Source organism: Gossypium arboreum, chromosome 1, assembly GCF_025698485.1.
Source record: "Gossypium arboreum isolate Shixiya-1 chromosome 1, ASM2569848v2, whole genome shotgun sequence".
Classification (NCBI taxonomy): Eukaryota; Viridiplantae; Streptophyta; class Magnoliopsida; order Malvales; family Malvaceae; genus Gossypium; species Gossypium arboreum.
Window position 1 is genome coordinate 44,406,103 of NC_069070.1, and position 72,089 is coordinate 44,478,191.

Below are 72,089 nucleotides of genomic sequence, written 5' to 3' on the forward strand. Positions count from 1 at the left end.
TGCTCGACTGAAATTTCTGCTTGACTATTTGACTGAAAAGCACTTATGCCTATGAGAATTTTGTAGACTCTGAACTGTAACTATCTGACTGTTTGAGAATTACTGAAACTGTGATTGGCTGGCACTTGCAACTATGAGATTGAGTGTGTTTGTATTATGTTTTGAATTTTTCCATCTGCCGGTACGTTTGTTTCAAGCGTACCAATTATTCTGTATAGTGTTGTATGTTCTGCTTCTGAACTGCTTTTGGCTTCTGCATCTGATTTCGCAGTTAGATGGTTTGGTCTCACACTGAGCTCAGTAGCTCACCCCTCTTCTATTTCTCCTTTCAGGTATAGTTTTGGATTCTGTTAATGGGCTCAGTACGCGGAGTTCTCGGACAATTTTGAAAGAAATGAACTGTGAGTTTTTTATTTTGATTTTTAATTGCTATTTTGTTTTAGTTGAATTGTAAAGTTTTATAAGACTGTAGTACAATTTCTGTTTAAAACCTTTATTCGTACGGTTATTCTGTTAAACTTACGGAGGGAATTTTTAACGTATATAAGTTTTTTGGATTCGTAATAAAATATATGTTTTGGGAAAATGGAATTAAGGTAAATTGGTTTTGTAAAATTTTCTCACGATCACTTCGGTGATCAATGTAGCATTCCGAATTTGGACTAAACTCCTAGGCCATGTCTGGGGTGTTACATACTTCCTATAGCTATACCATTTGAACTCTTTTGCTTAAAAAACCTTTACTTAGCCAATTTCAACTACCAACTCCAAATAGAATGATACTTTTCTATTTTACGATCGGGAAAAATTCGCAACTCGAATCCAACTACGAGTAAGAGGTCGCATCACTAGTTTCGGTAGAATCCTCAAGTTATCGGTAGTAGTTTGGTTGTATCGGTAGAACGGACCAAGGTATCAATAGAAGTCCCAGGCCAAAACTACCTTGCTTACTAGAGTGTGTTCTACCGATAGAAGTTCGGGCTGTATAGGTAGAACCTAGAGTTACATCGATAGAACTCCCAATTCTACTGATAGAATTCTATATCTTTTTCAAGGTCTTTTCATCTTGAGTTCTATCGATACTGTTCCACCTAAGTATCGGTAAAAGTTTTTCAGACTTTAAAAAGTTGTTAAAAAATAAATCAATTCAAGGCCTTTTAAAGATTTATTTTGTCCAACACTTTCAAAATAATTTTATAGACTTATAAACAATTTTTGTAGATTTAAGTAGGGAACTTTTGATATACTTTTTATATCAAAATACTTGAAAAACTAGAGCTAACAATCTCCGTTTTTTATATAACAAAAACATTTTGAAAAAATTTGCTTACTCCCTTATCTTAAACATTACTCTTAAAATAAGATCCTTTTTTGAAAAAAAAATATTTTAGACGTCATTTCATTTAAATTTCTAACTTAAAGAATTTGTCTTTAAGATTTAGTTAAAAATTATAATATGCAAATTTTACATTTTCTCCCTCTTTTTGTAATACAAAAATGAATGCATGCTCGGAAAACTAGGGGAATAAATGCACAATACTTAAACATTTGGAGACATAAGAATAAAAAATAGAAACAAAAGAAAAATGAAACAACCAAAGGCAAACAAAATAAAAAAAAATGAAAGTACATTTGAAACAAAAGCATCTAAAGGCAATGAAAATAAAGGTGTACTTGTAGAAGAAAACAATAATACGAACAGTTTATATCCCAATAGCAGCAGATGCAAATTTTTAAAAATGATGAATGTGATGAATTATGATTTTTTTAATGAAACCCTAAAAAATAACATATAATTTCTATAACCTATACCTAAAAACATTAAGCCCTAACTATGTTCTTCTAAAACTAGTATGAGTTTGAAATAAAAAAATTGAAAAATGAGATTTTAGGGTTTACATTAAAAATATAGGAAATGAGGAAAATGTGGAGACTTTTGGAAAAAAATCTTGTTGAAAATGAAGTGGGAGGCATGTGGGAGACAAGATTTCGTAAAAAAAAAAAAAGAGGAAAAATGATGGAATGTGGGGTGTTGGAGAGATAGGGACTGAAAATGGGGGGAGGGGGTGAGGTTTTAGGAAGAAGATGGTAGTGTAAAAAAAATTCGTAGCTGGGGTATATATATGCCCGCATCTACCAGTACTTGTCCACTTCTACCAATAGAAGTCGACAAGTTTCGGTAGAAGTCTACTTCTACCGATATCTCATTAACACAAGCTTAGAAATACCACTTAGGCACAATTCTACTGATACATCCCTACATACTACCGAAACAACTAATCAGAAAATGAAAAATTACAGGATAAAATGTACCAAAATATATAGATAATACAAGTAAAATAATATAATACCATGTTTAAACAAATATCTACAAGAAAATCAAGTAAAAACATGCTTGAAAATAATCAAAATATGGAAAATACATTTATGAACATACTCAAATTTTGATCTATGATTTAAAATACAATCCACCTTAATTTTATCACATATTAACAAGATTTCAAACATGTGAGAATAAAGAGTACTAATGAATTTACAAGTTTACAAGTATAATCAAGTAATATATACAAAGCATGTATAAAACAACACAAGTGTCCAAGAATGTCAAAAAGATTAGACAAGAAGCTTATGAATATTGGGAAATGTGCCCATATTGTAGTAAATATGTAACTATTTTCTATTTATTTGAATGATGAATAAATAAATAAAGTTAATTTTACATTTCACTATTATGTCTTTTGTATTTATGACTTTTATATTTTGCATGTATAGCGAAATTGTGACAAACAAATATTAGCTCATTGATTGTCTAAAGTTCAAACTGAAGATAAGTGGCATTGTAAAGAACATTTACATTGTGAGAAAGACAACTTAGTTTAGTAGATAATCTAAATGAGTATGTAATCTCATAAAAGAATCAAAGTTAGCATTTGATTCAAATATTGAGAAAGATTATTATGTTGTCTACAATTCCAATTAGGGAGATGACAAGTCTTGGTTATCAGAATAGTTGACTCCACGAGTAGAGACATAGATCATTGGTAGAATGATACATCAGACTAGACCCAAGATGAATTAATTTTAAATCCGTTTGTGAATTGATTCACTTATGGCGTTCATAGTATGATTTACCTAAATCCTGAGTTAGTCCTTAACCATGCGGATGCAACTCATGTGTTTTGATATAAGTGGATGCCTATGCTCTAAAGATGATCAAGCCCATAACCGGTATGTTGGGTACATGACTTGTGCATGGCATAACTTTACTAGCAACTGTGGAATTCATAGCTCAATTAAAGTGTTAATGATATCTTCTCATTAGCATTGTGTTGATTGATAAATATGGAACGTGGCCACGAGTTGCTTGTTCTCAAACAAGCAATTTATCACAGTCATTTGTTGACAGTGGTCATATTAATCATTAAGAAGACAAAATGGTGACAATGAGATAAAATATGATTGTATTGAGGGAATGAATTTAACTTAAAGGAATTAAATATATCATATGAGGGCAACACACACATGTCAAGGTCATTGGACAAAGCAGTTTGATGAATTGCTTTCGTAAAGAGTATACAATAAGGAGTTTTCAATCATGGTACTTGTGGATGGACTCCATGATTAAGTAATTGCAAGTTATCATAATGATGCTTCTGGACATAACTGCAATCACTAGAGCCTAATTGTTAATGTTCAATTGGTCTTTCCGCTAGCTCAACAAAAGCTTGATCGAACTGCATTTGAATTAGAAGAAAGTTCTACAACTTTTGGAATAATTTAATTGAGTCAATTTATTCTATGTGAAATTAAATTAGGTGGTCATCAGAGTTGTTCACCTAGAGAATTTGATTAAAGAAATTTCTTGAAAAATTAATTTGGAAAATCTAAGTGAATTTTGGAAAAATTAATTTTGATCAAGTAAAATTAAATTAATCAAATTAATTAATATTAATATGATATTTTTGGAAGTTAAATTTCAAGTCAGACAATTGGCCAAATGGGTAATTGAACTTGAAAGTTCGACTTGAGATCGTAAATTGGGCCTAGGACCCTAAAATCGAGACCAACACCCAAATATTGGTCGAATCAGGCCTAGCACCTGAGATCAGGCCGATGGTCCAATAGGTGGCTAGATCGGACAGGTTGGGTTGTCATTAACCTAGACCGAACCGGCTCGGGGTGTCGTAAAGGTGTCACACTTGCATCATCAAACACGACAGTGCCGGTGAGTGCAACAGTGGCGTCCCGGTGGCCAGCAGCAGTTGGTTATCGGTGGTTGAGCAGTGGAAGGGTTACAGTCCTATTAGGATTCTACTATAGAATTTGATTTTAGATTAAATATTCCAAAAATAATGTTATTTTAATAGTTTAATATTAAATTAAATTTAATGTTTATCTTGTAGACAAATATATGTTATTTTAATAAGATTTAATATTAAATTACTATAATATTTATCTTGATAAATATTATATTAATTAAATATTAAAGTGATTAAGTTTAATCATAGTTGAACTCTCCCTATATAAAGAGAGCCTTAGGTCATTATTTACTTACACTTGAATTCAAGAGAAAGTTGAAAAGAGAAAATTCTCTGAAGAGATTATTTCAAAAAAATTCTAGAGGTATTTGTTTGATTTACAACTTGACCCAAAAGTTTAGAGAAATTGCAATATTAAACCACTGGTAATTTTTGTGAAAAATTTTCTGATTCGAAACGAGCCCACACTCAGCAGACGTAAGCTTGAGGATAACAGAGAAGACTACTCAGTTGAAGCACTCATCCTAGACGAATAGAAAATATACAATTTTGGTTAATTGTTTATTACTTTAGATATCACAATCAAGATCTTGCTTTTGGAAAAAAAATTAAAACTCTGGTTTTTCACTAAATTTATTGTCCACTGTGTCTTCCGAACTTGTTTTTCCAACAATTGGTATCATGAGCCAGGTTGTGTTCTATCTATAAGTATAAATAGATAGTCAAAATAATTTTTTTTTCTTCTTGAATGATTTGATTACATAGAAAGTGACATTTTTTAGATCTTATGCATGTTTTGAGTTATATTTGAGAATGGATGAGATATTATATATTTGTTATATAATTATTTTTTATTGCCAAGGTTGTGGTTCCTAAGAAATAGACCGTGGACTATCATCTCTATGTAGGGCTATGTTTTTTTAAAATTCATAGAATTCTTGTGAGCCGGAAATGGACATAGGACTTAAATGTAGATTTTTCAAAAGGAGTCCGTGAAGGGGAAAAGATGTGATGGCGGTTGAAGACCCAAGGAATGCCTTGTGGTGAAAAATTATGTATTTTTATTTTCCATTTATTTTCTAGAAATAGAACCATGGAAACCTTGGCTAGCAATTTTATTTTAATTACCTATCTCATTATATATATATGTTTTATAATTGTTTATAATATTTATATTATGTAATGTTATAATTGTGATATATATATGAGATGATCCATAGTTGATCGATTAAAAATAAGAAGTGTGGTAATGAGAAATACATGTGTTGTATTGTTCTATTCACTTCTTTAGGTTATTCGATAACTGTGAAAAATGTGGTAACGAGAACGTGCATGTCTAGGATTGGCTCAGGCTAGGAAAGGCTTTGGCGGTCAAATTTGACTCACCTCCGTTTCCCAGGACCGTACCTGGTGCACAGTTCGCATTCACTTTTTCGATTTTTCCATTAAAATAAAAACTATGGAGAATCAAAATTGTTTGTTTTTATCATTAATTGATTCTTGCGAATGAATGTAAATATTATATTATTGTCATAACATGCCATGCATATATTGGAAGCATGTCATTTAGATTAGGTAAGAATGCCATTAGGACTATTGTATGATCATTCTTGAAATTTGATATAAAAAATCTTGCATGTTTTTAAAATATTGAATGGGAGAAGGTCTTTGAACAAGACCTATGACCTCCATTAATGGTCCTTAAGTGATAACATGATAAATTTTCGAGTTGGTTCCTACCCTAGTCGCACCCCAAGGTAAACTTTGTCATGTGGGGTCACTAGATGATATTTCCTTTTAAGAACAACTAGCCATGCATGACTTGTAGAGAGATTGTACCAAGATGACTCAGAAATGAAAGCATGTTCATGATGGGTGTTGAGTCAATGGTTACACACTCACGATTATCTCTTATTAAATAGTTTCCCAAGGAGCGATATTTAAGATAGAGATGGTGACGAAACATTAAACGGTCATTAGTTTGTGTGGAGTCCTGAGAATTAAGATTCACAAACTGATTGGATGTAATCCATGTTCTTACTAGCTAATCGTGAGACCCCAAGGTGATATGGTTGGTGGGTGTGAGAATGATCGTAGCAAGAAATTTTTTTTTCAAGGTTTTAATGAAAGACACATGCATCATACTGCATTCTTGATATGCTACTAAAATGAAAAATATTTGCTTAATACAAAAATATTAATTAGTGAAATGTTTATTTTTTCAGTTCAAATATGTCTCTTACTTCTCTTATTAGCATTTTTATTGAAAATAAATTAAATGGGGATAACTTTCGAGAATGTTAATGAAACTTGTTAATAGCTCTTAGCTATGAAAAACACAAATTTGTTCTTGACGAAATGTGCCCTCTTGAAGCTCACCCAAAGTGAGAAATCACTGGAGAGATTCTGACTTGATTGCTCGATGTTATATGTTAGTGAGCACGATTAGTGTGTTGCAAAAGCAACATGATAAATTTTGTACTGCCAAAGAGATCAAGAAAAAATTAGAGGATTTTCTTGGAAGCCAAGTCGTATTGGCTAGGCAATCCGCTATTACAAATTTGATGAACTCTCAACAAAAAACTGACACTCCGGTTAAATAACATATGCTTAAGCTTATGGGATTTTTTACTGAAGCAGAGGACAATGGGGCTGAACTAGACGTGAACACTTGAATTTAAATAGTGTTCAAATTCTTAACCAAGGAGATTGCTAGTATTAGGGCCGCTTACAACTTGAGGAACAATACGTTTACCTTAATTCAGCTCATGAAGGAATTACAATCCTATGAGTTGATGTTGAATGGTGGTTAGCTGGTTTGGGAGAAACCTGAGGCAAACTTAGCTGTGGGGCTCTCGTTCTCTAAGGGGAAATAAAAAGCTAAGGAAAAGAAGAAGCTGACTAAGCCTTCTGTTCCACCTCCTATGGATAGGAAGAAGGCTAAAAAGCAAAAGATTCTAAAAAGATCAAATGTTTCTTTTGCAACAGAAAAGGGCATTTCAAATCAAACTGCAAGGAGTATTTGGATTACCTAGTCGAACAAGGAAAAGGTATAAAACTCTTTGTGGTTGAAGCTTTCTTAGTGGAAGAATCAATTGGCAACTAGATTATTGATTCTGGAGCCACTAACCATGTCTTTATTTCTTTACAGGGGTTCATCCAAATGAGAAGTCTGCGTGACGGGAGCCTCTCGTTGAAGACTAGAGATTGGAGCTATGTTTCAGCTGAAGCAGTGGGAGAAGTTATTTTACACTTTGATAATTTTAGAAAGATTGTTTTAATAAACGTGTTTTATGCACCTCATTTTAAGAGGAATTTAATTTATGTAGCATGTTTATTTTATGACGATTATACCGTGACATTCAATAAAGGGATTGTTATTCACAGAAATCGTTATTTAATCTATAATGGATGGATGGAAAATAATCTCTACTTTATGAAACCAAGTAAATACTCGATGCTTCAAATTGAAAAAAAATGAATAAAAATCTTAAAACTTCTCACTCTAATGAGGGGTACTTATGGCATTTAAGACTTGGTCATATTAACCAAGAAATAATCACTAAACTCGTAAAAGATGGTCCCTTAAGTATTCTTAAGGAAGTTAGTCTTCCACAATGTGAATCTGGCTTGGAAGGCAAAATGATTAAGAAGCCTTTTAATGCGAAAGATACAAGGGCCAACCAACCTTTAGAACTTGTGCACACTGATGTATGTGGTCCCATGAGCATCTGTGCCCGAGAAAGTTGTGATTATTACATGACTTTTATTGACAAGTATTCTTGATATGGATATATGTATCTAATGCACCTTAAAAGCGAAACATTTGATAAATTTTGAGAGTTTTGTGTGGAAGTCAAAAAGTAATTAGGTTTATCCATAAAGAATCTTTGGTCTAACCGAGGTGGGGAATATTTGTCCAATGAGTTCTTAGGATACCTCATAGAGAATGGAAATTTATCCCAAGTAACTGTGCCAGACACTCCACAGTAGAATGGTGTAGCTGAAAGAAGGAATAAAACCTTGCTTGACATGGTTCGTTCAATTGTAAGTTATTCACAACTTCCTACTTCCTTCTGGTGATATGCAATACAAACGACTTACTATATTCTAAATGATATGCCAACTAAGTCTTCTGGTAAGACACCTTATGAACTGTGACATGGAAAGAAATCTACTCTAAATCATTTAGAATATGGGCTTGTCCAGTACACGTTCTAGATAAAGATGCAAAGAAGTTGGATGTAGGACAGAATTGTGAATGTTTGCAGGATATCCAAAAGGATCAAAGGGAGGATTATTCTACAATTCGAAAGATTATACGATTCAAGTTTCTACTCATGCTACTTTCCTCAAGGAAAGCTACATGGATAACTTTAAGCCTCAAAGTAAAAGGGTACTCGAGGAACTTTCGGGAGTGGTAGAACAATCACTAAGTTCAATTCTCTAGAAGGTTTTGGAAAAACTTGCAAACGATCAACAGCATAGGGGAATCTATCATAGCGGGAAAGTTTCTAAGAAACCAGGCTTCTTCATCTACAATGGTAGTACGTATAATACAGAAGTGAATCATAAGGATGATGATCCACTCACTTAGGAAGAGGCTATGCAAGACGTTGATTCCAAGCTCTGGAAATAGGCGATGGATGTTGAGATGGATTCTATGAAATCCAATACAGTGTGGGAACTTGTAGACTTTTCGATTGGGATTAAACCCATAGGTGTAAGTGGATCTACAAGGAGAAGAGAAATGCGAAAGGGAAAATGGAAACATACAAAGCTATACTTGTAAGGAAAGGCTACACACAGAAAGAAGGCATCGATTATGATGAGACTTTTTCTCTGATAGCCATGCTAAAGTCTATCCACATACTCTTATCTATTACCACTACTCTCGATTATGAGATCTAACAAATGAATGTAAAGACAACATACTTGAATGGCTATCTTGATGAGACCATTTACATGGCTCAACCCACTGCCTATGTTGTCAAAGGAAAGGAGCAAAAAGTTTGCAAATTGCTAAGATCCATTTATGGACATAAGCAGGTGTCCCGCTCATGGAATAAAAGATTTGATCAAATGATCAAGACTTTTGGATTTGAGTAAAGCATTGATGAACCTTGTGTTTATAAGCGTATAAAGGACAAAAATCTGGTATTCTTCATTTCGCATGTCGATGATATTCTACTTATTAGAAACGATGTAGAAGAATTGTCATCAGTTAAACTATGGTTAGCTCAACAATTTAGCATGAAGGACTTGGATGAAGCTAGTTATATTTTTGGAATTCTAATGCTTAAGGATTGAAAGAATAAAACGATAGCTCTATCTCAAGCTTCATACATCGATAAGGTACTGGAACATTTTGCAATGACCAATGCAAAGCCAGGCGTTCAACCGATTGTATCATGTTTTTATTTTTCTTTAGATGATTATCTTAAGACAGCAGAAGAAAGAGAGAGCATATGAGAAATTTTGTATATGCTTCGACAGTTGGAAGCATTATGTATGCGATGCTTTGTACACGTCTAGATATCTATTTCGTAGTAAGAATGGTTAATCTATATTAGGGAAATCCAAGTCTCAAACATTGGCAAGCTAAAAATCATATATTAAGGTATCTTAAAAGAAACAGGGATTATATGCTTGTGTATTCTGGGGCGGACCTTACTCATGTTGAATACATAGACTCAGAATTCCAAACCTGTAAAGATTCAAGGAAATTGATGTTGGGAAATGTATTCGTTCTTGGCCGTGTAGCCATAGTATGGAGAAGTGTAAAATAAACTTGCACTATTAACTCTACTATGGAGGCTGAGTATGTGGTTGCTTCTGAGGCAACGAAAGAAGCAATATGACTTCGAAAGTTCTTAACCAAACTTGAAGTTATTCTTGGTATGGAGAAAGCTATGACACTATATTGTGATTATAGTGCTTTATTAGCTAATACCAAGGAAATGAGAAGTCACAAGAGAATGAAACACATTGATCAGAAGTATCACTTAATACAAGAGGTAGTAGCCGAAGGAATTATAGATGTGATGAAAGTAGATAACCTTGCGGATCCGTTTACTAAAGACCTTGTAACTAGGATTTTTAATAAACATGTCGAGGATATGAGAATGAAAAACATGATACATTTACTTCACTATGGAAAGTGGGAGATTGTTGGGAAATGTGCCCATATTGTAGTAAACATGTAACTATTTTCTATTTATTTGAACAATGAATAAATAAATAAAGTTAATTTCACATTTCAATATTATATCTTTTGTATTTTCTGTCTTTTATATTTTTCATGCATAGCAAAATTGTGGCAAGCAAATATTAGCTCATTGATTATCTAAAGTTCAAACTAAAGATAAGTGGCATTGTAAAGAACATTTACATTGCGAGAAAGATAACTTACTTCAGTAGATAATCTAAATGAATCCATAATCCTGTAAAAGAATTAAAGTAAGCATTTGATTAAAATACTGAGAAGGATTATTATGTCACCTACAATTCCAATTGGGGAGATGGCTAGTCTTGGTTATTGGAGCAGTTGATGTAACACCCTATACCCAGCTTGGTCACCAAGCCCAAATACGGGATGCCACACCACCATCTCACGTCATATACAACAACTAAAGGTTCACTATAAACGAAGCATCTTCTATTTTAGTAATCGTATAGGTTTAAGTCAATTATACTTGTTAGCTATTAATGTCACGTTCAAATCATACAAAAAATAATCCTAAAAATGAATGTTAACATGCATTAAGTCTATTTACAAATATTCTAAAAATGTGCCTGTAGGTATTGATACTGACACTAGGGTATCGATATTTTCTCTGTGTAGTATTGATACCACTTGGAAAATCGATATCAAACTTGCATTCTGTTTCTCGACTAAATCCCAAAGTCTCAAAAATTATTGGTACCTGTCATGAAATATCGATACTTTGACCTTGAGTGTCGATACTCGAGCAAAGGTATCAATACCAAATCTCTATTTTGACTCCCTACATGTTTTAAAACATAGAGGTATCGATTTTAAATCCCAAATATGGATACCTTTGCCCCTGGACATAAACAATGCAATATACATATGCAATTAACTCATTCCAAAAAAAAATTTTAAGCATCACGCATCACTTACTTCAATAAATAATCATCCAACGGCTAAATTTAATAGTTCAAATTATCAAAACGTGTCTAAGCAAGATTCATCAAGCCATCATTAAAGCTCATGAGCATAAGCAAATATATAAACTCACAAACTTCCATAACTGAAATAAACAAAGTCGGTAAATAATCCAAACATATCATGGCACTAAACAAGTCTACCATATTGCCTTATTTCCCAATACGAAAATAACTGAAAGAACACTTACGAGAATAAACGAGTCTTCCTTGGATCACTCCCTAGGACAACCACACCACCCACACCGAACAGTTTCTAATCTACAAATGTTAAAAAGAGTGGGTGAGCTTAAACAAGCTCAATGAATGAGTGAAATAGCCACAACGCAAACATTCCATCATGCATCCACAAAAAACCACATACATATATGATACTAGAGTCTCATGTTTAGTAACACGTAACACTTTAACATGCATCGTCTAGCAATTCATTTGCATAATGTTTATAAGGATAGTTTGCATAGCAACCACATATTTATTAAGGCATTCATTACATAACACCCATACATAGATATAATACAAGATAAATTGGCACCTGAGTTATGAAACCTATAGTGAGCTCTATCATCACTCTTTGGATGCATGGATCTCCATTACACCAAACATAGACTCATAGAGTCAAACATGTCCCAGAAGTGAAGTGTATAGCTAATGCTCTCCTTATTTCCCGTCACAGGTCCCATTGAATGAAGCTCATCTCACATTCCCTTATCCCTCCAAACATTCCTAGGGCCTCAACGCCCAAAATCACTATACATATAGGTGAGCACTCACAATCCTAACTAGATCCAATGATTTCAAGAATCATAAGGCCAAAATATCCAATTTAACACATATATTACTTACCGATTATCCAAGCACTGTCACTGCATGTTAGCATCTTTTGGCAAAACACTATCACTTTCATTTAACATATACAGATCAAGTATACATTTGCACTTCTCACGAAAATTATCATATCCACATACAACATATTTGAGTTTTTCATCACTATGCACAAGTTTATAATTCAAGCACATAAGCCACACACAAATATAGATACAAGAAAAATTACACTTGTAATTTAGAGTGCAGGTTTAGGCTACAACTAAATCCCCAAATACGCATGACTCGGTATATGAGTAGTAGTTCCAAAAACTCACCACTCATGCTTTTGCCAAGAAGCCAAAAGCTCAATCTAGCTTTTTCTTTAACTGGTTGAAGGCCTTAATGAATCCAAGGCTTCACACAAAACAATAATACAATAAACATAGTCAAATAATGGCCAAGAATTCACTCAAACCAACCAAAATACAAGCCTAACTTGAGTTCCCAAGTAACTAAAAACCATTGACATAACAAACTTCAAAATGCTCATAACTCGGTCTACGCTTAACCTTTGCACCTAAAACAAATTTGTTCATCTTATGCCTAATTTCCAACCTTTAAACTACACTAAAATGCCCAATTCATGGTATCAACAATTTTTGACATCTTTTAGGCAATTTTCACAAAATTAATTAAAACATGAGACTTCATTAACAAAACTTCAATGTAGGTTTAAAAACCTCTTAATCACATTGAAACTAATAGAAAAACACTTTAAAACCATATTTTAACCAAAAATCTCGGAATCCACCATTAATGACTCCATTTTCGACTTTCAATGGCCAATATTTCAATTTTAAAGACTATAGATATCATGAAAAACTCATAAGAATTCAAAATATTACCTTTGATGGAAGATTAGATGAGTTTTGACAGAAATCTGGAAAACTGACGTTTAGAGAAGATGATGAAATCTTTGGAGTTTTTGAGAATTTTTCTAGGGATCAACGAAGGTAATTGGCTTCGGAATGTTAGGAAATCAAAGTGCTATGGTTTGGGAAGCAAAAACCAATGTAAGGGGCAAGGGAATAGCAAAGGACAAAAAATATTGTTTTGGGGGAAAAACCTACCATGAAATCACATTGGTGGGGGAAGAAATAGGCTGAATTTTAATATCTAGGCTAATTGCCTATTAAAAATTCACAATTTTGACTCTATTTCAATTCAGCCCTTTTCCTAAAATTAAAGATTTCTAGAGCACTTTTTCAAAAAATTGATTTAACATCTAAGATGCCATAATTTGATAAAATTTCAATGTACCATGCTACCAAAATTATGAGAACTCTAGAGCTAAAATTCCTAAAATACCTCTAAAACTCCTAGGCCCTATTTTGAGGTATTATAGTTGACTCCATAAGTAGAGACATTGATGTATTAATCCTGGACCTAAGATGAATTAATTCTGAGTTTGTTCGTGAATTAATTCACTTCTGATGTTCATGGTGTGATTTACCTAAATCCTGAGTTAGTTGCTGACCATGCATATGCAACTCATGTGTTTTGATATAAGTAGAGGCTTATGCTCTAAAGATGATCAAGCTCATAGTCAGTATGTTGGATACATGACTTGTGTATGGCATGGGTTTACTAGCAACAGTGGAATTCATAACTCAATTAAAGAGTTAATGATATCCTCCCATTGGCATTGTGTGGATTGATAAATATGGAACGTGGCCACGAGTTACTTGTTCTTGAACAAGCAATTTATCATAGTCATTTGTTGACAGTGGTCATATTAATCATGAAGAAGGCACAATGGTGACAATGAGATAAAATAGGATTGTCTTGAGTGAATGGATTTAACACAAAGGAATCAAAGATAGCATATGAGGGTAATACACACATGATGAGGTCATTCGACAAATCAGTTGGATGAATTGCTTTTTTAAAGAGTATACAATAAAGATTTTTCAACCATGGTACTTCTTATGAATTGACTCCATAATTAAGTAATTGTGAGTTATCGGAACGATGCTACTTTACATAATTGCAATCACTAAAGCGTAATTGTACATGTCCAATCGGTCTCTCTGCTAACAAAAGCTCAATCGGACTGCATTTAAATTAGAAGAAAATTCTACAACTTTAGAAATAATTTAATTGAGTTGATTTATTCGAGGTGAAATAAAATTAGTTGGTCGTAAGAATCATTCAACTAGAGAATTTGATTAAAGAATTTTCTTGAAAAATTAATTTGGAAGTTAAATTTTGGAAAAATTAATTTTGATCAAGTAAAATTAAATTATTAAAATTAATATGATACTTTTGGAAGTTAAATTTCAAGTTAGACAAGTGGCCTACTGGGTAATTGAACTTGAAAATTTGACCTAAGATCGTAAATTGGGCTCGGGAGCCCAAAAATGAGACCAAAACCCAAAAACTAATCGACCCAAGCCCGGTATGTGAAACTGGGCTGACGGTCCAACTGGTGGCTAGACCAGACTGGTCGGGTCGTCATTAACCCAGACCAAACCGGCAACAGCCAAACCAGCTCGGGATGTCGTAAGGGTGTCGCATCTATATCACCAGACACGACAATACTTGTGGCTGCGACGGTGGTGTCTTGGTGACCGGTAACGGTTGGTCATCGGTGGTTGAGCAATGAAAAAGTTACACTCCTACTGGGACTCTACTAGAGAGTTTTATTTCAGATTAATTATTACAAAAATAATATTATTTTAATAGTTTAATATTAAACTGATTATCTTAATATTAAATTAAATTTAATGTTTATCTTGTAGATAAACATTATATTATTTAATAAGATTTAATATTAAATTTAATCTAATATTTATTAAGATAAATATTAGATTAAATTTAAATATTAAATCTTATTAAAATAATATATTTTAATATTAAAGTGATTAAATTTAATCATAGTTGAACTATCTAAACTTTTCCTATATAAAGAGAGCATTGAGTCATTAATTACATACACTTGAATTCAAGAGAAAGTTGTAGAGAGCAAAATCTCTAAAGAGATTATTCCAGAAAATTTCTAGGTATATTTTTTTGATGACTTGACCCAACAGTTCATAGAAATTGCAAGATTACCCCACTGTTAGTTTTTGAGAATTTTTTTTATTCGAAGCGAGCCAACACTCGGTAGATGTGAGCTTGAGGATAGCGAAGAAGACTACTCGGTCGAAGCGCTCATCTTAAACGAATTGAAAAAGCACAATTTTGATTAAATGTTTATTGCTTTAGATATCACAACCAATATCTTGTTTTTGGAAAACAAAATTAAAACTCTAGTTTTTCACTAAATTTATTTTTCGCTACGCTTTCCAAACTCGTTTTTCCAACATGAGTTTCACACAAAAAGAAAACGCAGACAATATACATGGATACCACTGGTAAACAAAAATTAAAACTCATAAAGAGCATCACACTTTTCAGTAAAACCATGAGACACCAACACGATACACAAAATGGCGTACACAATACTTAGAAATTCCCATTTCACCAATATAGACACAACACATGGGTGGTCACTACGCGCCAACTTAACCATGACTTTCCACAATCATGTACATTTGCAAATAACCTATACTTGTGCTAGCCACGGACCCATAACTTCTCAATCATATCAATCAGCCATATTAATATACATATACCATCCTAACTCCTAATATTATTTTTGTTAAGCTGAATATGTGTTTTCGTGATCTGCCAGTCAGGTTTGCAATATAGCTGCCCTACTAAAGGCATCACAAATAAATCACCTTCTCATACATTACATATTACGTATCACATATAATCGGTACTAGGCTTATTCAATAAGAATGGTATTTACATCAGATACTGACCATACTCATGCAAAACAATGCTAGCTGATACACACGTATAACCAGACACCCAACCTTAACTTATTAGGAGCAAGAATACTTACCTTACAAAATTTATATTACTTGGGGGATTTATAATACAGAAGGAGTAAGAAGGGATTCACTATGATATGAGCTCGGATGTAGATGTCTTGAGTCGTATTGTTTGCCCAATCATTAAAATTGAGTAAGTCTAGTCAATTTGCAAAATAGGCTTGAAATTATGAAAGACAGGTTCAAATGGGATGGTTTCAAAGAAGATATGGAAACAATGGTATGGTTTCGGCTAAGGCTTAAGAATGAACCAACACAATATTCCGTGTTGACCTGAAACTTAAAGCAGACACTTAGGTTGAAAAGGGTGGAAATAGGAAGGATAGATTGATAAACAAGGAATAATAACCTTGACCAGCTATCTATGGAGATAGGAACCTTGGTATGGGTAAACGCCACACTTTAACAAAGTGATAAGTTCCAAAAGACGGGATTGACGCCACAAGGGTTGCTTGATAAGTCAATTCAGTCTAAGGAGAACAATGAGAGTTTTAACACTCACAAAGTAATATGATAACATAAAAATTCATCAAAAGTTATTTACAATCAGTTTTGAGAAAATATTTATAACTAAAGTAAGTGGCTAGCCGAATAGACTTTAAGTGAGCTAAATGGACAACACATTGAAGCTAGAAAGTGGTTGGAAACTTCCTTTAAGGTTCTTGAACGTCCCTAGAAGCTTTTTAGCATGGAAAACACAAATAGTCAGCTTCTAGATGGTGATTATGATTTGACATGGTAGAGGGCTGCTTCAGTTAGCTAAACAGTCAAGGAAATCATTGAATTCAACTTAGGAAACTCTAATGGACAACACTATTCAGCTAAATTTTTGGTAAAGAGTTGTGGCTGATGAGTTCCTCTAGGTATCACTTGGGGAAGCTTAATGGCTGCTGTAGCTGAATTAATTCATTCAAAGGCTGTTGAGCTGTACGAACAGCCACCTAAAAAGAGGTGATCTTCAGCTCCTTTGCTGGTCAATTCATGCATATGAGCTGCACATTAAATGAGCAAAAATTAAATAGCTTTAAGACATATTAAATTCGACAGCTCTAAGATAACTTTAATTCGGCTGGACACGTTGATTAACAGCAACTAATAAATTTTTCTTAATTTAAACATATTAAAATTAACTATTAATTATGTATGAACTTGAGATACATTTAACTTTAATTATGTCCAAAATTGAACTCATTTATTTGGACTTAATTAATTAAACTAACTTAATTAATTTATTTTAAATGAACTTAGGCACATAAAAATATTATTCCAGTTGAATGAGCTAAATGCCATTCAGTGTGAGCTCCATTGAGTTAGTCTAAGTTAAATTAACTTGCAAGACGTTGCACAATAAGCTTGGTGAGCTGGAATAGCAATGGTCAGTCACTTGTTCTCTCCAAGCTTGATCAAGATAGCTTGATATAGCTTCTTGAAACCTTTTAGCTCGGCCTCGAGTGATTGGTCCCATAGGTAGCTCCAATGGTTCGATAACTAGCTCCTTGGCTAAGCTCGCATCATCCCCCCTTCGAGGCAATTTGTCCCCAAGTCCTCACCTACATCAAAAGGGGAAAGATCGGAAACATTAATGCTAGCACTAACTCTATACTTACTGGGTAAGTCCAATTTGTAAACGTTGTCATTGATCTGCTCCAAAACTTAAAATGGACCATCACCCCTTGATAGGAGTTTTGACCTTCATTGTTCGGTAAATCTTTCCTTACGCATATGGATCCAAAAACAATCACCGGGTTCAAATACGACTCGTTTGCGCCCCTTGTTTGCTCTACGAATATATTGCTCGGTTCTCTTCTCGATATTTTTTTTGACTTTCTTATGAAGCTGATTGAAAAAATCAGCTTTCCTTTTGCCATTTACATGTACTAATTGATTAGAAGGAAAAGGAACTAAATCAAGAGGAGTTAAAGGGTTGAAGTTGTATACCACCTCAAAAAGAGAATGTTTAGTAGCCGAGTGAACCGATTGCTTATATGCGAATTCTATGTGTGGCACGCATTCCTCTCAGGACTTTAGATTTTTCCTAATTATGGCCTGCAACAATATTGATAAAACTTGGTTGACTACCTCCGTTTGGCCATCCATTTGGGGGTGGCACATTGTTGAGAACAATAACTTGGAGCCTAGCTTTCCCCACAAGGTCCTCCAAAAATGGCTAAGGAACTTGGTATCTGAATCGAAAACAATGGTACGGGGTAATCCATGCAGTTGAACAATTTCCTTGAAAAACAAATTAGTAATATTAGTAGCGTCATCAGTTTTCTGACAAGCAAGGAAATGGGCCATTTTAGAAAAATGGTCTAAAACAACAAAAATTGAATCTTTTCCGTACTTAGTTCTGGGAAGCCCTAGAACGAAGTCCATAGATATGTCTACCCATGATGCATCCGGTATTGGCAAGGGTGTATACAACCCGTGGGGCTTGATGCACGACTTTGCTTTCTTACAAGCAATACAACTGTCACATTTTTTCATCACGTCGCATTTCATTTTTGTCCAATAGAAATGTTCTTGTAGTAGGGCCAAGGTTTTGGCTGCTCCAAATGTCCCATAAGTCCTTTGTTGTGGGCTTTATTAACGAGTACTTATTGATCAGAACCTTGGGGTACGCACAATTTACCTTCACGGAATAGGTAACCATTATGCTGATAATACTTTTCATGGGCACCTCGCTCACAAAGCTTATACATCTCACCAAAATCAGCATCAATTTTATAAAGATCTTTCAAAAATTCAAAACCAAGCAGTTTGGAATCCAATTGATTGACAAGAACATACCTTCGTGATAACGCATCGGCAACGATGTTTTCTTTACCTTTCTTGTATTTAATCATGTAAGGAAACGATTCCAAAAACTCCACCCACTTGGCATGACGCTTGTTCAAGTTGGTTTGTCCCTTAAAGTGCTTCAAGGCCTCGTGATCCGTATGAATGACAAACTCTTTGGCCAAAGATAATGTTGCCAAGTCTCCAAGGCCCGAATCAAAGCATACATCTCCTTGTCATATGTAGGATAATTGAGAGTAGCTCCGTTGAGTTTCTCACTAAAGTAGGCGACAGGTCGTCCGTCTTGTGTCAAAACCATTCCAATTCCAATTCCTGAGACATCACATTCAACATCGAATGTTTTGTTAAAATCATGTAATGACAATAAGGGAGCGTTAGTTAAACAATCCTTAAGTTTATTAAATGACATTTCTTGCTCATCAGTCCAGTTGAAAGGAGAGTTTTTCTTTATGATACCTGTCAAGGGGGCGGATATGGTACTAAAATTAGACACAAACCTGCTATAAAAACTTGCTAACCCATGAAAACTTCCTACTTGGCTGATGTTCGTAGGACGTGGCCAGTCTCGAATTGCTTGGATTTTCTCCTGATTGACTTCTAGGCCATTGGTGCTCACGACAAATACTAGAAACACAACCTTGTTAGTACAAAAAGAACACTTCTTGAAATTAGCATAGAGTACCTCCTTTCGCAAAACTTCTAACACCGTACGCAAATGCTGAACGTGGTCTTCCAAGGACTTACTATATATCAAAATATCATCAAAGTAAACCACACAAAATTTTCCAATAAAAGCACACAATACATGATTCATCAATCTCATAAATGTACTTGGAGCATTAGGAAGGCCAAATGGCATTACTAACTATTTGTACAAACTGTATTTAGTCTTGAATGTGGTTTTCCATTCATCTCCCTCCCGCATACGAATCTGGTGGTAGCCTCTCTTTAAATCGATCTTTGAGAATAGTTGGACTCCGATTAGCTCATCGAGCATATCATTGAGACAGGGAATTGGGTGCCTATATTTGATAGTGATCTTATTGATGGCGTGGCAATCAATGCACATTCACCATGATTCGTCCTTTTTAGGCACCAGTAAAATGGGCATCGCACACAAACTCAAACTTTCTCATATGTATCCCTTCGCCATCAATTCAGTAAATTGTGTTTTTGCAAATATTTTGTTTCCTTGGGGTTACTCCGATAAGCTGGTCGGTTAGGTATCGTTGCTCCGAAGACAAAATCAATTTGATGCTCAATGCCTCGGATGGGTGACAAGTCGCTCGACACTTCATCTCGGAATACATCTTCAAATTCCTGGAGCAAAAAAACAACAGGAGATGGTAAGGTATTTTCAATTTCGTTAGTCTAAAAATGACATTCTTTGTACAAAGTACAAGAATGGGCTGTTTCAACAAGCGTAACTTCCGAACTTCTATTTTCCTCACGAAGACACTCATTTTTTTTCCTCACGAAGACACTCATTTTTTTACTCTCACTCTCGTTTTGTCTGTCTTTTTCCTCTTGAGATTTCAACTCATTTTTTCACTCTTTCCTCTATTTTTTCCCACTTTCTTTTCTTTTTCACTTTTTTTGTTTTGTTATTTTTCCTTTGATTTTTCTACAGATTGTTTCATTTTTACTTGATCTTCGTAAACTTGCTTCAGGGTAAGTGGTGCTAAAGTGACATTCTTTCCAAGATACTTGAACATGTATATGTTCGTATTCCCGTCATAGATCACATGCCGGTTGAATTGCCATGGATGCCTCAACAGAAGGTGTCCCGCGTGCATGGGCACTACATCACATACCACATCGTCTTGGTACATGCCGATTGAAAATGCCACTACAGCTTGCTTGGTCGCTTTGAGTTCACCACCGTCGTTCAGCCATTGTAATTTGTAAGGATTTGGATGTTTCGTCGTGGCTAAGCCAAGTTTTTCTACAAGCATGCTACTCATGACGTTGGTGCAACTCCCTCCATCAATTTTCATGTTGCACACTTTGCCTTGAACGTGGCAGCGAGTGTGAAAGATATTTTCCCGTTGTTGCTCATCTTCAACACTTTGAATGTTTAACCTTCTTTTGAAAATGAGAATTTTGCCTTCTACGAGATATTCAAGTTCTTCGTCTTCGTCGGTAGGAATTTCAGACTCTTCTTCTTTTTCTTCCTCGAACTCGATTTCGCTGTTTGGCCGAACTACCGTCACTCTACGGTTGGGACATTGGCTGGCAATGTGTCCCTTCCCTTGGAACTTGAAACATTTTATATCTTAAGAATGACTAGGGAGCAGGATCGTTCTTACTTTTATTTGTTTCACCACTAGGTTGATTGGCTTTGGTGGTCACAATTGGATATTTGGGATGCAGAGGTGCTTTGCTAGTTCCTTGACTCCACTTGTTGGCAGAAGAGGTAGGATAGGTTCGGTTGACTCTTTAGCATTTGAGTTTCTTTTCAACTTTTATCACCATGTGGACCATGTCCATCACTTCAACATAGTGTTGCAATTCCACTATGTTGGCGATGTCACGGTTCAACCCCGCTAGGAATCTAGCCATCGTCGCCTCGTGATCTTCCTTGACATCGGCCCGTATCATGGCAACCTCCATCTCTTTATAATAATCCTTGACACTTTGGTTGCCTTGAGTGAAGTTTTGTAGTCGCTGATACAAATCTCGGTGGTAGTACGATGGAACAAAGCGTTTACTCACGACTACCTTTATTTCAGCCTAAGTTGAAATAGGCCTTTCTCCGCTCCTCCTTCGACTCGTCATGAGTTGATCCCACCATACAATTGCATAATCAAAAAATTTTATGGTCGCGAGCTTTACCTTTTTGCTCTCCGAGTAGTTGTGGCACTCGAAGACAAGCTCGATTTTCTTCTCCCACTCCAAATATGCTTCGGGGTTGTTCTTGATACGAGCACGCCCCGCGAACCTTATCGAACAAGTCTATCAAGCCGAGCATTGACATGTTGGCAAGCTGATCCCAGCTCGTTTCCAGCTCCATGAGCTCTGTCCAGCTCAATTCAGCTCATTTTAGTTCATTTCAGCTCGTTTGAGCTCAACCGAGCTTACTTTCAGCTCGTTCTTTATTTCAATAAATTAAACTAACTTTTAGTCTTATACTAATTAGTTTGCTACAGCTCAATTACGAAAATCCTAGCTCAAATAAGTTCATTAAAATGTTTTTCATTTAGTTTGAGCTAGTTGAATTAATAAGCTATTTAATTTCAATTTAATTTGTCCTAATTAGTTAAATTGTTATTTAAGTTATGTTTTATATTACATGTTTTAATTATGTAATAACCGAATTAATGTGTGGAATGTTTGTTCACATTTGGCCGGATTTAAGTTGTTCATATGGGATTTAATGAATTGTTTTTCATTCATGTAGGTGCATGCACGGTTTTGTTCAATGTATGGGGAGATTCATGCACAACTGGATTCAAAGCAAGGGAGGATTCATGCATGACTTCCTACAATGCATGGTGTGCTGACCAATGGTCTTCCAAGCACCTATTCGGCCAAGGGGTAGCTAATGAATTAATTTCCAAGTCAAATACATGAAGGAAAGCTAATGGACGGTGCATGAACAGCTAGTTACAACGAACAGGAGAATACATGTATGACTAGTTACATGAATTGTGTTGATTGTTTTGGCTTCCCTAAGTGACTATTCGGCCAAAAAACACTTGTTAGAAGATTCATTCAAGCCATGGCCGAATCTAGACAAGGCCATTAAGCTTCTTGCATCCAAGTTCATTCATTGATTTTTCCTTTATCAAGAGGCTGTCCATTGAAGATCCAATCAGCCGAATTTAGACAAGCACATTTAGTGATTTTATTCTAGATCATTCTAGCCTATTCAAGACGATTGCTTAATCTTAAGTCTTGCTAATTTGTCCATTCGGCTAGCTTTATGTGATGCTATAAATACTTAGCATATTTCAAGTTGTAGGGACTTTTTGCCAAATTTTTTTATTGAATTTAATCTTGTGAGAATTTTCTTCTCTAAACTTTGTTTGAGACGTTGTTGACTTATCTACCTAGTAGTGGCGTCAACCCTGTTTCTTTCACCCTTATATCGAGGTTCCTACTTTGCTAAGTAGTGGGTCGAGGTTTATCACTTTCATCCTCCACCTTGAAAGCCTATAAGCATTTGGGTCGATATTTTCTAATATTGGTTCGTTCTTGCTTTTAAGAACCCTTTCCTTCCGTATCCATCATCTATTAACTTCTTTCACTTTCCCTTCCAATTTAATTGAACCTATACATATTATTCTTATCTATAAACCATCATGGAACCATTATACATAGCTTCCGTCCTATTTTCCCATCAACTTCATTTCAAAAGCGAATTGAACGATACTTTCTCGTAGACGATCGAGCAACTCAGCATACGACTCGACTCTCCCCGAGGCGGTTCGTATCAGTTCTTCCCTTGGAATGGGAGTATAGTCATTTTAATGTTCTTGATGTTGCCGTCAAGGCGGTCTCAATGTCTATATCCCCAATTTTTTTGGTCCCGATGCCATACACTTCGAACAGATGAGTGGTCACTTTCTGGCTCGCTTGATTCATAAAGGTCTTTTTGGGGCTGCTTAAGACGCACGCGCCCTCGTCTTGATATTTTGGGGGTTCTTTCGCGAGCACAACTCAAAATAGCCAATCTTCGATGGGCTCAAGCTTACGGTCGAACAATTGTTCCATTTCTCTCATGAGAGCTTGTATCGTCAAGCTAGGAACCCCTCCACCAGCAACATTGTGAATGGGTCGCAGTCTATCTACGACCATTTGATTCCTTTCCGGACTTTGTGACATGGAATTTTAATCACACAACAATGCTCACTATTCTCTCGCAAAGAAAATTTACACAATTCGATTTTTGTTCTCTCAGATAGTCTTACCGCACTCTTGCCTTTTTCTGCTCAAGTTTGCCTCTCGAAGTTCTCCAAGGACTACTTAGACGAATTAGCTCCCGTTGTGAGTCAGTTTGAAAAAGTGATGTTGGGTTGGGTGAGGGATTGATGTTGGAAAAATGGGTAGGCTAACAAACACAATGAAAGGGTTTAAGTGTGGTCGTTTGGAATGAGAAAAGATTGAAAAGATTTCAGGCAGAAAGAAATTGATGTAACCAAACTTCACTTTTTTTTATATATTTTCATAATTCTCTTTTTTTTTTTTACTTTTGCACTATGGAAATATATTCTCTTCTCTTTCTCTTTTTTTTAACGAATTTTTTTACGATTTTTTAGCCTATATTACATTTTAAAAATTCTGAAACGACGATTCTTACCTCAATTTAACCAGCTCTGATACCAAATGATACGAGCTCGGATATAGATGTCTTGCCCGATGGTTAAAATTGAGTAAGTTGATTGATTTGGAAAATAGCCTTGAAATTATGAAAGATAGGTTCAAATGGGATGGTTTCGAAGAAAATATGGAAACAATGGTATGGTTTTCGGCTAAGGCTTAAGAATGAACCAACACAATATGTCGTGTTGACCCAAAACTTAAAACAAGCACTTAGGTTGAAAAGGGTGGAAATAGGAAGGATAGATTGATAAACAAGGAATAATAACCTCGACCCACTATCTATGGAGATAGGAACCTTGGTATGGGTGAAAGCCACACTTTAACAAAGTGATAAGTTCAAAAAGACGGAATTGATGCCACAAGGGTTGCTTGATAAGTCAATTCATTTTAAGAAGAACAATGAGAGTTTTAACACTCACAAAGTAATATGATAACATAAAAATTCATCAAAAGTTATTTACAATAAGTTTTCAGCAAATATTTATAGCTAAGTGGTTAGTCGAATGGACTTTAGGTGAGCTGAATGGACATCAAATTGAAGCTAGAAAGGGGCTGGAAACTTCCTTGGAGGTTCTTGAACGTCCCTAGAAGCTTATTAGCATCGAAAACACAAATAGTCATCTTTTAGATGGTGGTTATCCAGCTGATCATTAATTTGACATGGTATAGGCCTGCTTCGGTTAGCTAAACAGTCAAGAAAATCATTGAATTCAACTTAGGAAACTCCAATGGGCAGGACCATTTAGCTGAATTTTTGGTGAAGAGTTGTGGCTAATGAGTTCCTCTAGGCCTCACTTGGGGAAGCTTAATTGCTGCTGCAGCTGAATTAATTCATTCAAAGGCTATTGAGCTGCATGAACAACCACCTAAAAAGAGGTGATCTTCAGCTCCTTTACTGGCCGATTCATGCATATGAGCTGCACATTAAATGAGCAAAAATTAAATAGCTTTAAGACATATTAAATTCGGCAGCTCTAAGGCAACTTTAATTTGGCTGGACATATTGATTAACAGCTGCTAATAAATCTGTTTTAATTTTAACATAGTAAATTTAACTATTAATTATGTATGAACTTGAGACACATTTAACTTTAATTATTATGTCCAGAATTGAATTCATTTATTTGGACTTAATTAATTAAACTAACTTAATTAATTTATTTTAAATGAACTTAGGTGCATAAAAATATTATTCCAGTTGAGTGAGCTAAATGCCATTAGGTGTGAGCTCCATTGAGCTAGGCAAAGCTAAATTAGCTTGTAAGACGTTGCACAATAAGCTTGGTGAGCTTGAACAGCAATGGTCGATCACTTGTTCTATCCAAGATCAATCAAGATAGCTCAATATAGCTTTTTGAAACCTCTTAGCTCGGGCTCAAGTGATTGGTCCCATTGGCAGCTCCAATGGTTCGGCAACTAGCTCCTTGGCTAAGCTCGCATCACACTAGAAACTCCAAAATAGGAATATACCCTGAAGGTCCTTTGCCTTTATTGTTCAAACTTTTGCTATCTTCTTAAGTTAGATGAGAAACAAATATAAATATCTAAACATTATACTACTAAAAGTTAACATGCATGTATGAATCGGTAGCATGCAACCCAGAATGAGGAAGCTCCACTCCGTACAACGAATTCTAAAAATCAATGCACACACAATTCCAAATACGCAAATTACTTCGATAATAACCTAAGGATTTACGAAAAATTACTAGTAAGTTGGTATTAACAATGGTGTCGACTAATTAGTGAGAACCTTCAATCGTTTGAAGTTTTCTACCTTAAGATTTTTTAGAAACTTAGAGTATAATTTAGGGAAGAAGATGTCAAAGTAATACAAGTGTCACGTGTGAAATCACATGCGATTTGTGCAAGCATACAAGTTGGTTCAAGTAATAAAGTGATGAGTGAATATCATTCCCATGAGGATCGGATTGAGGCACAAAGTTGATCAAGTTATTTTAATAAAGTCGAGTTAATGCTATGTCAAAATGATTGGATGATATGTTATGGTAAAACTAAGGTAAATATGCAATGATGCGTAATATATGAAATTAGTAAATAACTAGAAATGTTATCGCAAAGGTGATAGTAGGAATGTAATGGAAAATATGAGAATGATATGTAGATGTTTTATAAACAAATAACTACTAAATATGTTGTGGCAAAGAATTTAGATATAGTCTCTACAATATCTATGAGGTAAGTTGGGATTATTCAGAATCAACCTTTATTGTCAATAATGCCATGGCAAAATCTTGATTAACTTACAGTGCAAAAGAGTCTTAAAGTGGTCTGTCTCTTTCGGGGGTAAAACCTCAAGTTATTGTCCCTGCTCAAATAGGGTCTTACTATAGCTGCCTGTGTAATTCTTTCTATATAACGCAAGCACCATTCAAATGCTTGCTCATGCCATCTAATATTAGTTAAATTAATCTAACATTTTTTGTATTAAATTAACTTAACAAGAATAATATGCCATTGATTATTCCTAAGGATTGCACTTAAACAATTGAATGGGTAGCAAGATATTCAAATTTATACCATCAAAATTAAAAATAGTTAAATGTCATCAAAATAATCCTAACCCAATGATATTTAACTCATCGGTTATGAAATAAAATTCCAAAATATCACCATCATTTACAACCAAATCAATTCACAAGAGAACGCGATGGAAATATTGGAAGAACATCGGAAGAACAACTTCTGCTGGACCACACTTCAACAGCACAGTGCCCTGTGTTAGCCAAGAGGATGACTTCCTCTTTCAATCGAGCCCTCTTACTCTTGCCTTAGGATCTTCCTGTCTTTTTTTTCTTTGTCCTTTATTGGCCTTATATAAGCAAGTGTTCTAGGGTTTATCTAACAACCAAATATTATCTTCTCTCTTTTTAAATTCTTTTTGGTTTAAAATCCGTTCATTTTGGGTAGGTGGTTATTAGCTCATTATCTCATTATCTTTTTCTTCTTTTTAAATTATTCTTCTCTAAGATAAAACCAGCATCCAAAGATTTGTCTCCTCCTATTTTTAGGCAGATTTATCTAGTACAAGTAGAATTGGGCTGAAACTACTACGTGCAAAGTGTTGACTCGGTCATCTTCCCGACAATGCCATAGCATCCGTGTTGGAAAAAATGTCTATACTTTGCCCTGAAAAAACTTCACTCGTTTATTTTCTCATTCCAAAACATGTTTCTGCTACACCAACACACAAAAAACTCCACCGCAAGCAATTAAAAGTAACCTAATATTTAAACATAGTCCAAGCTCCTAATGAAATGATAAAAATACGAATAAAATGTCCTAAAATACAACTAAATGCACCTAAGGACAAGCAATTAGCTAGTTTTAAAGGAATGAAATATAACTCTTTTCAAGAGTTATCGCACCCCCAAACTTGAGTTATTGCTTGTCCTCAAGTAAGACATACATGAATGCATGAATGAAAGAATGAAAGAATTCTTGAATTGCCACAACAGCATAATCACCCTTGTATTGTCAGACTGTTAAGAGAGCATCCTTGTACTACAGTTCTCAGCAATCTTCTATGTTTAAAGATTTGATCAAGTTTTGTAAGCTCATTCAGTAAAGGCAATATAGAAAATATTTCCCTAAAAATAAGAAATCCTTAGTACTTATGCAACTTTCACTATAGCAACTATCTCCTTATTTACTCAGTTAATCTTTTAACTAAACTCAATGTTTTTTTAACTGGCCTTAAACATACTCTAATACATACATATCCATTAATTATGCTAATTAAAACTTTTTTACTAGGGGATTCAGCTTGTCACACGATTCTTTGACACGACAATCACAATGGAGTAGACACCGAGTTGTCAAATACTCAATCATGCCATGATCTGAATACTCACTCATGAAGCTAAGGCTTTTGACTAAAAAGATGGATGAAGCAAACAACTACCCCCTTAGCTACTCAGCCTATTACTATAGTGGAGTGCCCCTAAATTCTTTTTTTAACACTCTTACTTAAACTCACTTTTCCAATCAACAACACAATGGAGCTAACAAAATGTTCCTGACCTACTCAGCAATTCTAAGCATTGGAGTATTTTATGGCACTTGTTCTTTTTTTTTTTTCTAACAATTCCACTTTATTCATTATTGGATATTCCCATGTTACTGAATTTAGCTTAAAAAATCTCTAAGTTTATTAAAAGAAACTTACTATAGATCAACTGTAATTAAAATTAGGATAGCCTATATTCAGGGGTCAATTTACAAGCAAACTATCCTATACTAAAATCACCTAATCCACCATCACAATTTTCAAAATATATTGAACAACTAAGCTCCTCATAGAACATTACAAACAAAAATACACTCATCATAGTCTAAACAATTACTGACAGTTATGTATGCCATGGAAAAATGAATGAAAAATGAATAAAAATATTAAAACATCATGCTCAACAAAATATCTAATATAGTCTAGATAAACAACACACCCCCAAACCTAAGGGATGTATTGTTCTCAATGCATGAACATACATGTAATCGAGATGCATGAATATATTTAAAAATGTCATAGCAAAATATGAATGCATGGTGTAAATATGGGAAAGAGAATTCCCCTAACTTCGATCTTGGTTATTGTTGCTTCACTGCCTATGGGTGGACTTGCATACCGAATGCTTATAACGCATCTTCCTTTTCAGAAAATGGAGTGGCACGTCCTCCTCATCTTTGTTAGACTCGGTGATCTCATTAACGATGTGATTGATTTCATGGTCTTGTGCGGTTGTTGCTACTGTTGACATAGGTGGGGCAGCTTCAGTATTGTCCCTTACTGGTGTAGAGGTAGGATTTGCTTCTTCCGTTTCCTCGTGATCAATTTCTATGCTGATTGATTCAGTCTTTTATACTTCCTCCTTAGGTGTTCTAGGTCCTATTTTAGCAACTTTCAAGAAAACAAATATACCTGTATACAAATGAAGCAAAATTATTAAACAAATTAAATGAAAAACTAAGAAAAACTTTAAAATGGTAAAAATGAAATGAAAAGAAGCATTGAGATGCTAAAGTTGTAATGCCCCTTACCCATACTCGAGACCAGGACAAGGTACAAGGCATTACTGTGCACGAACATGACATTTCTGGGAAAATTTTGGGCTATAAAAATTCATTCCAAATTAAAACCAATCAATCATATTCATACTGTCCCTATTATGGACCTACGAGGCCCAAGACATACATTGAAATTGGTCCAGGACTAAACTGAGAACTTAGGAATGTTTTTGGAAAATTTCCTAGGTTAAGCTTCACACGCCCGTGTGCTTTGGGACACACCCGTGTCCTTTACTCGTGTGGAATTAATTGAATTTATTTCTCATTTTGAACCTACAAGGGTTCTCACATGGCCGAGCACACGCCTGTACCCCCAGCCCGTGTCCTTCACACGGCCTAGATACACGCCCATATGTCTATCCGTGTGAACCCTTTTAGAGGCTACAAATCTAAGCCAATAGTCACCCTCTATAACCACTCATATTCATGAACCTCAATGATGCTTAACATGGCCTAAATATGTCTGACTAATACCATAAATGGTCTATTGCATGTTAACCTCAACTCATTAGTTATGTACATGCTAATTTATCCTCTTTGTATTTAGGATTTCCATCTCATTCAAAAACACATTTAGACTTGGCTCATTGTTATAACTCATTGCCAATTATGACCTAACCATCCCAAGTGATTTGGCCACATTTCATATGTCTATTTATAATATACCATATTTAATCATCACAAGAACATTTAACCACAAACAAGCACCATTAGTAAATCATAGCCTACATCAAAGTGAGCCATGTCTTATGGCCATATACAAAAAGAATAAGTTTAATATTTAAGCCTTTACATAGGCCAACCAATGACACATATCACAAAATAACCAAAACCTATACATGCCATTGAAACAAAATAAAGTATCTATATACCAACGCAAGACAAGTTGATAGTGTTGACAATGCTTTAATCGTCTTCCAATCTTCACGAGTCCACGAGCTCTGTAAAATAGGGAAAAGAGAGAGGGTAAGCATTAACATGCTTAATAAGTCCGAATAACGGGAAAGTAAACTTACCAATTATTTATCATGCAACCATATAAGACATTCAGGCCAAACAATCATAGTAAAATTTCCTAACATTTCAAAATATTACAACTTAGTCCTTAGGCTCGTAAAATGAAATACATGCAATTCCTTAGTTACCCAAGCCTAGCCGAATGTATTATAAACTCATACTAGCCCAAATTTTCCTCTATTTCACATTTCTACCATATATTTTGTACCTTTTTCAAAAAGGTCCTTTTAGGGATTTTTCATGAAAATCACTTAGGTGGGGATGTTTAACACACATCTTGTGACAGCCCTAAATTGACCCTAGTCGGAAAGTGGTTTCGGGACCACTAAACCGAGTCATAAAAATAATTAGCCGTCATAGTTGATGCTCATTATATGTACATATGCATGTGTGAAAATTTCATGTTTGAATTTTGTTATTTGTAAGTGAATTTTATCAAATAGGACTTATGTGAGAAGATTTAGAAATGTGCTAGGCAAATGTAAAGTGGCCTATTAATGCATGTTGTGAAAATGATGGGCTTGCATGTCAAATTTCCCTAAATTAAAGCCTAGTGGCCGGCCATGACAAAGGGTGATGGGCAAAACATGTCATAAAACATGTTGTGTAAATGGTTTATGTTGGAATAAATAAAATAAGGAGTATGGGTAATAAAGAAATGGAAAAAGGAAAGAAGGTGTGTGATCCCCCCCCCATTTTGCCGGGAGTTGAAGAAAAAGAAAAAAAAAATTGTTCCTCCTTTTTCATTTCTTTGGGCCGAAAATTCTAAGGAAGAAGGAAGGAGTTCTTGCTTCATGTTTGGTTTGGAAGAGGATTAGGAGGAGGTTTGGCCATACTTGTATCTAGATTATGGTATGTTTGAGGTTGTGCCATGAGATTCATGCATGTTTTTAGTTGCTAGCTTGAGTTCTAATTAGCCCATGGTTCAAAACTTTGCTATGTCATGGGGATGATATTCGGCCAAGGTGGATTTTGTGTTAATGCCATTGCATGCTAAATATGAAGCTTGTTAATGATACATGTGATGGTGGATTGATGACTCTTGGATTTTCTTTTTAGCATTTTTGAGTTATAATATGTAATGCATTAGTTAGTGAAAGGTATGCCATTTGTGTGTGGTATTGAGTATATAATTGGCCTCAACATAGACATGCATAATCGGCCACATGAATGAGTACATAGGTTGATGTGTTGTTCGGCCATAGGTAAGCATATTGAAGGCTTTATCTTGACTTAGAAAATTCGGCTAAGGAGAGTATTAACTAATGTGTTGAGTTTGATTCATGATTCTGTACATATGTGACTTTAATGTCTAATGAATATATGTGGGCTAAGTACCTTGAGTTCCTCTTTTCGATGCTCAAATGATTAAATCAATTTATTTGTTAAATTAAGCTCAAGAGCAAAGGGGAACTAAATCCGATAAAGGGAAGGAAAAAGTGGTCGAATAGCCATCGGAATCGTTCGACAACATCCGAGGTAAGTTTTCGAGTAATGGAACTTAAATTATGATTCGGTTAGATTATGTTTTAAGTAAATCAAAATCATGCTCTTGTATGTGGCTATTGAGCCGAAATTGTAAATGCGATAAGTGTCTTGTGTTCGAGCTTTGGTAATGAAAATGAAATATGAATGTGCCATGATTTATTGATATATGAGCATGGTTACTCGAATGATATCCGGGCTAAGTCCCGAAGGCTTTTGTGCTAATCGACTACATCCGAACTAAGATCCGAAGGCATTTGTGCTAGTAACTATATCCGGGCTAAGTCCCGAAGGCATTTATGCTAGTGACTATATCCGGGTTAAGTCCCGAAGGCATTTGTGCGAGTTACTATAACCGGGCTATGTCCCAAGGCATTTGAACAGTAGCTATATCCGGTTAAACTCGAAGGTACGTGATTCGGGAATGAATGAACTTGCTGTAAAAATTTCAGTTAATACGCTTGTGAAATCCCAATAATGAGGTATGTTTCGTATGTGCTTTGAATTAGTTGACCCCTTACAAATAAGTATTTGCTCAGTTGATAAATGAGCTACCGGCCTTTGGCTAAGTTGATCTTGTGTATGAATATAATGGTTGGTAATGTGAAGTAAGTATGATATTGAGAATTTGTGCATATGAAATTATCTGTTTAGCTACATAAATGTTATACTTTGGTTGTGTCTAAATTCATGACTCAAACTTACTAAGCATTAAATGCTTACTCCGTTTCTTTGATTCTCTGTTTTATAGATTTTGGTTCTTCAGCTATCGGACTCGGGATTTTGAAGTCGAAGTCGCCCACACTATCAAAGCTCCTTTTGGTATACTTTTGGTTGAACTTTGAAATGGCATGTATAGGACTACCCTTTTTGTTGTTGGTCATGTACCCATGGATTTTGTGTAAATTTGGATAGCCATGCGAAAATGGCTTATATACGTTTTAGCATAGTACTATAATCGTTTTGTATGTTGATCATTAAGAGGTATGGAAATGTTTGGAAACGATTAGCCATTGGAATGGTTAATCATGATCATACTTTGTGCTATGTATGCAAAAAGGGCTAATTGAATCATGGAAATTATGAAATAGGTAAAGTCTACCTCAAAGGCAGATGCTGATAGCAGCAGTGATGTGGATGTGAAAAATCACTAAAAATAGTAGGAATGGAATTAAATAGTGAATGAATTATGTAAATGAACCTTGATGAATCTACTTTCATATGGAAGAAACGAAACGGTCATATGAGTTGTATGTTAAGAGATATATAGGTTTTCGTGAAACAGGGCCAGAACAGTTTCTGGATTCCCTGTTCCGACTTTGGAAATTCATTATAAATTAACCAGAGATAATTGGGAGTCATGCCATATATGTATAGATTCTTCGTTGAGTCTAGTTTCTATAGAAACAAATGGCATCAGTATTGAAGCCCTGTACAGGGATATATCCAAGTCGTAATGCATGAAGGTCAGTGTAGTCGAACCCTGAAAAAGGGGAGACTTTAACTAATAAACTGTACTAATTGGATTGACCAAAAATTCTAGAAAACAATCTGTAGATGGACATATGAGTCTAGTTTCAGGGAAAAATTACGAAACTGATTTTCGAGTTTTGAAACTCAAGATATGATTTTTAAGGCGACAGTGACGCAGTAACTAGCTTGTCTGGAAATTTTTAAATGGACTGTGAAAATAATTAAGTTAAGTCTGTATGCACCTTGTGTTCGACTCCGGTAACGGACTCGGGTACGGGGTGTTATAATTTTATTGGTATCATAGCTACGGTTTAGTCGATTCTAGGACTACCGTAATGCGTTGGGTCTAGCCATACATGCCATTTTATGTGATTATTTGATAGTGTGGTGAATTCTGACATTTGCAAATGTGTTTATTTATAGTAATGGATCCCGATCCCGACCGAAGAAAAGATGGTGATGACCTTGAGAGTGTAGCGCTGCTCCCGCACAAGGGCAGTCTTGGCGGACTCTCAACCTAATGCTAGTAATCCGAATGATGAAGCTAGACAAGCTTTTATAGCGTGATGAATGATTGGTTCAACCAATACATTCGAACTAATACTACTGTTCCACAACCTCCATTCCCGACAAATACCACCCCGCACCTACAATACCTCCGGTAACTGACCAAATAAGGTCAAATAAGCCCCCAGTTGACAGAATCCGAAAACACAGGGCTACTGAATTTAAGGCTACGGATAGCGATGATGCCGAGCAAGCTGAATTTTGGTTGGACAACACTATCCGGGTACTCGATGAGCTATCTTGCACACCCGATGAGTGCCTAAAGTGCACTATCTCCTTGCTACGAGATTCTGCCTACTATTGGTGGAATACGTTGACTTTTGTTGTGCCTAGAGAGCAAGTAACTTGGGAGTTCTTTCAAACCGAGTTTCGAAAGAAGTATATCAGTCAGAGATTCATTGACCAAAAACGGAAGGAATTTCTTGAACTCAAACAAGTTTCCATGTCGGTTACTGACTATGAATGAAAATTTGTGAGGCTTAGCCGGTATGCACGAGAATGCATTTCTTCAGAAGTTGTGATGTGTAAACGCTTCGAAGATGGACTGAATGATGATATAAAGCTGTATGTTGGCATCTTGGAAATCCGAGAGTTTGTGTTACTTGTCGAGCGAGCTTGCAAAGCCGAGGAGCTTAGTATGGAGAAAAGAAAAGCTGAGGAGGGAGCAAGGGAGTTTTGTAAGAGGTCTTCGGGGAAGCCCTTCCCACAGTCATCGAAGAAATTTAGAGATGGCGTAGGCTGGTCTAGGGACACTTCCGGCTTTTCTAGACGAGATCGCGATCGACCCCCTGTGAGCACACGAGTCACTTCGATCGCCAGTGTTGGAAATGATCGTCGAGACAGAGCGAGTGCCAATATTGTGGCAAATGGCATTCGGGAGTTGTAGATTCCATGACCGCTCTGTTACAAGTGCGGTCACCGACCACTTTATCAAAGATTGCCCGAGACTATTCGAGCAGGCGAAAATCGAGTGGGAAACCTGGTGTTACCACTGCTCGGGGTAGACCATCTAGGAATACGGGCAATGCTAGTGGTGGTCAGAGAGGATCTAGAGATGCTACGACCAGATTCGAGGCTCGCGTTCCTGCTAGGGCTTATGCTATACGCGCACGCGAGGATGCTTCCTCTCCAGATGTTTTTACCGGTACTTTCACTCTCTTTGATACTAATGTGATTGCTTTGATTGACCCTGGTTCTACTCATTCTTATATATGCGAAACCTTAGCATCCAGTAAGACTTTACCTATTGAGTCTCTCGAGTTCGTAATTCGGTGTCAAATCCTTGGGTCGTTACGTGCTTGTCGACAAAGTGTGTAAGAAATGTCCCCTAGTAATTCGAGGTTCCTATTTTCCGGCGGACTTGATGCTTTTGCCGTTTGATGAATTTGATGTTATTCTTGGTTTGGATTGGTTGACCGTACATGATGCGGTTGTGAATTACAAAAGCAAGACTATGGATTTGAGGTGCGCAAATAACGAGATGATCCGAGTTGAGTCTACGGACTTAAAGGGGTTGCCAGCTGTAATATCATCAATGTTGGCCCAGAAATATGTAAGAAAGGGGTGCGAAGCATACCTTGCATATGTACTTGATGATAAGGAGTTAGAAATAAAACCCGAATCTGTGCCGGTGGTTTGTGAATACCCGGATGTTTTTCCCAAAGAATTACCGGGTTTGCCACCTATTCGGGAGATAGAGTTTGGTATTGAGCTTGTACCGGACTATGCCGATTTCGATAGCTCCGTGATCGTATGGCACCAACCGAGTTAAAAGAGTTGAAAGCTCATTGCAAGAATTGACGGATAGAGGTTTCGCTCGACCAAGTTTCTCACCTTGGGTGCACCAGATTGTTTGTGAAAAAGAAGGACGGAACCATGAGGTTGTGCATTGACTATCGTCAGCTGAATAAAGTGACGATAAAGAATAAATATTCGTTACCTCGTATTGATGATTTGTTTGATCAACTAAAGAGAGCCTCAGTGTTTTCAAAGATAGATTTGAGATCGGGTTATTATCGATTCTTGGATTCGAGATTCGGATGTACCCAAGACCGCTTCGAGCGAGGTACGGTCACTACGAGTTCTTAGTGATGCCGTTCGGGCTCACTAATGCCCTCGCGGTATTTATGGATTTGATGAATCGGATCTTGAGACGATTTGGACCGATTCGTAGTTGTGTTCATTGATTACATCTTGGTCTATTCAAGAGATGAGACCGAACATCTTGAGCACCGAGATTAGTGTTGCAAATTTTATGGATAAGCAGTTATATGCTAAGTTCGGTAAGTGTGAGTTCTGGTTAAGAGAGGTTAGCTTCTTGGGTCATGTGGTATCCGTATCGGGTATTCGAGTTGACTTGAGAAAAATTTCAGCCATACTTAACTGGAAGCCTCCGAGAAATATTACTGAGGTTCGGAGCTTTTTGGGACTTACCGGTTATTACCGACGGTTTGTAAAAGGTTTCTCGATGATAGCCACACCAATAACGAAACTGCTTCAGAAAGATGTTAAGTTTGAATGGACAGAAAAGTGTCAGAAAAGTTTCGATCAATTGAAAACTCATTTGTGGAAGCTCCGGTATTAGTGCGGCCCGAATCCAAGCAAAGAGTTTGTCATTTATAGTGATGCCTCCCTACTTGGGTTGGGCTACGTATTGATGCAAGAAGGTCGAGTTGTGGCCTATGCATCGAGACAATTAAAGCCACATGAGAAAAATTATCCGACCCATGATCTCGAATTAGCTGCCATCGTATTCGCTTTGAAAATATGGCGACATTACTTATTTGGTGAGAAGTGCCATGTATTTTCGGATCACAAAAGTCTCAAATATTTGATGACTCAAAGAGACTTAAATCTGCGACAAAGACGTTGGCTCGAGTTGTTGAAAGATTATGAGCTTGTCATTGACTATCACCCGGGAAAGGCTAATGTGGTTGCGGATGCCTTAAGTCGTAAATCACTGTTTGCTTTACAAGCGATGAATGTACACTTGTCTGTTCTACCCGACAATGTGTTAGTAGTTGAATTAAAGGCCAAACAACCATTATTGATTCATCAAATTCGCGAAGCTCAGAAAGTCGACGATGAATTGGTTGCAAAACGGGCTGAATATGTTCCGAATATGGAATCCGAATTTCAAATTGATGATGACGATTGTTTGAGGTTCAGGAATCGTTTGTGTGTTCCAAGAAATTCAGAACTCATTTCGATGATTCTGAACGAAGCTCATTGTAGCCGAATGTCAATTCACCCGGGGAGTACGAAAATGTACAACGACCTGAGACGCCAGTTTTGGTGGCATGGTATGAAACGAGACATTTCTGACTTTGTTTCGAAGTGCTTAGTATGTCAGCAAGTGAAGGCGGAACATCAAGTGCCCACGGGTTTGCTTCAGCCGATCATGATACCTGAATGGAAATGGGAACGAGTCACGATGGATTTTGTATCTGGGTTGCCAGTGTCGGAAAGTAAGAAAGATGCAATTTGGGTCGTCGTTGATAGATTGACTAAGTCGGCTCACTTTATCCCCGTACGCACGGATTTCTCAATGGATAAACTAGCTGAATTGTATGTTTCTGAGATTGTGAGATTACACGGGGTACCTATTTCTATCGTGTCGGACAGAGATCCGAGATTCACCTCACGATTTTGGAAGAAATTGCAAGAAGCTTTGGGTACCAAGCTGCATTTTAGCACTGCTTTTCACCCCCAAACCGATGGTCAATCCGAGCGGATAATTCAGATACTTAAGGATATGTTGAGATGTTGCATCCTCGAGTTTAGTGGTTCATGGGAACGGTATTTACCTTTGATTGAATTCGCCTACAATAATAGTTTTCAATCAAGCATTAAGATGGCACCTTACGAGGCCTTGTACGGGCGTAAATGCCGTACACCATTGTTTTGGACCGAACACGGTGAAAGTAAAATTTTCGGAGTTGATTTGATTAAAGATGCTGAACAGAAAGTAAAAGTAATCCATCAAAGTCTAAAGGCAGCCGCAGATCGTCAGAAATCGTACGCGGATTTGAAACGAAAAGACATTGAATATCAGGTGGGAGATAAAGTGTTGCTTAAAGTTTCACCTTGGAGAAAGATACTCCGATTTGGCCGTAAGGGCAAACTGAGTCCGAGATTCATCGGGCCATATGAGATATCCGAACGAGTCGGTCCAGTTGCGTATCATTTGATTTTGCCCCCTGAACTTGAAAAGATTCACGACGTCTTTCATGTTTCGATGCTTCGACATTATAGATCTGATCCGTCGCACGTAATTAGTCCATCAGAGGTTGAAATTCAAGCCAATATGAGTTATGAAGAAGAACCGATTCGTATCCTAGCACGTGAAGTGAAAGTGTTGCGAAACAAAAGGGTTCCGCTAGTGAAAGTGTTGTAGCTCAAACACGGGATAGAAGAAGCTACTTGGGAACCCGAGAACTCTATGAAAGAGCGATACCCAGACCTATTTACCGGTAAGATTTTCGGGGACAAAAATTTCTTAAGTGGGGGAGAGTTGTGACAGCCCTAAATTGACCCTAGTCGGAAAGTGGTTTCGGGACCACTAAACCGAGTCATAAAAATAATTAGCCGCCATAGTTGATGCTCATTATATGTACATATGCATGTGTGAAAATTTCATGTTTGAATTTTGTTATTTGTAAGTGAATTTTATCAAATAGGACTTATGTGAGAAGATTTAGAAATGTGCTAGGCAAATGTAAAGTGGCCTATTAATGCATGTTGTCAAAATGATGGGCTTGCATGTCAAATTTCCCTAAATTAAAGCCTAGTGGCCGGCCATGACAAAGGGTGATGGGCAAAACATGTCATAAAACATGTTGTGTAAATGGTTTATGTTGGAATAAATAAAATAAGGAGTATGGGTAATAAAGAAATGGAAAAAGGAAAGAAGGTGTGTGATCCCCCCCCCCCATTTTGACGGGAGTTGAAGAAAAGGAAAAAAAAATTTGTTCATCCTTTTTCATTTCTTTGGGCCGAAAATTCTAAGGAAGAAGGAAGGAGTTCTTGCTTCATGTTTGGTTTGGAAGAGGATTAGGAGGAGGTTTGGCCATACTTGTATCTACATTAAGGTATGTTTGAGGTTGTGCCATGAGATTCATGCATGTTTTTAGTTGCTAGCTTGAGTTCTAATTAGCCAATGGGTCAAAACTTTGCTATGTCATGGGGATGATATTCGGCCAAGGTGGATTTTGTGTTAATGCCATTGCATGCTAAATATGAAGCTTGTTAATGATACATGTGATGGTGGATTGATGACTCTTGGATTTTCTTTTTAGCATTTTTGAGTGAGACATTAAGTTCTTTGTTTAACCATGACCAAAATTGAAACGGTATGGTGTTGTGATGTATTCGGCCATGGTATATCCATAAGTATGATTTATGCTTATTGCATGGTAGGTAAGATTTGTGTTTTGGATTTATGTTCATGTTTAGTTATAATCAACTTTGAGATTCGGCTCTTGCACATATATATATGTATATATATATGTTTGCACATAACGAATTGGTATGACATATACAATATCTCAAGGTATATATTTACATATGATGGCGTTTCGGTTATGGAGTACATGATGGATGCATATTGAGTTATAATATGTAATGCATTAGTTAGTGAAAGGTATGCCATTTGTGTGTGGTATTGAGTATATAATTGGCCTCAACATAGACATGCATAATCGGCCACATGAATGAGTACATAGGTTGATGTGTTGTTCGGCCATAGGTAAGCATATTGAAGGCTTTATCTTGACTTAGAAAATTCGGCTAAGGAGAGTATTAACTAATGTGTTGAGTTTGATTCATGATTCAGTACATATGTGGCTTTAATGTCTAATGAATATATGTGGGCTAAGTACCTTGAGTTCCTCTTTTCGATGCTCAAATGATTAAATCAATTTATTTGTTAAATTAAGCTCAAGAGCAAAGGGGAACTAAATCCGATAAAGGGAAGGAAAAAGTGGTCGAATAGCCATCAGAATCGTTCGACAACATCTGAGGTAAGTTTTCGAGTAATGGAACTTAAATTATGATTCGGTTAGATTATGTTTTAAGTAAATCAAAATCATGCTCTTGTATGTGGCTATTGAGCCGAAATTGTAAATGCGATAAGTGTCTTGTGTTCGAGCTTTGGTAATGAAAATGAAATATGAATGTGCCATGACTTATTGATATATGAGCATGGTTACTCGAATGATATCCGGGCTAAGTCCCGAAGGCTTTTGTGCTAAGCGACTACATCCGGACTAAGATCCGAAGGCATTTGTGCTAGTAACTATATCCGGGCTAAGTCCCGAAGGCATTTATGCTAGTGACTATATCCGGGTTAAGTCCCGAAGGCATTTGTGCGAGTTACTATAATCGGGCTATGTCCCGAAGGCATTTGAACGAGTAGCTATATCCGGTTAAACTCCGAAGGTACGTGATTCGGGAATGAATGAACTTGCTGTAAAAATTTCAGTTAATACGCTTGTGAAATCCCAATAATGAGGTATGTTTCGTATGTGCTTTGAATTAGTTGAGCCCTTACAAATAAGTATTCGCTCAGTTGATAAATGAGCTACCGGCCTTTGGCTAAGTTGATCTTGTGTATGAATATAAGGGTTGGTAATGTGAAGTAAGTATGATATTGAGAATTTGTGCATATGAAATTATCTGTTTAGCTACATAAATGTTATACTTTGGTTGTGTCTAAATTCATGACTCAAACTTACTAAGCATTAAATGCTTACTCCGTTTCTTTGATTCTCTGTTTTATAAATTTTGGTTCTTCAGCTATCGGACTCGGGATTTTGAAGTCGAAGTCGCCCACACTATCAAAGCTCCTTTTGGTATACTTTTGGTTGAACTTTGAAATGGCATGTATAGGACTACCCTTTTTGTTGTTGGTCATGTACCCATGGATTTTGTGTAAATTTGGATAGCCATGCGAAAATGGCTTATATACGTTTTAGCATAGTACTATAATCGTTTTGTATGTTGATCATTAAGAGGTATGGAAATGTTTGGAAACGATTAGCCATTGGAATGGTTAATCATGATCATACTTTGTGCTATGTATGCAAAAAGGGCTAATTGAATCATGGAAATTATGAAATAGGTAAAGTCTACCTCAAAGGCAGATGCTGACAGCAGCAGTGATGTGGATGTGAAAAATCACTAAAAATAGTAGGAATGGAATTAAATAGTGAATGAATTATGTAAATGAACCTTGATGAATATACTTTCATATGGAAGAAACAAAACGGTCATATGAGTTGTATGTTAAGAGATATATAGGTTTTCGTGAAACAGGGCCAGAACAGTTTCTGGATTCCCTGTTCCGACTTTGGAAATTCATTATAAATTAACCAGAGATAATTGGGAGTCATGCCATATATGTATAGATTCGTGTTTGAGTCTAGTTTCTATAGAAACAAATGGAATCAGTATTGAAGCTCTGTACAGGGATATATCCAAGTCGTAATGCATGAAGGTAAGTGTAGTCGAACTCTGAAACAGGGGAGACTTTAACTAATAAACTGTACTAATTGGATCGACCAAAAATTCTAAACAAAAATATGTAGATGGACATATGAGTCTAGTTTCAGGGAAAAATTACAAAACTGATTTTCGAGTTTTGAAACTCAAGATATGATTTTTAAGGCGACAGTGATGCAGTAACCAGCTTGTCTGGAAATTTTTAAATGGACTGTGAAAATAATTAAGTTAAGTCTGTATGCACCTTGTGTTCGAATCTGGTAACGGACTCGGGTACGGGGTGTTACACATCTAACTTTCATATTCCCCCCATAAATCATCAAAGAACAAACATGTCACACATGTTTCAAGGATCTCAAAAATACAAAGAACATTAAAAACATGTCACACATATTCCCCCCAAATTTGCATGTTAACACGGTTACTACTGTTGTAAAATTTGGGTTAAGTGGGCTCAGTGGGCTAAATCAGCATTCGTAGGGCCCATTAGGGGTTTTGGGCCCAAAAGCCTGAATTTGATAAAGTGGGTCAAAGATCATTGTTTAAACACTCGGAAATATTGATAATTGTTAATGAACATGGAAAACCCTAATATTTGGTAAAATTACGAGATTACCCTTATAATATGAAAAATGACTATTTTGCCCCTAGGTAAAAATGACCATTATACCCCCTACGATTCAATTATGAATATGATGCATGAGATATTGTTATACATGATATGCACATGATATGTTATGAGATGCACATGATATGCTATGATATACTCATTATATGCATGGGTTGGGTTTTATATAAATGGAGGAAGTGCGAAAAGGGCTTTGCCCCAGTTATTAAAAGAGGCTAGGTCTCCAGTTATATGATAAAGCAGCTATGCTGCCAGTGGAGAGTTTTGTTGGGTGGGTTGAGTTATTCCCCACATGGAGAGCTTGGTTGGTACGGGTGGAGAGTAGCGGATGGTGGGTTGAGTAGTCTCCCCAAATGGGCTTGCATACATTCATTGGTATTTCATGTGATATTGAAATGGGCCTATGGGTCATACCGATTATAGTAAAGGCTTTGGCCCAGTGATATGATTTATGAAAAGGCTTCGGCCCAGTGTATGTCGAGACTGAATTAGGGCTTAGGCCAGTATGCTGATATTAGTTTGGGCTCTGAAAGGGGCTTTTTGTACACTGAGTTTCCAAACTAAACCCTTTCCTTAACCTTGCAGGTGAGACTTGATGTGGAGACTTAGAGCCGGAGGGGATTCAGAGTGGCCGTGGTGATCGCTTTCGAACTTTGCAATAAGTAACCGGTTTTTTTTTTAAGTTTATCTTAATTATTATAATTTGGTTTTGGGTTGTAATAAGGCCATTTTAATTATTTTTCTGGAATTATTTTATTTTATACTCTATATTTTACTGATAACAATCCAAAATGGGTTAGACTTAGGGCGCGTTTTCAAAATGATACTTGTTTTCAAAATAACGCAACGATACAACTAATCGGTTTATCAAAAATATCTACTTAAGTGAATTCCAACTCGATTTTTTTTTCAAAACCTAACCTCGCATCAAAGTGTGGCAATGGTTGTGGGCATGTCTAGGATTGGATCCAATCAAGAGCTTGGTACTTAAGTAGCCTTCATGGCTCACCTCCTGCTTTGGATACCTACCGGTGCATGACTTCCATTCACTTTATTAACTTGGCAAAGACTATTTTTAAAACACTAAGAAGGACGTTGAAAGAGGCATGGGTTTTCTTAAAAACTTCAATGTGACACGTCGGGTCCGGCCATAACGTCTGGGCCGGGTTTGGGGTGTTACATTTAGTGGTATCAGAGTCAAGTTGCAACAACTCAGCTGTGGGTTTTAAACGGGTTTAAAATCAAGAATTTCAAAACAAAGGTTAAATTAATTTTTTAAGAATTTCTAAAAAGAAACCCTTTTTTTGACTTATTTTCTGTGACCAAATACATGTTTTTAAGTTTTAAATGGTTTGGAGAAAGAAGTGGCACACTGAATCCCCGACACCAAGTCTGTAAGTGTACTTTCTTTTACACCATGTAATATTGATATGATGCTATAGATAGAACTGAGACCCTACTATGATACTTTAGATAGGGTAGAGCTGTAAAACAGTAGGATTGAGACTGTAGCTAGGCTACGATGTTGCGAAAACAATCCCTGAATTGCTATATTTCCATAAGACATCTCGTAATAAACAACTGAAATATTAAACTAATAACATAAAATTCGTAATCAGATAATTTGATATGAGTACAAGAGGAACTCGTGGATAAGGCTGCGGAGGTGGTCGCGGAAGGGTGCAAGCTGAATCTTCATCCTCAGGGCATAGGCCAGCTGAGGAGGCATCCGTACCACAGGCAACTGAGACTGGGTCATATGATAGGGCTGCGGGGGACGATGCTTTGTCCCAAGTGATGTTAAGGGTTTTGGAAAGGGTTGTTGGAGCTAGCACTGGGACAGTGAATAGGGGATCCATCTCTGAGCGACTCTGGGCTAACGGAGCAGAGGTTTTTAGGGGCGTATCTGGAGTAGCCCCAAACATGGTTGAATATTGGCTAGAAGCAACAGAGCAGATTATGGACGACCTAGATTGCTCTGTGGAGCAAAATTTGAAGGGGGCCGTGTCGTTGCTACGAGATGAGGCATACCAGTGGTGGATCACTGTAAGGGAGAGTACCCCGATCGAACGAGTAACCTGGGAACTATTCAAGACTACTTTTAAGGGGAGGTATTTGGAGCTAGTTATGTGGATGCCCGTCGAAAAGAATTTTTGAATCTGGCTCAGGGTAATAAGACTGTTGCGGAGAATGAGGCGGAATTCTTGTGGCTGAGTCGATATGCTAGCGGGATAGTTGCGACTGAATATGAGCACTGTAACACCCCGTACCCGAGACCGTTGCCGGAGTCGAACACGAGGTGCTAACCGACTTAATTCATTTACTCTCACGGTCCATTTAAAAATTTTCCAGACGGTGGTGATCTGCATCACCGTCACTTTAAAAATCATAACTTGAGTTCCACAACTCGAAAATCAGTTTCGAAATTTTTCCCCAAAACTAGACTCATATATCCATCTACATATTTGTTTCTAGAATTTTTGGTCTGGCCAATTAGTACAGTTTATTAGTTAAAACCTCCCCGGTTACAGGGTGCGACTACACTGACCTTCATGCATTATGATTTGGATATCTCCCTGTACAGGGCTTCAATACTGATGCTGTTTATTTCTATAGAAACTAGACTCAAAAAGGAATCTATACATATATGGCATGACTTCTAAATATCTCTGTTTAATTTATAATGAATTTCCAAATTCAGATCAGGGGATCCAGAAACCGTTCTGGCCCTGTCTCACGAAAACTTTAACATCTCATAATATACTGTTAATATTAACGTTTCCTTACTTTCCTATGAAAATAGATTCATCAAGGTTCTATTACATAATTTATTCTCTATTTAATTCCATTCCTACTATTTTTAGAGATTTTTCACCTCCACATCATTGTTGCCGCCAGCATCTATTTTTAAGGTAAACTTTACCTATTTCATGATCCTCCATGGATCAACTAGAGTTTGTCATACATATACCAAAAGTGATCATGAATAACCATTCCCATGACTAACCATTACCAACATTTCCATACCTCTCGACGGTCGACATACAAAACGATTATAATACTATGATCAAAGTATACTTAAGCCATTTTCGCATGGCTATCCAAATTTACACAAAACCGAAAGGTACATGACCTACAACAAAAAGGTAGTCCTATACATTAACCAAAATATCCTCTCACTACTAGTCTATTCTATACATGCCATAAGATATTCCAAAACGTAGCAGTACCAAATAGTGGATGGTGATAATGTGACTAGTTGCTGACGATCCCCGAGCCTGTAGCTTCCAAACGAGATCTATAAAACAGAGGAAACAAAGTACACAGAGTAAGCATTACAATGCTTAGTAAGTTTCAAGCAGTGTCAACAGATAACAATCAAATTATAACATAGTTGTTCGTATTTTTATTTCACTCTTCCTTGGGCATACCATCCCTTTTCCGAATATGCACGCCTCATCATATGTAATAGGCAGATAAATTCTCACTTGATGGTGACCTCTTATGATCATAGGTAATTACATATTTTTACCTGACTTTCCACATTGACCAAATGCACAATAATCATAGAACAGTCTTATTGCTTTACTCACATGTGCATCACATAACGACCTTGTGATTTAGTCTAAATCAAACTTAAATATAATCTCAAATACATACCTGACCAACTTAACGCATTGAACGTATTTATTACTAATTGTCACTGTGAAGTCGCATAATCTTACGCTTTACTTGAATCTTCAGCAAAACCTTTAGTTCGGGGCTTACCCGGACAAAATCTCCACACGTAGTCATCGGGTCATTAGAGCTCGGATATAGTACGAGCACAAAGCCTACGGTCATTAATCAGTGATAATATTCTCGCATAAGGCCTGCGGGGTTTTAACCCGGATATAGTACTGACACAAATGCCCTTCGGGACTTATCACATTTATACACTTTCACATCCATCACGTTGGCCACTCGGCCCTATCACATATATACACTTTCACATTCATCACATCGGCCATTCGGCCTTATCACATATGTACACTTTCACATTCATCACATCGGCCATTAGGCCTTATCACATATATATACACTTTCACATTCATCACATCGGCCATTAGGCCTTATCTCATATTTATACACATTCACATTCATCGCGTAAAATCTTAAACCAAAATATAAATTTTCATGTATTCACATCACAATTATCAAATATACTTCACATACCACATATACTATCATGTACAGACTTGGTCTTGGCCGAATCTACATCAATCATTTTCCAATGAATAATTCAATTTCATGCCATACTATCATTTCATATTCGAATACTCATAAACTTACAATTTCACAAATTTTAATATCAAAGATCCATCTAACACTCATATATCATTTTACAATATCACGAATTAGAATTCAAGTATGGGTTTAATCAATAGCTTATGAGCAACTAAAACAAGTTTTATCCATGTTTACAACAAAAATCACATATTCACTACAAGCTATTTTCCTGAGCAATGGTCACTAAATTATTTATAACTGGAGCTACAAGGCTCCAAATCACTTTCCGTTAATTTTCCCTGAATATAGACTCGTATATCTTCCATCCATAAATTTTTCAGAATTTTAGGTTTGGCCAATCAATACCAGATTTTTCTTAAAGTTTCCCCTGTTTCACTGTTTGACTAACCTGACCAGTCTTCACTACGAATCAAAATTCTCATTGTACAGAATTCAAAGTATGTTCTATTTGATTTCATTTGAAACTAGACTCATTAAGGAGTCTAAGCATATAAATTTTATCTTGTAACCATTTTTGTACAAATTATAGTGATTTTCTTAAAACAGAACAGGGATTTCGGAGTCATTCTGACCCTGTCCCACACAACTTTAAATATCTCTTTATAGGAAATTTCTTTGCTTCCACGGTCTCTTTTATAGGAAACTAGACCAACTAAGCTTTGATTACATATTTTATTCAGCCTATAATTCCACACCAACAATTTATAGTGATTTTCTAAAATCACATTACTGCTGCTGTCCAAGCAAATTATTACAATTTGCTCTTAAATTTCCAAGTCCAAACACAAATGAACTTACCATGGCCACATCATATCTTATTAAATCAACTCATTATGTCCTAGTATGGTTGAATTTACTCAACATTTAATCGCTTAAAACTTACCTCGGAAGTGGTCGACGATTAGATGTCCACGGCTATTCGTTTACTTCCTCTTTTCTCCTATCCGACTTTGATCCTCTTTGCTCTTAAGCTAATTCAAACAAATTTAACTTATTAAAGTCTCATTATGCTAGCTTATGGCGAATATGACAAGGAGTTTGATAGGTCATATGGCCACCTTTAGCTCAAACACAAAATGGTCATACGCATTTTAATCACATTGAGCAATTTAATACAACTAATCTAACATTTCCTCATGTGCACCTTTATGACCGAATACATGCAACACCAAGCTATCTATTCATTCATGTGTGCATCTTATTTAAGCATGTATATCCACAATCGAATTCATCATATAAATATCTATGATTTCACTCAAATAATCTCATTACAACACATGGTGCTCCAACCATTATTTAAATTCAAAGCTCGGCTAGTACACATATATACACTAGCAATCCATTACTAACATTTGCACTTCATCTTAATAGCTAGCTTAGCAAACCTTAATTTAACACATACTTCATACATATCACATTCCAAGCATTCCCTCAATTCTATCACTTAAAACACACACATTACTCAATAACTTCATAGTTCAAATTCGGCAACTACACCACTAATATTCAAAATCATATTCAGCCTTAGTACTCCCTTGTTAGCCGATTTTTCTTCATTTAGCAACTAAAATATAATAAACCACAACATTTAAATTCATCTCATTCTTCTCCCATTTGACCGAATGAACATTTATCAAATGAAAATTCAACTAAACAACAACATCTTTCTTTCTAAAATGTATATACACTCACACGGCAACTTTCAATTCATACTTTTCAACCACGAACTCTACTCATTCAAACATCATTTAAGCCACTTAACAATTAATTAACATCTTTCAAAAAAACTTATCAAAATGACACCAATTTAGCACTTGCCGAATGGACATTTGTCTATTGATGCATGAAATTAAACCATGGGTTAAATAAGCTATGCACTTATCAATCTAATCTCATAGTCAATTAAAAAGAAAATCACAATGCATACCTTAAACTAGAATAGCCATGGCCGACTACCTTGGTTTTTCCTCTTCAATATTCCCTTTCCCACATTCGGCAATCAAGAAGAAGGATGAGCATGCATTTTTTTTATTCCTTTTTGTTATCTTTCTTCAACCCACGACAATGGAGGGGGGGGAGAACATGGATGAGACAACTTTGTTTTCATCACCCCTCCCTTTTCATTTCTTTATTACTAACCTTTTTTTCTTTTATTGTTTCCTACATACCCCATTATCACAAAGTGTTTATAATATGGTTAATCCCATAGCATGGCCGGCCACTAGTTCATCTTTTGGGTATTTTGACATGCAAGGACAACATTTTCTAAGATGCATCAATAGGCCACTTTAACATTTGCCTAGCACATTTCTAAATTTTCTCACACAAATCCTATTTAGCAAAATTCACTTACAATTAACAAAATTCAAACATGAAATTTTCACACATGCCTATATACATATAATAAGCATCAAATATAATGGTTAATTATTTTTATGACTCGGTTTTGTGGTCCCGAAACCACTTTCCGACTGGGGTCACTTTAGGGGTGTCACAAGCACAGTGTTCGATTCGAGGATGGCCTCCACGATGAGCTTAGGGTGCTGATAGCTCCACAGAGGGAGCGTGATTTTGCTGCGTTGGTAGAGAAGGTTAAGATAGCCGAGGAAGTAAAACGAACTGAACGGCAGAACTGTGAGAGGCATCGACCTAGATTCAAGAGGGATTCTGGACCCTCGGGTGCTGCATATAGAAATGTTAAAAGAGCAAGAATGGAGGAACCGGTTCGAGCAGTTTCAGTGAATACCTTTAGACCGCAGGCTTGCAAGGACTATGGCAGAGTGCATATGGGGGAGTGCTGGAAACGAACTCGAGCATTTTTCGATATGGGTCAAACAAACATAAGTTTAGAGAGTGTCCTCAGAGAGCAGCTCAGGATCAAGTTGCGGAGCAAAGAGGTGTCCAACCACTGCGAGGAGGACCACCACCACAAAGAGGCTGTGGGAAAGGTAGAGGTGGTAATGGTAATGGACGAGGACGTGGGGCACCTGGCAGGGGTGCTGGACATGCTGAAGCTCGACAGTCGGTGTTGGTTTATGCTACACGGCATCGTGAGAAGGGTGATGCTCCTGATGTTATAACCGGTACGTTCTTCATTCATAGCACGTCTTACACTACTTTGATTAATGTTGGTTCCACTCATTCGTATGTTGCCTATAATGTATCTGGGGCATTGGGTGTGCTTTTTGAAGAGAATGTGAGTGGGGCATCAGTGATAAGTCCTTTGGGACACTCGACTAAGGTAGATAAACTCTTTAGGGAGGTGACTTTAGAGACACAAGATAGGATATTTGTAGGAGATTTGATGGAGCTGCCATTTGGGGAATTTGATCTTATTTTGGGAATGGACTGGCTAACTAAGCATAGGGCGAAGTTGGATTGTGTTGTTAAGAGAATGGTGCTAAGAACTTCCGAGGATGAGGAGATAATGGTAATAGGGGAGCGAAGGAACTATTTGTCCAATGTTGTCTCGGCTTTAAGGGCTGAGAAGTTGATTCGGAAAGGTTGTCAGGCGTTTTTAGCATTTGTGAGTCAAGCTGAACCTGAGGGGGTGACTGTGGAGTCAGTCAGGACCATCAAAGAATTTCAAGATGTTTTTCCTGAGGAGCTTCCTAAACTACCTCCGAACAGAGAAGTCGAGTTCAGAATCGACTTGTTACCTAGAACAGCTCCAATGTCCATTGCACCTTACCCGATGGTACCAAAGGAGTTGGTGGAACTGAAAGCTCAGATTCAAGAACTGTTGGATAGAGGGTTTATAAGACCAAGTGTTTCTTCGTAGGGCGCACCAGTGTTGTTCGTAAAGAAGAAAGATGGGACCATACGGATGTGTATTGATTATCGGCAATTGAACAAACTGACGATCAAGAACAAGTATTCTTTTCCAAGAATCGACGATCTATTCAACCAACTGAGAGGAGCTTCAGTATTTTCTAAGATCGACCTTCAGTCAGGATATCATCAGTTAAGAGTCAAAGAAGAGGATATTCATAAGACGGCATTCAGAACTCGATATGGTCATTACGAGTTTCTGGTTATGCCCTTTGGTTTGACTAATGCACCTGCAGCATTCATGGATTTGATGAATCGGGTATTTCAACCGTACTTGGATCAGTTCGTAGTCGTTTTTATCGATGATATCTTGGTGTACTCGAAAATGAAAGAGAAGCATGATGAGCATCTTCGTATTGCGCTGCAAGTGCTAAGGGGAAATCAACTCTATGCAAAGTTCAGTAAGTGCGAGTTTTGGTTGAGTGAAGTAACTTTCTTGGGGCATGTTGTGTCTACTGAGGGAATCAAGGTAGACCCTCAGAAGATTGAGGTGATTCTGGAGTGGAAGCCACCGAGGTCAGTAACAGAAATCTGAAGTTTTCTGGGATTGGCAGGTTATTATCGAAGATTTGTGGAAGGATTTTGTGTTGGCAGCGCCGTTAACGAAACTTATAAGGAAGGGAGCACCGTTTGTTTGGACAAATAAGTAGCAAGAGGCTTTTGAGAAGTTAAAGAAGGTTCTGACTGAGGCACCAATGTTGATTCAGCCAGAGTCTGGTAAGGATTTCACTGTGTACAGTGACGCGTCACATGTAGGTTTGGGCTATGTGTTGATGCAAGAGGGTAAAGTGGTCGCTTATGCTTCACAACAGCTTAAGCCTCATGAGGTAAACTATCCTACTCATGACTTGGAGTTGGCAGCGGTGATCTTTGCGCTTAAGATATGGAGGCACTACTTGTATGGGGAGAGATGCATTATCTATACGGATCATAAGAGTCTTAAGTACTTGCTGATTCAAAAGAAGCTGAATCTTAGACAGCTAAGGTGGATAGAGTTGTTAAAGGACTATGACTGTTCGATTGAGTACCATCCAGGTAAGGCAAATGTCATGGTTGATGTGTTGAGTCGAAGGACTATGGCGGAATTGAAGGCAATGTTTGCTCATTTAAGCTTGTATGACGATGGAAGCTTATTGGCAGCGTTACAAGTGAGACCGACTTAGGTGGAGCAGATTAAGAAGCAGCAGTTGGTGGATGAATCGTTGGTTTCACGGTTTCAGCAAGCTGAGAAGGGGGAGAATTCAGACTTTGGATTAAATGGTGATGGGGTTCTTTGTTTTCGAGGAAGAATTTGTATTCTGAAGGACTCTGATTTGAGATTGATAATTTTGAGGGAGGCTCATAGTGGACCTTGTGCTATGCATCCAGGAGGGAGTAAGTTGAATCGAGACTTGCGAGAGCTATATTGGTGGCCTGGGCTTAAGCGAGAAGTGATCGAATTTGTGGGAAAATGTTTGACGTGTCAACAAGTAAAGGCCGAGCATCAACTGCCTTCAGGATTGTTATAGCCAGTGAAGATACCACTTTGGAAATGGGAAAGGGTAACCATGGATTTTGTGAGTGGCCTGCCATTGACACCTTCCAAGAAGGACTCAGTTTGGGTGATTGTGGATAGGCTGACGAAATCTACCCATTTCATACATGTCCGAACCAATTACTCACTTCAGAGGTTGGCCAAGTTGTATGTAGCAGAGATAGTGCAGTTGCATGGGGTGCCAGTATTGATAATTTCTGACCGAGACCCAAGGTTTACATCTCGGTTTTGGCAGAAGTTGCATGAGGCGTTGGGAACGTGATTGGATTTTAGTACGGCTTTTCACCCTCAGTCGGATGGGCAGTCAGAGAGGGTCATTCAGATTCTAGAAGATATGTTAAGGGGTTGTGTTATCGACTTTAGGGGTAGTTGGGAGGATTACTTTCCATTGGCGGAGTTCGCGTATAACAACAATTACCAAGCAAGTATTCAGATGGCTCCTTACGAGGCACTGTATTGGCAAAGGTGTCGTTTGCCTACTTGTTGGGCAGAGTTGGGGGAAAGGCAAGTACTTGGACCGAAGTTAGTAGCGGATACTGAAGAAAAAGTTAAGGTGATCAGGAATCGGTTAAAGAAGGCAGCGGATCGACAAAAGTCTTATGCTGATCTGAAGCGTAAGGATATTGAGTATGTTGTAGGGGACATGGTCTTTTTGAAAGTTTCGCCTTGGAAGAAGATATTGAGGTTTGGTAAGAAGGGCAAGTTGAGTCCACAGTTCATTGGGCTTTATCGGATCCTTAAGCGGATAGGGTCGGTGGCTTATCAGCTAGAGTTACCTCCAGAGCTGGATCGTATTCACGACGTCTTTCATGTGTCCATACTAAGGCGATATCGTTCTGACCCTACTCATATCGTGCCAGTTGCAAAAATTGAGGTACAGGCAGATTTGACCTTCGAAGAAGAACCTGTGCAGATACTTGATCGTGACATCAAGGTGTTAAGAAGAAAGTCGTCCCATTGGTGAAGGTACTTTGGAGAAACCATGGCAAAGAAGAATCTACTTGGGAGTCAGAGGAGGCGATGCGTCAACAATACCCTCAACTGTTTGGATCAGGTAAAATTTCGAGGCCGAAATTTCTTTAAGGAGGGTAGAGTTGTAACACCCAATTTTTGGGATTTTCGTAATTTTAGAGACTTTGGTAAAATTTTTAAAATTTGGTATTTGGTTGTGAAATTCATAATTGGAGTGTGTAAATGGGCCTATGGAAGGCCCATGTGTTGGCCAAAACCCGGTAGAATGTTTGAATTTTGGACTGAAAGAGTTAAGGGCATTGGATAGGTGGCCTTATTAAAAGATGTGGGTAAAATGTTACACAAGAGAGCCCCTAGCAAAGTGTTTAAGTGACGCCACTAAGGAGCTAAAAAAAAAAAGTGGCGTGTAAGTGGTTGGGGGAAGGCCAAGGTTCGATTCACTAAGCTGGCAATTGTGTTGTTATTTTTATGTCTTGAGCATGCAGGAGTTTGAAGTCAATGGAACTCTGTTGGAGAGAGTTTGAATCAGTCAAATGCATGAATTTAGGAGTGATAAGGGGAGAGATTTTGGGGATCTGAATGGAGGCTTAGTGTTGGCCGAATAGTGGGAATTTAGGGAGGAGAAATCGACCTAGGGGTTTTAGGTTAGTATTTCGGCATTAGGGGCTTTAGTTGTGCCGTTTTCTTTTGTTTAAACATCATAGGGTTATTTCTTTTCTTCCTTTTCTTCTCTAGCCGAAATCACCACTCCTTTCATCCATTTTATTTTTTCTCTTTCTCTTCTTTTGCCAAAACCAAACTACTACTCCCTTTCGTTTCATCACCCTTGTCAAATAACCATGTAATGCCCCCGTACCCGAGACCATCGCCGGAGTCAAGCACGAAGTGTTACTAAACTTAATTCATCAATTAAACAACTTAAACAACTTATTACCAACCATGCATGACAACCAAGCATATGCACATCACCAATATCAAACATAACATAAATAGCTAGATTTATAAGTTAGAATCATTAGCTCACTAAAGACCAATATATTTGGCCAAATAATAATAACACATGTTATAAAATTAGGTCCCTATACATGCCACTCACTTGATAAATCTAGCATATGTGTTTATACTGTCAAGGTGTTGGCTTAATAGTGTGATGCTGCCTCCGACGGTCTCCAACCCTGAGCTAACCTGACAACACTAAAAGAAATGGAAAGAAAGGGGGTAAGCTTTATGCTTAGTAAGCTCACATGAAATAATAATAAGCAATTTAGTAACATGCTTCCCACAATAAAACTAACTCATTTGTACATTTACACATGTTCTGGTTAAGCTATTTTCTTGAGTAATAGTTAGTAAATCATTTATATTTAGAGTTAAAGAACTCCAAATTAAGATCTGTAAATTTTCCCAAAAACTAGACTCATATATCTTTCCACCATAAAATTTTCAGAATTTTTAGTCCAGCCAATAAGTACAGTTTATTATTCAAAATCTCCCCTATTTTGCTGTTTAACAGCTTCGACCTTTCTTCACTAAAATTTATTTATCTCATAGTAAAAAAGTCAGATGATGTTATCGTTTGTTTTTATTAAAAGTAGACTTATCCAAGATTCTAGGAATATAAATTATACCCAAAAATTATTTTTCTATAATATTTAAAAATTTTTCAAAGTCAGAACAGGGGATCTCGAATTCATTCAGACACTGTCTCACAAGAATTCAAATATCATATAATATGGAATTCTTTTGCTTCCCCTGTTTCTTTTACGTGAAAATAGACTCAATAAAATTTAATTACATATTTTATTTGAAATCTAATTCAACTTACACAATTTTTGGTAAATTTTCAAATTCATGCACTGTTGCTGTCCAACACTGTTTTACTACTAAAGTTCACTTTTGCACAATTTCACTTAATCCCTTCCATTTTACCGAGGTTCGCTAAAATATCAAGCATATTGCTCATAAATTCAAATAAACATATACTTGCACTTGTTCATCACATAATCACTTTCACATTTATTTTCACTTAATTGATTTCCCGTTGAACTCATCGGAATAATAACAGATACACAATTGCCTGCACATTTTCTCATTTCCACACTTGTAGCCGAAGCTATCTGGTACGCATAGTAGCCTGCACTTAGTACTACACATGCGACCAATTATCTGGTACACGTAGTAGCCTGAACTTAGTACTACACACGTGACCTAACCATCTGATACACTAGTAGCCTGCACTTAGTACTACACACGTGATCGAAGTTATCAGGTACACATAGTAGCCTGCACTTAGCACTACACATGCGACCAATTATCTGGTACACGTAGTAGCCTGCACTTAGTACTACACACGTGACCTCACAATAGCTCATTGGTATCGTTTCTATTTCGAAGGTTCAACCGGGAAATTCCTCACTTTTCAACATTTTACTAAATTGTTCGTAATCAATTTAAATTCATAATTTACATCAAATAATCATTTGATAGGCAGCCACATTTCATATGATATCAAAATATATTAACATAAAAAGAATCGATAGATTATTTATATACAAACTTACTGGAAGTGTCGATCTCACTATCCATAGTACCAATTGTCCATTCATAGTATAATAAGACACAACTCAAATAGAAAATCAGCTTTTAAGAATTTACATAACATAAATCACATATTTCATATATCACTTGTCATGTATCATCATTTTCTTGCACTTCATGTAACATTCTTTCATGTCATATTTCTACATCATAAACACCATTCCATCAACTTTTCCAATATATTAAATCATACAATATATGCAATAATAGTAAGAAATATAATTCAAACATAACATTGCATTATTATTATCATACGAACTTACCTCGATACAAAATATTAGCAATCGAGCCTATTCCTTGTAAACTTTGTTTTTCCCTCGATCACGACTTGAATCTCGTTTCTCTTGATCTATAATTCCAAATTAATTTATTTAATACATACATTCATCAAAACAGCCTTTAAGATGAACTTTGGCAAAATTACCATTTTGCCCCTAAACTTTTGCATAATTACACTTTTTCCCCTAGGCTCGGGAATTAAACTTCATCCCTTATTCTTATGTTTTATGACATGCTGATCATTTTTCCCTTCTATGACAACAGCAAATTCTCACTCTAACATGCACTTATGACTATTAGGTATTTTTACCAATTAAGCCCTTTTACTCGTTTTCACTTAAAACCGAGTAGCACAAGTTGTCTAACATAATTTAAAACCTCATATTCTATCATAAAACACCAAAATACACAAATTTCACCTATGGGTATTTTTCCAAATACAAACCCTAGGTTGAATTATTGCTAGCATAAGCTTAATCAAGTTACCAGGATTCCAGAAACATAAAAAACTTGAAAAACGGGGCTAGAACGGACTTACTATTGAGCTTGGAAAGCTTGAAACCCCTAGCCATGGCTTCCCCCATGCTAATTTCGGCCTCCATCTGGAGAAGATGACCATTTTGTGTTATTTTTCTCATTTATTTCATTTAATATACAAATGACCAAAATGCCCTTAATACTAAACTTTCAAAAAAATTTCATCCATGTCCAATTTTTGTCCACAAACTTCAAAATGGTCTAATTACCATTTAAGGACCTTTTATTTAAAAAATCATAACAATTAAACACTTCTAACATGTAAAACTCAACTTTTTTACTTTTTACAATTTAGTCCTTTTGACCAAATTGAGTGCCCAAACGTCGAAATTTTTGAACGAAATTTTCATGAAATCATTCTGTGAAATTGAAGACCATAAAAATATAATAAAATAAAATTTTCCTCATCGAATTTGTGGTCCTGAAACCGCTGTTCCGACTAAGCCCAAAATCAGGATGTTACAAACCACAAGAGCCGAAACTTTTGAAGTTGGTTGTGCCGATTTCATGCAGACCAGCATCCTTCTTTTCTCTTCATTTATTGTGATCGATCCCTTCATCCACTAAACTCTAAAAGTCCCCGACGACAACACCACTACAAAGCCACCACACCATTTCTTTTTCTTGGTCCTAAAAGCCGAAATACCTTAGTTCTAGGGGCATAGCCGAACCTGTAGGCCTCTAAGATTCGAAGGCTGCTAGATGGTTGAGGGCTAAGTCTACTTTGGGTCTAAACAGTGCAGAAGGGAAGACTGTGGTAAGTACTCGTTTTCCAAATCGGTTCAGTAGTGTAAATGTTAAAAAAAGCCGAAACCCCCTATAGTTCAGGAAGGTTATCGATTTGAGGTATAGGCCTCACTGGGCCTTTTCATTCAAATTTTATGGTTTGTGTAGTGAAGTAGACAACTTTGGAGGAGCAGCAAGGCTTGGAGTATCGGTTTGGATAAACTTGGATCGAATCATCGGACCCTGTGAAGGTAAGTGATCTATGGCTATTAGGGGTTCTTTGGCCGACTATGGTAAGGTGGATTTTGGGTTTGATAAGCATGAATTGTAAACTAAGAATGGTGGTGATTAATTATAGGTTATCGTGGGAGACTTTGTTAGCAAAATTCACAAAACAGGTGTGTAAAAACCCTCGTAGTAGCTTAGATTAATATTCACTGAAAAGCCGAAATGCTAAAATTCCAGCATTTCGGGAACTTGTGATTTTGCATTTGGTTATAGATGCGACAAATACGATAAGATCGGTGTTTGGATCGATGGAACAGGTAAGAGCGCAATTTTGTACACGATGATAAGTTGGGCCTCAATGGGCTGGAACAGGTGTGTAAAAACCCTCGTAGTAGCTTAGATTAATATTCGCTGAAAAGTCGAAATGCTAAAATTCCAGCATTTCGGGAACTTGTGATTTTGCATTTGGTTATAGATGCGACAAATACGATAAGATCGGTGTTTGGATCAATGGAACAGGTAAGAGCGCAATTTTGTACACGATGATAAGTTGGGCCTCAATGGGTTAGAATCGGGCCCAATGGGCTTTTGGGCCCATTTGAGTAAAATTGATAGAAAATGGAATTTGGAAAAGTTGCATGTTAACACGGTTAGTACTGTTGTAAAATTTGGGTTAAGTGGGCTCAGTGGGCTAAATCAGCATTCGTAGGGCCCATTAGGGGTTTTGGGCCCAAAAGCCTGAATTTGATAAAATGGGTCAAAGATCATTGTTTAAACACTCGAAAATATTGATAATTGTTAATGAACATGGAAAACCCTGATATTTGGTAAAATTACGAGATTACCCCTATAATATGAAAAATGACTATTTTGCCCCTAGGTAAAAATGACCATTATACCCCCTACGATTCAATTATGAATATGATGCATGAGATATTGTTATACATGATATGCACATGATATGTTATGAGATGCACATGATATGCTATGATATACTCATTATATGCATGGGTTGGGTTTATATAAATGGAGGAAGTGCGAAAAGGGCTTTGCCCGGTTTACCAAAAAGGGCTTTGCCCGCTTATTAAAAGAGGCTAGGTCTCCGGTTATATGATAAAGACTATCTTTGCCAAATTGGAGAGTTTTGTTGGGTGGGTTGAGTTATTCCCACATGGAGAGCTTGGTTGGTACGGTGGAGAGTAGCGGATGGTGGGTTGAGTAGTCTCCCAAATGGGCTTGCATACATTCATTGGTATTTCATGTGATATTGAAATGGGCCTATGGGACATACCGCTTACTGATAAAGGCTTTGGCCCAAATGATATGATTTATGAAAAGGCTTGACCCGAAGATATGTCGAGACCTGAATTAGGGCTTAGGCCAAGATGTCGATATTAGTTTGGGCTCTGAAAGGGGCTTGTTGCACACTGAGTTTCCAAACTCACCCCTTTCCTTAACCTTGCAGGTGAGCCTTGATGTGGAGACTTGGAGCCGGAGGGGATTCAGAGTGGCCGTGGTGATCGCTTTCGAACTTTGCAATAAGTAACCAGCTTTTTTTTTTTAAGTTTATCTTAATTATTATAATTTGGTTTTGGGTTGTAATAAGGCCATGTTAATTATTTTTCTGGGATTATTTTATTTTATACTCTATATTTTACTGATAACAATCCAAAATGGGTTAGACTTAGGGCACGTTTTCAAAATGATACTTGTTTTCCAAATAACGCAATGATACAACTAATCGGTTTATCAAAAATATCTACTTAAGTGAATTCCAACTCGATTTTTTTTTTCCAAAACCTAACCTCGCATCAAAGTGTGGCAATAGTTGTGGGCATGTCTAGGATTGGATCCAATCAAGAGCTTGGTACTTAAGCAGCCTTCATGGCTCATCTCCTCTGTTTTGGATACCTACCTGGTGTACAGCTTCCATTCACTTTATTAACTTAGCAAAGACTATCTTTTAAAACACTAATAAGGATGTTGAAAGAGGCATGGGTTTTCTTAAAAACTTCAATGTGACACGTCGGGTCCGGCCATAACGTCTGGGCCAGGTTTGGGGTGTTACAATAACATACTGGCCTAGGAGATTTGAAGCTTTAACTACAAATTCAATGGATTTAACAGATAATTTTTTAACAAATACCAACTTTGTACATACATATGAATGTGTAGAACCAAGATCGATCAAAGAGTAATATTAGTGTCAAGAAAAGAAAATGTACTAGTAATGACGCCCAGTACAGAAGCATCCTCTCTAGCACGAATGGCATATGTCCTTACCAGTGCTCTCACTTCAAATCTAATTGTAGAGTCTCTTGTAGCTCCTCGGCTACCCTTGACATTTCTAGAAGGTCGAGGCAGTCTACCCCTCGAAACTGGATTACTCGGCTTTGCAGTCTGATCAATGTCTTTTTCTACCCTCTCTGGACTATCTCTGAGAAAATGATCAAGTGAACCACATCTGTAACAGGCCCCACTTCTCAGTCGGCACTCTCCAAAATGAGATTTATTACAATATTTGCACCTCAGTTTAGGATTACCAACACTACCCACATGGTCACAAATGGAGTGGGAGATCTCAGATTAAAGCATTAAGAGCCTCGTTCTTTTCCAAAATACCCATAGCTGAAGAAGAACGATCTTGATACTTATTTGATTTCTTTGAAACAGAGATCTGAGATTTTCCCATAGGTCTTTTACAACAAAATAGAGCTTCTCTTTCAACCTATTTCTTCTCTTTACTCAATTCTTCAGCTTTGTAGGCTCTTTCAGTTAGAACTGAAAATTCCCATAATTCAAGGATTCCTATCAACAATTTGATATCTTCATTCAGCCCCTTTTCAAATCGTTTACATATTTCAGCTTCGATTTAGACCTATTCTCTACATATTTACTCAACTAGAAAAATTATCTTTCATACTCAGACACTGTCATATTTCCCTGTTTGAGCTCAAGAAATTATTTCCTTTTCTGATCAAGGAATCTCTGACTGATGTATTTCTTTCTGAACTCTGTTTGGAAGAATTCCCAAGTAACCTCTTCTTTCGGTACCACAAAAATTTTAGTGTTCCACCAGTGATAAGCTATATCTTTTAACAATGACACGGCACATTTCAAACATTTAGTCGGTGTGTCACACATGGCCTAGACACACACCCATGTCTACCTATGTGGACAAAAACAAGGCTATATCCAAGCCTCATTTCTCACCAGTTTTCAACCAGTTCCTACACCAAACTGTTCCAATACCAACCAAGCAATTTCAATATTGTTTCAAACCATTTTAAAAACTCAACAGTATGTGTTTATGCATAATCATAGTTTGACTTATCAACATTTCAAAGCCAAGCTCACACTAGCCATGCCAATAGCTAGGTTTACAACCATACACTTCAACATTAACATTAGTATTTTTTTTTTTAGCCTATACATGCCATTAACTCAAAATGAAACATTTTTATATACCAAAATGTGATGGTTGATAGTGTGATGTGGCTTCGACCTATCTCCGACCTCCCGAGCTTTCGAACACTATAAAACAGAGAAAACTGAAATGGGGTAAGCACTTAGTACTTAGCAAGTTCATGTAACAAGAATTAAACTTCCCATATATTTCCATGAAAATTAAATCAAACATGCACATGTCCATAACAATAGAATACTTGCCTAACACATACAAACTCAACCCATTGATTAGTCAAATAACATCATATAATTTCAATACATAGATGAATGATGAGCTCATCAATTTCATGATTTCATGTGCTTGCCATTTTCAATATTTTTCACGTTGAATTTCTCAGAATTTTGATGGATTTCTAGTAGTACACTCAAAATGTACAAGTTCAAGTCTGTCAATTCATATTTATCCTTTTCAGGGAGCACACTCCTGAGTCTCATTTCACACAGCGAAATTACCAGTCCAAGCTAAATCCCCTATAACATATACTCAAAGAGTATTTGTCAGGAATACCAGTCCAGGCTAAATCCTTTCAGTGAAAAATACTCTATTAAGCTCGATTTGGATTACCCGTCCGGGCTAAATCTGTTTATTTTCCCATCTAACATCCTTTTTCAGTGATCCATCGAATTCCTTTTATTTAACCAGGATTATTTTTCCTTTTTATCAAATATATTCAAACATTTCATTATTTACCATACATTAAACATTCAAATCACATTCATGTCACATAAACATACAATTCAAGCATTAAAGAATTCAATTCAAGTTACATGAATTTACCTCAATATTCGTTTGTTAATAAAGTCTACTAATCTGAGACTTTTTCCTTGCCTCAATCTAACCTCGTATTTGACTCGTCCGGATCTATATAAATGCATTTAATCATCAATTTCATTCAATTTATATTCTATTGAGTTCAATCTATACTTTAGGTAAAATTACCATTTTGGCCCTAAACTTTTCATTAATTCCAATTTCGTCCCTAGGCTTGGAAAAAAAATGATATTCATGCAATCTGATCCTTTACCCAATTCTAACTTGAAATTATATTAATTCAACCCCTAATTCATCAATTAATTCAACATAAACCATGCCCAAAAATCTACTAACTTTCAAATTTTCAATATATACTAAGTAGTATTTTGTTCTAGGATCATAAAAACTTATAAATTACAAGAAAATGAGTTAAATTGACTTACCAATTGAGCTTGAAATCTTTAAAATAACCCTAAATTCTCTTTTCTTTTTCTTCTCCTTGTTTTGTTTTGCTCCTCTGTTCTTATTCTCTCTTTTTGTTTTACTTTAATGTTATATATATTATAACAAAATAATATAGTATAATTAATATATTATTTACTTATTTTTAAGTAAATATAATAAAATATGTATAATTTATACTTAAAAATCTCATTTTTTAAAGGTTAAACGCCTCAATTCATATTAATGGCATATTTTCCTATTTAGCCCCTTTGACTTTCCTTTAATCTATAACTAAGCTTTTACCTCTATTGCAATTTAATCCTTTTACCTAATTATTTTTAATTCAAGTAAATTCACTTAACTAAAACCTAATTAACTACACAACTAAATTCGTAAATATTTATTAAAAATATTTATGAATCCAATTTACCATAACGGAGTCCCAGGAATGCACTATTTTTTTAGTCCTTTCTCTAATTAACCACATAATCAATGGAATTTTCTTATCGAAATTTTCATGCAACCTTCCTATCATAATATATATCATGCCATCATATTAAAATAAAATTTTCTTTTTAGCTCAGATTTGTGGTTACGAAATCACTGTTCCGATTTTATTGAAATTAGGCCGCTACACTTAATGTTATTGGGGTAGATTTTTTTTGGAATTAGAATGGAAGTGGAAAGAATTAAAAGCTAGTCCATGAATTGGTGCATTCAAATTTTTAATGAAAGCAAACTTTAAAATGTGATGGTAAATTTTATAATTTTGTGAAGTATAGGGACTGTTTTGGTGGATTATTCTTATGTTGGAAATTTGGGATTTAATTACTTAGTTCATTAAGTAAATAAAATATTTTTTATATGAATTTGGTTAGTATTAACTTGCAAGGAGTAAAATGTTATAAATAAATCTAGCATCGTGTGATTTTATAAAATTTAAGATTTTAGGGACTGTTAATAAATTAATTGTATATTTAGTGAGTTATTGAAATGACAAGGAATATGAGCAATTTAATTTTGATGTTAATGTTTGAATTGAGTAAATGACTATTGTTGTTAAATAAAAGTATGAACTATGATCTAGTACTGATTTATTTTAGTAAAAAAAAGAATGGTATTAATGGAGTTAAATTGTTAAACTTAGATTAAGAGAAGAATAGATTAGGCATCCACATGGGAAAGAAAAGATCACTGAGTAGACATCCATCGTATTTTTGGTAAGCTCATGGACCTGAACTTCATCTTTCTAATTACTATTTAATTAATCAATGCTAATCTAGCTCTTAATATAAAATGAACGTGTATTATCGATTTAATGCAAAGGAAAATAAATGAGGAAATTGCGGAAGTAAATAATTGTACAATCGTCGATATATTCGACAAGAGTTGGGCTCACTGTGGATTTTGTCGATATAATTGACTAGCGCTGGACGCAATCTTTGTCAGCTTACCTGACTAGCACTGGGTGCAAATATTGTTGGTTTATCCAACTAGAGCTCAGCTTAAATTCGATACTGTCCGTTAACCTGACTAGCGCTTGGCACAAACTTCTCTACGGTTATCTGCTAGGCACTGGGTGCCACCTAACTAATAGGTCATACGACAAGGTTAGTTGAATTATCGAAAGAATTGAAGTTTTCATTTGGTTAAGTTATAATCTCATATTATTAATGATTTTTCTCGTGATTAGCTAAATAAATTAAATCTATTAAATGTAAATTGATTTGCATGTTTACAGGTTAGATAAATAGTAGAACTGGACTTGGCATCCTTCAAGTATCCCGTACTCAATGTTGGTTATGTTTTCTTTTGTGTTTTTGGCATGTACCTAAGATGCAAATTTAGTGATAATGTCTCTTTAGTTTTGTAAGTCCTAGGTTATATGATTTCACAAGTTTAAATGATTGTAAATACATGTTTGAATTTTTATGAAATACTTGCAATTTAATGTTGCTTAAATGATTTGGTCATTTTGGTGATTAATTTATGTTGTTTGTTTTGTAAATGAAGTAATTTATGTCACTTTGGTTGTGAATTGAATGGGAATGATATATGTACGTTGTGTATTTACCAAATTCAATGATTTGAATGTTTGTGCTTCAATTAAGGTACCTATGAATGGTATATTAATTGTTGACGATAGAATTAAATGTGGTGTTAATGAGGGCACATTGGTTTGGCACATAAGATACTTGTTTGAGCATGTTTGATTATGTTTTGCTGTTACTTAAGGCCCTTTAAAATGTGCTTAGATAGGTAGAGTGATCATGCTTGATTTGGTTTTTCAAAAGCTTGTTTTTGGCAAAGATTTTGTAATATCCCGAATTAGGGCCTAATCGGAATAGTGGTTTCGTGACCATAAATCCAAGATAGAAATAATTATTTTATAATTATTTTGAGGTTTATGATATGATTGCATGATTGTGTGAAAATTTCGTGATGAAATTCTATGCCTAAAGTGCTTAAATTGAAAGTAGGGACTAAATCGAATAAGTTGCAAAACTTGCATTCTAGAAGTTTTTAGTATGAAATTGTTTTGGAATATTAATGAGGAGGTATTAAATAGAAATTTGACCAATTTTAAGTTCATGGACAAAATTAGGACATGGAAGGAATTTTTGGAAAGTTTAGTAGTAAGGGTATTTTGGTCATTTAGTTATTAAAATGAATTAAAAACAAAATTAAAAGCCAATTTTTGTCCATCTTCTTCATTAGGCCGAAATTTCAAGGGTTCTTCATAGCTAGGGTTTGTTTCAAGCTTCCAAGCTCCATAGTAAGTGATTCTAAGCCCGTTTTTAATGATTTTTACGTTTTTGAGATCCCGGTAACTCGATAAAGCTTATGTTAGCAATAATTTAACCTAGGGTTTATATTTGGAAAAATACCCATAGGTGAAATTTGTGTATTTTGATGTTTTATGATAGAATATGAAGTTTTAAATTATGTTAGACAACTTGTACTACTCGATTTTGAGCAAAAATGAGTAAAAGGGCTTAATCGGTAAAAATACCTAATAGTCATAAGTACATGTTAGAGTGAGAATTTGATGTTTCCATAGAAGAGAAAAGTGATCAGCATGTTGTAAAACATAAGAATAAGGAATAAAGTTTAATCCCGAGCTTAGGGGCAAAAATGTAAATATGCAAAAGTTTAGGGGCAAAATTGTAATTTTGTCAAAATTTGAGTTAAGGATTAATTTGATAATGTGAGTATTAAATGAGCTAAATGTGTTATTTTAGATCAAGAAAGACGTGGAATCGACCTCAATCGAGGAAAAGAAAAGATTGTGGACTAAATTGCAAAATCCTTGTATTTTGGTACCAAGGTAAGTTCATGTGTAAATGTAGTAACATAATTGTCATTTTAAGCAATTTAATGTTGTTTATATGATATGATGCTGATTATTATCATGAAATATTATGCTTTGTGGTTATTGTTGAATAATATGTAATTATGTGAATTACTTGATGAGTATGAACTATCACTGAAGTACCGATTTCGATATTCCGTGGAAGACGGCAAAGATGTGTGATCGAGGGAAAAAGCCCGTTTGAACCTTAGGAATAGATTAGGATACAAGTGACATGTCACTAGGATGGTTGAGCATCCGAACTCGTTGAGTTGAGTCCGAGTTCACTTATGGATGCGAATGTCCGAACTCGTTGAGTTGAGTCCGAGTTCGTGAAATGTAACTAGGCATCCGAACTCGTTGCGTTGAGTCCGAGTTCACTTATGGATGCGAACGCCCGAGCTCGTTGAGTTGAGTCCGAGTTCGCTTATGGGCGGGTTACATGATTGCTTGATTGCATATATGGCACTTATGTGCAAGTTATCCATGTATCCGAATTATATTCCGATGTGTTCAACGGGTAAAGTTCTACTCAAATGGAGGAATATTCGAGATGTAAAGAGACGTATTGGTAAGTGATATGAAATGGATATTTTGGACAGGTATGTATTTAACCCTCGGGTTGAGTATTGATACAACCACGATAAGGTAATAAGATGATGAAGAATGATTAAAAATGTGATATGTGTTTTAGTGATGTATGCTAATGTTGATTGGTATAACTGTTTGTTATGTTACTTATTATTTGCATATGAACTTACTAAGCATTTATGCTTACTCCCTCCTTCTTACTCATTGTAGTTTTGGACAAGCCACTCGAGAGTCGGGATAGGTCGAAGGCTCACCACACTATCCGAAGACTTTTGGTAAATGGCTTGTAAATTTAAGTATGGCATGTATAGCAATATACCTATTTTGTGTAAATGATATTATGGTATGGTTGTGAAATGGTTGAGGAAATGCTTGATAATGATAAATTATGAAAATGGTTAGTTTAGATTATGTTTGATGTTAAGGAAAACTATTAAGATACTTAGTGCATAAAAACTCATAAAAAGGATGAAATTTACCATAAACAGAATACCGCAGCAACACTAACACGAGTTTGAAAATTTACTAAAAATCATAGAAATTGAATTTGGTGATGAAATACATATAAAATTGAAGCTTATTATGTCTAGTTTCACATGAAAGAAATGAAACAGGTAAAGGAATTATATGTTACAAGATATTTGAATTTTAGTGAAACAGGGTCATAGCAGTTTCTGAATCCCCTGTTCCAACTTTAGAAATTCACCATAAATTTTAAAGATATAATTAGGTAGTGTATTTTATATTCTCGGAATCCTTATTGAGTCTAGTTTCAGGAGAAATAAACCTTATAGTCATATGAATTTTGTACAGATAGAAATGTGGTTCGTAGTAAACAGAGGTTAGACCAGTCGAGTCCTGAAACAGGGGTAACTTTAACTAATAAAATGTACTAATTGGCCCAACCAAAAATTCTAGAAAAAAATTAGTAGATAGGTATATGAGTCTAGATTCAGGGAAAATTTACAGATCTTAATTTTGAGTTTCGTAACTCGAGATATGATTTTTCTTGTGACTGTGACGCAAGTAGCTTAAAAGCTGTGAATGTAGAAACAAATAATCCAAAGTTCTAAAAATGTTAAACTAAGCTTAGTAACACCTCATACTCGACTCGTGACGGTCTCGGGTGTGGGGCGTTACATTTAGTGGTATCGAGCAGGTTTAGTCGGTTCTCGGACCACGTGTTGTATGTACGGATTTTGCTATACATGCCATATGTATAAATTGTGATAGTGTGACGACTTGACCTTTTAAATGATTTTTTTATATAGTAAATGGATCCCGATCCATTGTGGCAGATGAAGTAGAGAGTAATGCGCCACTCCATTTGAAGGAGCAGCGCCGATCGAAAACCCACCCCTCTTGTTGGTCAAGGAGGAGGAGAAAGGGATCGGAAGCCTTTCTCCAAATGATGAGTGCATGGTACATCGAGTTCGTTCAGACGAACCCAAATGTACGACCTCCCCACCTCCCCAATTCCTCAACCTGCACCCCGATGCCTCAAGGTATGGATATGATAAAATTTCACAGAACCCCGTTGATGTAATTAAGTAAACAAGGGGCTGAAGAATTTAGAGCAAATATTGATGATGATGCGAGAAAGCGAGTTCGGCTTGAAAATTCTATCCGGTATTTGATGAATTATCTTGTACACCGAAGAATGTTTGAAATGTGCTACATCTTTGTTGAGGATTCACTTATAATTGGTGGAAGACTTTGATTTGATTGGTACCGAAGAGAGGGTAACACGGAATTCTTTCAAGAAGAGTTTGGAAGAAATATATTAGTGAAAGATTTATTGATCGAAATGTAAAGAGTTTCTTGAGTGAAGCAAGGTAATATGACGGATCTCGAATATGAAAGAGAGTTTGTTCGATTGAGTAAGTATGCCGGGGAATATGTTTCTACAGAAGCCAAGATGTGCCGACGATTTGAAGATGGGCTTAACGAAGACATTAAAGTATTTTTCGGGATCCTTGAACTAAAAGAAATGGTAGTACTGGTTGATCGAGCTTGCAAGGCTGAAGAACTACTTAAAGAAAAGAAAAGGTAGAGGTGAGACTAGAAATTGGAAGAAAAGACCGATGAGTAGTTCATTTTCACAAGAACCTAGAAAGTCAAGGAATATGAATCCTCGTTCCCAAGCTTCAGCTGGGCAATCATATGGGAATTATAGGAAGCAAAATGTGGGTCCTAAATCCCAGACTACTTCTGCAGCCAGTGTAGGGAACTCGAGATTTGTTAAACCCGAAAGTGCCGTGGTGTGGTAGAAATCATTTTGGTCCGTCAGAGCAAATGAATGTTTTCGATGTGGTTCTCCGGATCATTTTATTAGAGACTGGCCAGAGAGAGCTGAGAAAGAAAAATTTCAGAATGTAAAAGCTAGTGGTGCAGACTCGAGGGGAAAGTATCCGAGAAAAGCTGGAAGTGAAACAAGCAGTAAGAATGTAGCCAGGGATGCACCGGTTAGACCTGAAGGAAGGGCTCCAGCTAAAACTTATGCTATTAAAGCGTGAAGATACTTCCTCACCGATGTGATTACTGGTACATTTCTCTCTATAATGTTAATGTTATTGCTTTGATTGATCCCGGTTCTACTCATTCATATGTGTGCATGAAATTGGTGTCTAGTATGAATATACCTGTTGAGAACACGTAATTTATGATTAGAGTGTCGAATCCGTTAGGCAAATGTGTATTATTGATAAAGTATGTAAGAAATGTCCTTTAATGATTCGGGATCATTACTTTCCTACCGACTTGATGTTGTTGCCGTTTGATGAGTTTGATGTTATTTTGGGTATGGATTGGTTGACATTGCATGATGCTATAGTAAATTTCAAAGAAAAGGTTATAGAATTAAAGTGTGGAAATGGTGAAACTCTACGGGTTGAATCGGATAAATCGAGGCATTGCCTAGTGTGATTTCTTCAATGTCGGCTCAAAGATATCCGAGAAAGGGTTATGAAGCTTATTTGGCGTATGTAATTAATACAAAAGAAGTTGAAAAGAAAGTTGAATCGGTCTTGGTTGTGTGAATTTGCGGATGTATTTCCGGAAGAATTGCCGGGTTTGCCTCGGTCGTGGAAGTAGAATTTGGTATTGATTTGATAAGGAACAGCTCGATTTCGATTGCTCCATATAGAATGGCACCAGCAGAGTTGAAGGAATTAAAGTCGCAGATTGCAAGAGTTGGTGATAAAGGTTTTGTGAGACCAAGTTTTTCACCTTGGGGTGCTCCGTGTTATTTGTGAAAAGAAGGATGGTTCTACGAGGTTGTGTGTTGATTATCGCCGATTAAACAAGGTGACAATCAAAACAAGTATCCGTTGCCAAGAATTGATGATTTGTTTGATCACTAAAAGGAGCGACATGGTTTTCAAAGATTGACTTGAGATCCGGTATTACCAAGCTGCGGGTAAAGGAGTCGGATGTACCTAAAAGCGCTTTTAGAACAAGGTACGGTCATTATGAATTTTAGTTATGCCATTCGGGTTGACAAATGCTCTCTTTGTGTTTATGGATTTAATGAATCGCATATTTCGCCATACTTGGACAGATTTGTTGTGGTGTTTATAGATGATATTTTAATTTATTCAAAAGATGAGACAGAGCATCTTGAGCATTTGAGGATAGTTTTGCAAACTTTGAGAGATAAGCAATTGTATGCTAAGTTTAGTAAAAGTGAATTTTTGGCTACGGGAAGTTGGATTTTTGGGTCATATTGTTTCAGGTGATGGTATACGGGTTGATCCTAGTAAAATTTCAGCCATTGTTGATTGGAAACCACCGAAAAATGTAACTGAAGTTAGAAGTTTCTTGGGGCTAGCTGGGTATTATCGGCGGTTTGTAAATGGATTTTCTATAATTGTGGCTCCTATGACTAGACTACTCCGAAAGGATGTTAAATTTGAATGGACGAAAGAATGTCAACATAGTTTCGAAGAATTGAAAAAGTTATTAACTGAAGCACCAGTGTTGATACAACCCGAATCAGGTAAAGAATTTGTGGTGTATAGTGATGCTTCTCTAAATGGTTTGGGATGTGTGCTCATGCAAGAAGGAAAAGTGGTGGCTTATGCTTCGAGGCAGTTAAAACCTCATGAGAGGAATTATCCTACTCACGATTTGGAATTGGCTGCAGTGGTGTTTGCTTTGAAGATTTGGCAACATTATTCGTATGGTGAAAAGTGCCGAGTATATACCGATCACAAAAGTCTTAAATACTTGATGTCACAAAAAGACTTGAATTTGAGACAGCGAAGATGGTTGGAGTTCTTGAAAGATTATGAGCTTGTTATTGATTATCATCTGAAAAGCGAATGTGGTTGCTGATGCTTTAAGTAGAAAGTTGTTGTTTGCTTTGAGAGTTATGAACACTCAGTTGAAAATGTCAAATGACGGTTCGATTCTAGCGGAGTTAAGAGCAAGACCGATGTTTTTGCAAGAGATTTCTGAAGCTCAGAAAGATGATCAAGATTTGCAAGCCAAGAGAAAATAGTGTGAAGTTGATACAGAGTCAGATTTCAAAATTGGTTCTGATGGGTGCTTAATGTTTAAAGATCGGATTTGTGTACCGAAGAATGAGGAATTGATTCAAAAGATCCTACAGGAAGCACATAGTGGTTATTTCTCGATTCATCCGGATAGTACGAAAATGTATAATGACTTGAAGAAAATGTATTGGTGGAATGGAATGAAAAGAGATATATCAGAGTTTGTGTCCAAATGCTTAATTTGTCAACAGGTGAAAGTTGAACACCAAGTACCTTGAGGATTACTCCACCTATTATGGTTCCCGAATGGAAATGGGATCGGATTACTATGGATTTTGTTTCAGGATTGCCATTGACTCCGGGAAAGAAAGATGCCATCTGGGTAATAGTTGACAGATTAACTAAGTCGGCTCATTTTATCCCGGTACGTACGGATTATTCTCTTAACAAGTTGGCTGAACTATATATTAGAGAAATTGTTAGATTACACGGAATACCATTATCGATTATTTCATATAGAGATCCAAGGTTTACCTCGCGGTTTTGGCAAAAGTTGCAAGACGCGTTAGGTACGAAGTTAAATTTCAGTACTGCTTTTCATCCACAAACTGATGGACAATCAGAAAGAATAATTCAGATTCTTGAAGATATGCTTAGATGTTGCGTATTGGAATTTCAAGATAGTTGGGAAAGGTACTTACCATTGGTAGAATTTGCTTATAATAATAGTTATCAGACAAGTTTGAAGATGGCACCTTCTGAAGCATTATATGGTCGTAAATGTCGGACGCCATTGTATTGGATTGAACTCAAGGAAAATCAGATTTATGGAGTTGATTTAATAAAAGAAACCGAAGAAAAAGTGAAAGTGATTCGAGATTGTTTGAAAGGTGCTTCAGATAGACAGAAATCTTATGCGGATTTGAAACGAAAAGAAATGGAGTTTCAAGTTGGTGATAAGGTATTTTTGAAAGTGTCTCCATGGAAGAAAGTCCTTAGATTTGGACGAAAGGGCAAGTTAAGTCCGCGTTTTATTGGACCGTATGAAATAATTGAAAAAGTTGGACCGGTAGCATATCGGCTAGCGCTACCACCTGAATTACAGAAGATTCATGATGTGTTTCACGTATCTATGTTACGTCGGTATTGTTCGGATCCTTCACATATAATTTCACCGACAGAAGTTGAACTACGACCGAATATGACTTATGAAGAAGAACCGATTAAGATTTTAGCTCGAGAAGTCAAACAACTAAGAAATAAAAGTGTTGCACTTGTGAAGGTGTTGTGGCAAAGGCATGGAGTAGAAGAAGCTACATGGGAATCCGAAGAAACTATGAGAAATCAATACCCACATCTGTTTACCGGTAAGATTTTCGAGGACGAAAATCCTTAAAGGGGAGAGTTGTAATATCCCGAATTAGGGCCTAATCGGAATAGTGGTTTCGTGACCATAAATCTGAGATAGAAATAATTATTTTATAATTATTTTGAGGTTTATGATATGATTGCATGATTGTGTGAAAATTTCGTGATGAAATTCTATGCCTAAAGTGCTTAAATTGAAAGTAGGGACTAAATCGAATAAGTTGCAAAACTTGCATTCTAGAAGTTTTTAGTATGAAATTGTTTTGGAATATTAATGAGGAGGTCTTAAATAGCAATTTGACCAATTTTAAGTTCATGGACAAAATTAGGACATGGAAGGAATTTTTGGAAAGTTTAGTAGTAAGGGTATTTTGGTCATTTAGTTATTAAAATGAATTAAAACAAAATTAAAAGCCAATTTTGTCCATCTTCTTCATTAGGCCGAAATTTCAAGGGTTCTTCATAGCTAGGGTTTGTTTCAAGCTTCCAAGCTCCATAGTAAGTGATTCTAAGCCCGTTTTAATGATTTTTACGTTTTGAGATC

General features: G+C 36.3%; 1 protein-coding gene across 1 annotated transcript; it reads left to right on the forward strand.

Annotated features, from left to right (window-relative positions):
- The first annotated feature begins 44,000 nt into the window (after positions 1 to 44,000).
- On the forward strand, positions 44,001 to 53,228 carry LOC128279934 (uncharacterized). Its single transcript, XM_053018495.1, has 8 exons — positions 44,001 to 44,188; positions 48,871 to 49,063; positions 49,127 to 49,330; positions 49,426 to 49,608; positions 49,729 to 49,797; positions 49,879 to 50,064; positions 51,371 to 51,466; positions 53,190 to 53,228. Exons 1-8 carry the CDS (start codon positions 44,001 to 44,003, stop codon positions 53,226 to 53,228), a joined length of 1,158 nt encoding a protein of 385 aa, XP_052874455.1.
- The last annotated feature ends 18,861 nt before the right edge of the window (positions 53,229 to 72,089 follow it).

Coding starts and splice junctions, on each gene's coding strand:
- LOC128279934 (XM_053018495.1), top strand. CDS start 44,001: ATGGTTGAATATTGGCTAGAAGCAACAGAGCAGATTATGGACGACCTA. Junction 49,798..49,878: donor CCGAGGATGAGGAGATAATG/GTAATAGGGGAG, acceptor AAAGGTTGTCAG/GCGTTTTTAGCATTTGTGAG. Junction 51,467..53,189: donor TTGGATTAAATGGTGATGGG/GTTCTTTGTTTT, acceptor TTGAGCATGCAG/GAGTTTGAAGTCAATGGAAC.